This window comes from Conger conger, chromosome 7, assembly GCF_963514075.1.
Source record: "Conger conger chromosome 7, fConCon1.1, whole genome shotgun sequence".
Taxonomy (NCBI): domain Eukaryota; kingdom Metazoa; phylum Chordata; class Actinopteri; order Anguilliformes; family Congridae; genus Conger; species Conger conger.
Window position 1 is genome coordinate 38,855,519 of NC_083766.1, and position 72,089 is coordinate 38,927,607.

General features: G+C 44.2%; 2 protein-coding genes and 1 long non-coding RNA gene across 10 annotated transcripts; 1 reads left to right on the forward strand and 2 right to left on the reverse strand.

Annotated features, from left to right (window-relative positions):
• Window positions 1-1,331: 1,331 nt before the first annotated feature.
• On the reverse strand, window positions 1,332-14,071 carry LOC133132704 (FMR1-interacting protein NUFIP2-like). 8 transcript variants are annotated; one of them, XM_061248351.1, is made up of 5 exons: window positions 13,825-13,964; window positions 13,477-13,525; window positions 8,160-9,857; window positions 7,667-7,699; window positions 1,332-7,240 (listed from the first exon to the last, which is right to left on the reverse strand). In XM_061248351.1, exons 3-5 carry the CDS (start codon window positions 9,655-9,657, stop codon window positions 7,188-7,190), a joined length of 1,584 nt encoding a protein of 527 aa, XP_061104335.1. In that variant the 5' UTR covers window positions 9,658-9,857; window positions 13,477-13,525; window positions 13,825-13,964; the 3' UTR covers window positions 1,332-7,187. The 8 variants fall into 8 exon arrangements, with proteins under 8 accessions (XP_061104335.1, XP_061104336.1, XP_061104332.1 ...); XM_061248352.1 differs by having other exon boundaries at window positions 13,809-13,946; XM_061248348.1 differs by lacking the exon at window positions 13,477-13,525 and having other exon boundaries at window positions 13,825-14,071.
• An 8,243-nt stretch (window positions 14,072-22,314) lies between these two features.
• LOC133132315 (uncharacterized) lies at window positions 22,315-27,022 on the reverse strand. The gene is made up of 3 exons (XR_009709118.1): window positions 27,011-27,022; window positions 23,938-24,059; window positions 22,315-22,648 (listed from the first exon to the last, which is right to left on the reverse strand). It is a non-coding gene; the product is annotated as an uncharacterized LOC133132315 (long non-coding RNA).
• Window positions 27,023-38,444: 11,422 nt separating this feature from the next.
• On the forward strand, window positions 38,445-39,314 carry LOC133133286 (class A basic helix-loop-helix protein 9-like). Its single transcript, XM_061249392.1, has one exon. It carries the CDS (start codon window positions 38,445-38,447, stop codon window positions 39,312-39,314), a length of 870 nt encoding a protein of 289 aa, XP_061105376.1.
• Window positions 39,315-72,089: the final 32,775 nt, after the last annotated feature.

The following is a 72,089-nucleotide window of genomic DNA, read 5'->3' on the forward strand; positions in this document are numbered from 1 at the left end:
GCTAGCTAAAGTTACCTAAATATGGATCTGGCTGGAGATAAATTAATTCATTTGAGGGGGTAAACACACACTTTATTTGTTTTAAGTACTTTGAACAAATTATTTACCAACAAGGCATCTGCCTATGGTCCTAGCGGTCACCAGTCACTAGACTCTCACTGAACTGAAACCTGGACATAAACAAAACCTTCAAAAAGGGTTTATGTATTGTATGTGTTATTATCCATATTCTAAAGGTTTGTACAGGGGGGCTTGCTTAGATAACTTTTAGATTTTTTTTTACAGATTAGATTTCTATTCTGGAAAGTTATGCAAATTAACACATTTTAAGTAGATAATGCATCATTTGCATATTTAAACATAAAAATTCAGAAAACTTTTAATACAAAAAATAATAGTCTTCATGTAAGTAACCAACTGAGGAAGTTTCATGGTGATATCTATTAGGTAAAATGTTTTACCCTTTTTAACTTTTCTGGTGGAGCCAAAAAAAGTCCCCTGCTATATTTTGCTCCCCTTCGCGTTATTTGCTCGTAGCTCGGGCTGTGGTTGGGCTGTGGTTGACAGAGACATGTTCTTTATGCGCCTGAGTCTCCTGAACACGTAGAGACCCGGGGTTGATCTCTACATGTTCAGGAGACTCAGGCGCATAACAATAACCACAGGCTCATGTCTCTAACACCCCCACAGCCCGACCTACAAGTGGAATCATGCGAAGGGGAGCAAAATATGGCAGGGGACTTTTTTTGGCAAAACTCCGGTTTTGAACAAAAGCAGTCCATACCTTTAGGAGGTGATAACCACTAATAAGCTGCCAAACCAAAAGGTCTATCATATCAAAACATAATCTAGGGATGTATAGGACTAAAAAAATCACATCTAGAATTTGCCCACCCAGATGGTACCAAATCGTCCAATTTTGGGGTTTGGCTATATGTAGGACTATATGTATATTTCTAACCCAGCAGATTTGGTCACATTTTCAGAAGACCCATAATTAACTAAGAAAAGAACCAAAATTCAAAATTTGTGTGACAAAGTATGCGCTCCAATCATTCCATCTTAGAAAAATGAGTTGTAGAAATGATTGGAAACCCAACGCTGCCATGACATGCATGTTCTATAGAAGTGTATGTAAACTTTTGACCACAACAGTATATTATCAGACGTCACCGCACAGTGGTGATGGGAAAGCTTCACTGAATTATAATAGTGCAACTCAAATGCAAATGTCCTTGAGTACCCAAAATAATTAATTCTGAAACTATAATTGGCAAATATACACGTATAAATGCCTAGATTAAAACACATGAATAAAGAAACATACCCAGTTTGTTTTTAAATACATTTTAAAACAATTTAATGAGAAAAAAAAAAGTTAAAGACACTTAGAATTCCACTCGATTTTAAAACATTCGTTTGGACTTTGAAACACATTTACATGCCTCAGAGAAGAAAAACAAAAATGAGGAACATTTACATGTATTTGAAACAAGAGCAAAAATAAAAAACAAACTATTTTCAGACTCTCGTCACCTTCTGAAAAAGCAGAACGTAAAACTGTAAAAGAAATGGTGAATCCTACCGTTACAGCCTCCTCTAGTTTCAGTAGATAGCTATCGAATTTATGTGCACGTTGATTCAATATACATCAACAGGCACTAGTCATGAGTAAGAGACGAAACACAGAGATGCTCAGAAGACAAAGATCAACTTGGCACCAGACAAGCGTGTGGTGAGCAACACAGATACACCGCACCAGCTAAGGGAGGAGAAAACGGGCGCACGTAAAATATCCTCAAACTAAAAATAAAGCATGTACACATTTCCCTTACACTGACAACTCCTTTATGCATCACAGATGTCAATGTGATGTTTTTACAGCCTAACAGCATCATTACAATTTCAAAATATTTTTTTCATTTTATTAATTCCACAGGAGGTCTAGACAGCAGGAAATGAGACAGGCAAAGAGACAAGTGCGGCACGCACACAGCGTTAGGAGGCCAGCTGTCCCGGTTAAAGACAATCAATAGCTGGATGAAAAAGCAGCACTTCTGGTATGTGTAATTCTTTGTATTTACAAGTCACTTGATTTAGTCGTTTTATTTTGGATTTGCCTGCACACACGTGTGCTCAACACAGGGGCATGTCGCCGCTGAGGCCTGGACTCGGCACTGCTCCCGCCCCTCGGTGGCTTCACCACACCACCAGAACAAGAACCCATCCCAAGCTGGCAGTGGCAGCAACTCACCTGTAATAAACCATTAAGTTACAAAGCCCTCAAATTGCACCATTTACTCACATAAGTACGCTGCCAAATACTTCAGCTAATTCACAGTAGAAATGTAGAAACTGTACCTCCTGACCTCTACACATATTATGGTGTTTTCGGTTAGCTTCGCCAGGCCTTCGTCCTTGTGTACTGACAAAATTAATACAAAATGTCTATTCAAATAAGGTCGCAAGGAATACTCATGCTCAAGAAATTTGCCCATAAAAATGCTTGAAGGCCCAATTAATGTAAATTTTACTTGATTAACACTGACTTATCCAGTAATTTCCTTAAAAATGACTGGCATTTCCAGGTTGTGACAGACATTGATTCTCCTCATTCTGTTTTGAGCAGCAGTGCATTTCAAATCTATACTGTGTATTAAAATAAATTAATAGCAACAACAAACCTGACTAAATTAAGATACGAATACATGTTACTCTGACATTAATGTACTTCCTCAAATTAGTGTAAAACAGAATTTATTTGTGACTAGCACAGTATCATACATTGGAGGATGGACTGAATATACCAGTTAGCCAGGTTACTAAAAATGTAACAATGTAGGATCAATAAAGAATAACGGATTTTATCTGACAAGTTAATAAGCACTGACAGTTTCGTTCAAAATATTTGAAACTTGCTAAAGGAATTTGAGGGGAGGCAACAAAAAAAAGGGGGGGGAAAGACAAAATACCACAAATTCAAAACAACTCTGTAAAAGAAAAAACAAAACAAGACATGGCACGTAAGATTTTAAAAATAATTTCAAAAGTAAAGACAAAGTGAGCATTTATCAAGTTTATAACTTTTAACACCTCTCCTTTTAAACACAGGCAGACTAAACATGGTAATACCAGACTCGTGAAACAAATAGGTTTGCATATAATCATTTGTGAAAACTCAGTCAGTCTCACAGGCACAGACACGCGCACACAGACATACAAGGTCAGGGACTGTGCCAATGCTAACTGCTACCGGCCTGTCATTTAAAGACCACAAAACTATAAAGCTAAAGCCAATGCCTGCACAAGCATTTTTGTGGTATTTGAATGTCTTCAGGGTATGCAAATACAGACCAGAATTTCTTTCCAAATGCCACTCACACAATCTCATTCGGTCCACTCAAGAGCCTTCCTAAAGTGTTAAAAATAAACATACCTAGACCCACATTTATTAAAATAGTTGCTCGTTCCTAGAGCATTTTTTGGTTTGGAGGAAACATTACCTTTCAGACAGATTTTATTCTGCACTTTTCAAATGCATAAATATAACAGTCCGAATTAAATAAGTGCATTAAAACATTTTTCCTGGGAAAACTGAATCATTAAATCGAGGGGTTAACATTTTACCACTATTCTAACCACTATTAATGCATCTCATCCAATACTGGACACAGCAAAACCTTTATTCCTCAGTATAAAATCAGTTCACAGGACAATGTTTGGGTTAAAAAAGTCAGAGACCATTTGTAAATCCAAGACACTCATACAGGAAAGCAACAGATGCAACTTTCAACTCAACACACCCGGTTTATAAATATTCAATTTCATAAACTGTTACAGCCCCTAGGCCAAATATTCTTCCTGTTTTGGGATGATTTAAGAGGTATTGCTTGTACACAAACTAACACTGTGGGGAGGAAAAGAAGAAATTCAGCCATTATCAACCTTTCATCACTAACTGTGCAAACATAGCTGGTTGTCTACAGCAATTTTATCAATGAGAAACCCATGATAAATACAAATAAAAATATCAGCAATATGCAATAGTGCACATAGCTAAAAGTAGTAAAAAATATCTATGGTCAGGAACACATCCAGTTCTTTTTATCTATTGCAGCCAACTGTGAGCTGTCCCAGCCCACGAACAGTCCAAGACCGATCTGACCTAAGAGAGGAGCACTTTCTAGCACATGAAATTCTGACATGGATTTGGCTTGGCTAAGAACAATAACTACAACTGTGATAGTTCACATAACAGTAAATTAGTTAATTTACTCAGTTCAGAAACCCATTTCTTTTGAATCTGATATTACAAGGAGACAAATAATACTTAGGTCCAAGTCCCACAAAACAGTATGCAACATGTCAGGAAGCAGTAGCATCTTGAAACAGAAGAATTTAGACTTGTTAATAACAATTATAAAATCATAGAACAGAAATCAGGCCCTTCTCTGGCACATGCTGAGACAGACGCAGTCCGTGCAGAGAGAACATCTTTGTAATGCCTTCCCCCATAGCCTCGCCAATTTTGAATGCCAAGTTGTTAGCTCGACAGCCGATGTGGGAGTGTGTACACAAGCACGCACTGTCCTCCCAGGCACAACTTCACCAGCTGCTTCTTTTCACACTGCAGCTCACAGGCCAAGCTTGCACAGACATGAGTCAGAGGAAGACGCTTCATGTGCGGCTTTAGAAATCAGACCACAGGAACCAAAATGACCAGAGCATTGACACACAAGTTCCAGTGGACTGAACCCTCCCTATCCCAGGGCAACGCTAATGCCAATTTTGCATCACCATAAACATTTATCAAGGTCCAGATTCTATCCCAGACTGTGAAGGCCCCCCTATGCAATATGTGGCGTCTTGGAAAGAAAATGTTTTCTTTCCACCTGCAATTTGAATTGGACCTGCAACAGACCAGAACATGAACACTGCTGAAAAGACAGACTGAAGTGGAAAAACAGCTGCAGCATTAATCCAACTATTGCAATAGCCCTAAACAGATTTAAGCCAGAGCTCACTCAGACGACCTTCCCTGACAACAAAAATCTAAACAATTGAAAGCAGTGCAACATGTGCTTATCTGTGGGAAGAGCCAATACCTTGATAATTTAGAAATTACTGTTAGCACTATTTAGAACTATTTAACTATAAAATACCTCCCACCCAATTTAATGTTACATAGCAAAATGGAAAAAAGTATAAAACCGTGGGTCATCACTTTTCATTTGACAATTACATTTTGCGTTGGTCTATCTTCTAAGGTCATGGCTTTCCTAATTCTACCTGAGTGAATTTTTTTCTATTTTTGTTTTTATATTAAACCAGCCTAAAGCCTTTAACAGGGGGTTAGTATCATATACGTTATACTTATATATAGTTATACTCATTAAAAAAAGGTTTACATAAAGTGCAAAAAACTCTTGCGATCAAATTCATGATGGGGATATGAAATTCACAATCTGAAAAATGAAACTGAAACTGCCTGGGAGACAGTAGGATGAGTGACGCACCAACCCATACTTTCAGGGAACAGCTATCAAGAGAGTGCATACACTTCTGTCCCACACCTCCATCACTGTGCTCTACATAATGCTCCAGAGATTTCCAAGGGTTTAGTATAGGCAACGTCGGCATTCTAAACCTAACCCTTTATGGGGCTGGTCCAGCCACTTACCGATTTGGGTTGCAAATATATTCTCAATGAACGTCTGCCTGGCTGTGCACACCTAGCAAAAGGGCTGGGCTCACCAGGACACATCTAGACCCTTTCTTGTCTACATGTGCAAAAAAATCTTAAACTAATAAAGAAAAGGATCATGGACTAAATCAATGCAGGATCAAGCTGAACTAGTCAAATAAGTAAATGGTGCAAAACTCTGAGATGACATTAAGCAAATGCAAACCTGGGAGACATACCCATGTGCACCAAGATGAAGTTAAACAACTTTAGCAACACAATTTTAGAAAATCATTTCTCAAGCCTTAAAGACAAAAACGACATCAAAAGATGAAATACACAAAGCCATTTGTTCTGCACTCAACCACACATCGTCACAGACAGTTCCATAACATCAGGAGACGCCTACAGTCAAGCCAAAAAGGGAATTCCAATTAGACATGCCTAAACATTTGTTTTGAGTTTTAGCGGTAAACACAGACCTTCAAACGGACTAAGGTTTTCAAGGGCCTAATAAATTACTTAAACAAAAAAATTATATATATCAACAGCAATTGCTCCATTTGAATTGTGGAACAGGTCAATTCAACTGTTAAACGCCCAGGTGGGATAAGAAGATTGCCTCCACTGCCGTTGAATGTTCCGCTTTCCATCATTCCGGTTTTCGGTTTCAATGGTGCCTCTTTAGTTGATAAACCACAAAAGAAAAAGGGTCACCAGCTAAAGCTATCCAGTGAGGGCCTTTCTGTCCTGGAAAATCTTCTTTCCAAAATATATTTAAGACAACCGTTTTCCCTGTCACTTTCATCTATATAATATTTAGAACTCTATTTTACCTGCAGCAAGACAGGACAAATTCCTCCTGCCATTTTTTTTCTATTAATATCAAGGCATTCTTTTTTAAAGTATTTGCCATTTCTTTGTTGTCATTATGAATTCAGAAGTACATATATTATTGCATATGTATACACAATAATACACCTACGTATCTAGATAGTAAACTGATTTGAATTCATAAAGAAACAAAAACAGAGGCATCCCATTTATAAACAGAGTTGTCTGTCCTCTCTTGACACCAGCGAAATATTTTAAAGGTTGGTGTCACGAGTTGTGAGCCATCACAGCGGGAAGTGTCCAAAATTTCCACAGTGTCTGATCATGACCGCTTATGAACAAAGTATTTGAGCTCAGGCATATTCTGCACCACATTCCGGTGCGGGCTGCACTGTTCTCCAGCAACTCTCCACTGACTCCAGTGCGGAACTTTGCATAAATGCGATTCCACTCCAAAGCGACCCCCCTCCACGTTTTTCTCCTCTGCATTTTGCTTCCCACAACTACACAATTTTGTAGTCTGTTGTAGGATACTCCTTTCTTAGTGCCACTACAGAAGTGAGGGTTGCGATTAATTCGAATTTTTACTTTGAAAAAGAGCACATGTAGCATTCAGGGCAAGTCCAACCCCAGCACCCCAAAGAGAAGATGGCCATTTTCAGTCTCAACCTCACTGATCAGGTCTGTCCTTGGTCTCATCATACATGATTACCCTTTTTGGATCTGAGAGAGAAAGACAAGACAAAGGGGAATTCAGTTAAGGCGTCTGGAAGGTCTAAACAAAAGTCCGATAATTGCAAGTGTTTAAAATAAGGTTTGTAGTAATGGATTATGACATGGGACAATTTCAGGATCTTATCAAAGTTTTTCACAAATATCCCTGCCGCACCATACTGAAACTGGCCGGAAAGGTGGCAATTTCAACTGAATCTAAAAAAACAAGCTTTTGATTGACATACTAGTTTATTTCAGTGTACAGCAATGTACAGAAAACAGAAGTACAACAACTTGTACAACGGGACTGCTCTGGCTAAAAAAAAAACGTAATGGCTGACCTGAAAAAGTTCTGTGCACAAAACAGCCACAATTTAATTTAAGTTCACACCCTATCAAACAATTTTATACCAATTAAGAAACAAAACAACCTACCTTGTTTTTGCAAATTCAAAATATATTCAATTTCTGTTAAAAAGAAAAAAGAAAAAAAGAAAATTAGGCCACAAAAACAAAAGCACAAATCACAGTACTGCACTGGTCAACTCTAGTTTCTTTTCCAAAGATAAAATTAAATTGCCGTTTTTGGATATTTGTAATTTCATCAACCAATCGTAACCTTCTGTGTACGGGGAAAATAAGGTGATGAGCAACAATGAACAAGTACAACGACCATCACCACACCTTTGTATTTGAATTGTATTTTCAGTCTCAGTACATTCCAGTATGGTACAATAATGCAATAAATACATCACCAATTTTGCAATTTTAACCTAAGAACAATGATTTATGGACCCAACCATGATGCGATTATTAAAAATGCCCATTGTTCTAATCAAATTTCAACTTATTTTGAACAAAATTCAAGTGCAGGAGTTGCACCTCCTGCACTCAAATCAATTGTGACAAGTGTCATAGGAAGAATTACCTTTAGTGTGATAAACTACAGCAGCTTTAAGATCAAACGACCCCCTGCTACACCTTCTGTCAAAGCCCTTGCACTGGCTCTGCTCTTTAACCAGAGCCAACGCAGAGTTAGTCTGGCAGGCCTGAGGAGGTTCAGCACTGGGGTCTTTAGAAGAAGCAAACACTATTGCACTAAGACTCCCAATCTCGCCTCTGAGTGTGTCCTGTCCCAGAGGGTGGGTTTGTGACCCACCCCCACTGACAGGCACTTCAGGGGGGCAGATTTTTAGAACACTGCTAATGGGTAGGGGGCTAGTCCGTTTGTCCACCTCAGGAGATGCTGAGAAGGGAGGGGGCTTCCATATGGACGGGGATGAGCTGGAGTCCTGTGTGGCCGTGGCAACGGGGCACCTCCCCTGAAATGTCACCTCTGCGGCATTGCCCGCCTTGCTTTCTGGCCCTGCATTGGGCTCGTTGATGAAGGACAGCCCCCATTGGTTCCGGAAGATGTCCCCCAAGGCTTTTTGATTTGTCTGAGCAGCAGGTGTGTCCACTTGGCAGGCGCTTGGGAGCGCTAGTTGCATATTAGTCGGGGTAAGAGGGTAAACAAAAAGGCTAGACTTTCTTGGTTCACCAGTGGCTGCCACAGGGGTTGTCGTAGTGCTACTATCATTGTCAGGAGAGGATGCTACATTCTCGCCCCCTGATAGAGGAGAGGCCAGCGGTACAGTACTAGCAGCAGTGGTAAAGAGTGGCTCGGCTGGGAGGCAGCCATTGCCCTCACCAGAAATTGGGCCGTTCATAAAGCTAGGTGAAGTCATAGTTTTCAAAGCAGACATGGGAACCAATGAGAGTCTTCCAGGCTCCTGAGGTGGGGGAGTGTCACCTCTAGCCTGGGCTGCTTTGTTGAGGTTCTCCTTGACTTTACTTGCATAACTGATCTTGGGCACAATTTTAGCACTACTGTTGTCCACAGGAAAAACGGGAGGGGGCTTGAACAAAGTCCACGAGTCCTCTTTTGTGGTCACCGAAGCAGCGAGTCTGGGTTTGCCGGGCCGGTCCTCAAACTTTTTACTGGGGGTGCCGGTGGCCTTGCCCTCTGAGTTCTTGTGCTGCAGTTCCCCTGCCCGTGTGACTCCGGTACAGGCCTCTGCCTTGGCGCAGGGTCTTCCACTGTCCAGGCGAGGGCTGGCCAGTTTCTCGGGTTCTGGGCTCAGAGGTCCCACGTCCTGCCTGTGAGAAGCTGCGCTGCCCTGCTGCATGGTCTTCTCCTGCTGCACGCTCACATTCTCTGCACTCTTGATGCTGCTGTGTCTGGCTTTGCGTCTCTTAGGTGTGGTGTATCCGTTCTCAGAGCCGCTGCCATCATTGTCGAGCACCGACTTGCAGGGGTAACCATTTGTGATATGACTGGCACTGAGAGACACGATTCCGTTCAGAAGGGAAAGGGAATCCTTCTTGTCAAAAGGCTTGCCCCCGTGGGGTGAGAAATCTAAGGGTTTGTCATTCTTGCTGTCCATACTGTTTTTGCAGTTGTAGCTGCCTCTGCTCCCTGCTTCCAACAGAGCGCTAAAGGCCTTTCCTGGCTTCTTCACTTTCAAGTTAGTGTCTAGCAGTGGTCTACTGCCATTGTCGCTCACAGGATAAAGGATGCAGGCTGGATCAATTGCAGAGAGTGTTTTCTCTCCCTCCGTGATGCTGCCATTTATTCTTCCATCGCCTGGGAAGACATAAGCAAAAGTTATTTGACATGCCACAGCCTGTAACAAGGCCACAAAGCTCCATTAAGCTGTGAGCCTTATACAGCCCTTCCACAGAAGACATGACAGTTTCCAAGATAGTGCAGCGCTACACAGGATGTTTAGACTGCATGTGTCAGGTGGCAGAAGGCCAGACCCAGTTACAATCATATCTGATTTCTTGCATATCTGCCCTCTTGGAAGCCTATCATTCAGACACTTGCAGAACATCCATTGTACTTGCAGTTGGAGTGATGTTGGTTGGAGGAATCACCCAACTAGGGATTCTGAGTAAAATAAATTAGTTAAATATGGTGATGGCAGCCAGGGTTACAGTCAGGAATAAAGAACACTGGATTTCCCAATGCATAAATGTTACACCTCGTTCCCAGAACTACAAGATGAAGGACAACTAATGTGCAGGAAGCTGACTGGCAGAACAAAAATGGATCAATGATTAGCTTTCCAGTCACTTCTCAGCTTCAAAACAGACACTGTAATAACAAGCAATGTATAGGTGTGCATAGACTGCCCACCAATTGCTATGCAGTTTGCTACCACTGAGGTCAAATAAATTGGGCAAAACATTTTCATGTGTATGTTCAACTTTTCCAAGAGTCCTGAACTGATCAATTCACCAATTAATCTGCTGGCACTTATTGACACTGTTGTAATTTCAATAGAAATGTGAAAAAACAAAACAAAAAAAACCCATAAAATTCATTACCTTTTGGAGCAATAGGCTATAACCTCAATTTATTCTTATAACGTCATTGAATATCATGTAAAAAAAATATAAATAAAATAGGTGGTAGTCGACACATCCATCACATCCTGCTGTCATACAAATGTTTAACTAAAATAAACAACCAATTCCAGCAATGTATGAAACATTTCAATGTGGAATCCAACTAGGTCTAAAAAAACAATTCTAGATTCTAGACTATTAGTTTCATAGGCAAGTAGTTCCCCAAGTGCCTGCTGTCAGCTAAAATGGCCGACAACAGACCTCTGTTTGGTCAGCGACTTTTAGACATATTTAAGGTATGCCAATTCATTTAGTAAAGAAATATGGCATCAGAACAATTTGTCCCCCCTGTCGCAAACACCCCAATCTGACTACATTTCTCACCTGGCGAGCTACTCACAAATTGGAGAACCCTCCTGCATGAGACCCCCTTCACTGTCCTTTCATTTTTAAACAAATCAAGAGCACCACATCACAGCTTCTAAAAGTTGCATTAAAGGTATTAAATTTTACTTATCCCAGTCATTCTGCCTCACTTCAAGCCTCTGTAAGTTCAGTGATTTTCAGGAGAGGTGCTATGAATGCTACAAGCTATTTGGAACAATACGTTACAACAGCTCTAAAGTAGATGTTATTACAATAATTATGTCACGTTCATTTTCGAAGTACAATCGGAGTCAATATCAATCCAACATTTAGTTTATAAGCAATTATCCCAGTGCAAATAAAGCAGACAAAAGAATCAGCTGTATGTGGGTAGAAGCTCGCCTGCTATCTTCCCGTTCGCTGCAGTTTTATTTAGCTAGCTAATGTTAGCCTAGTGATTCAAGGGCCGCTCCTAATCGCAAGCAGTTGGGCTGTGCAAGAATGAGGCCAGTTCGCTGGCTAGCTAAGGTTACTTCGGTGTGTTAATGTGATTGGCTAACTGAAAAAGTGCCGTGCAGGCCTTTTGGTTAGAGCCAACAGTTAACTACTTTCGAATTCGTAACATTTTACAGGCCGTAAAATTTACACAGGGTTAGCCAAGTTAATGCTATAGCAGGCAAGGTAGAAACGTTAAACTAGCTAATCGGGACTTTTATTTCGGCTGCACCCGGGAAAGGGTCCATGGTTGGTAGCCCCGTCCTCCGTACAATAATGCAACGTTATCAATATAGTAAGTTAAAATACACAACCATCAACTGTCGACACAAACAACCATAAATAGCTACAGAAATTAAGCTAGCTCGAGAATCATCACTACTGCTGGTAACCTGAGAATTCCAGCTAGCTACTACTGGCTAGCCAAATGGCTGCAATTTAACTAGCACTAAGCTAGAGAGTAACGTTAATACAGCGAGACAGACGGCAAAATAACTTGGCTACGTGCAGTAACGTAAACCCACCGGGTTCCGAACACCAAGTTAGCTCACCATGTTCCGAACAGTGCAACTTTCATGACGAAAAACTAAAAAAAAAAAAAATACTTCCACATCAGCTTTGGTTATTATGTGTGTAATGCATAATTAATTCCGTTTTCATAAAAACGTGGTACGAGTCACACACCCGATCCATGTCAGCATAGTGATAGTGCTCCACTGTGACATTGTGGTGGGGAAGCTGTTGCTAACGAGAAACTACGAACCGGGTAGAGGCTATACGGCGGTGTTCGGACCATCGTGAGCTAACATGGTCTTCCATGGACGTTATGTAGTTACTTTTCGTTTTCGCTATAATTATTGGTCCAATTCAAATCAATCAGTGTTTTAATGTCTGAGATAGTCAGTAAGCAAACAGAATCATAAACCAAATTCCTCGGGAGAAAAACTAACCATTGAACGGACGTTAACTTCTGGTGGAAGCGGCCGCTTCACCGTGTTCTGTTCGGAACACGGCGAGTTTACGTTAGCCAAGACAGCGATGCGGTAACTTAATTAGTCATATTTATCCAACGTTGACTTGAATTCGACGCTAAATTATGTGACTAGCCGAGTAGGCAGGTGCTAAATTAACTCGTGTAAACTATCAATTTACTCTAGCTAGCGCTAGTCAAAGAACGTTCAACACAAATCGTGCAGCTAGCACAAACTTAGCGAACTAGTTACTAGACAATGGTGGATTGAGAGCCATCGCTAGCTTCTACAATAACTTATATCTTGCTAACCTTGAGGTTGCTCAGCTTTTAACTGCACACGGTTCAAAAGATATCTTGACAACATTAACGTAACCTTAGCTAGTGTTTGACTGGTTATATTAACGTACGCTAGCTTTCGTGGCCACGCCGGTAAAGATTTTACACTAACGTTACCGCTGAAATATCTTAAGTGTACGAACAATGTAACAATATTCGTCCACGACTAATTTGGGATTTTTATAGTATTTGTAATCGTGTCGTCCGATGACAAATCGGACATTTGAGCGCAACAGGCCCAACAGACTACAAATCACGAATGTAGCCGACGGTGGCTCAGCAAAGAAGCGTGAAGTAGCTTCCTATCGACATAACGTTAGTTAACTGTAGCTACATGCTCAAATACAATAATCCAATTCCATTAAATGTACACAATACCTTAAGTTAAAATGTCACTAGAACTGCATTTTCTGTACCACGGACATACTGGGACAGATCAGACTTAGCAAATTCGATAGCCGCGTACTTAGCTAGTAGCGGTGTTTTTTTTCCACCTAAAAATATAGCTATATATATCCAACATGGCGGACAGGAAATAGAACCTGACCAGCGAGGAACATTCCAGCGGAGCCGGCTTGTGTTGCTGGAGAGTCGAGCATACAGGACTTCATCTTGATACTTTAATGCAACCAAATCATTATTTTAAGCCGATACAGACAAAGAACGATCAAAAAATATTTACATTGCAGACAGTCCGGCCAGGCGCTGTTAAACCATCATCAAGGAGGAGTCTGAAATGTGAGCAGGAATGATTGTGAAACCGGTGTACAAGGTCAATCTCCATTCAGCCAGTCACTTATACTCGCTAACTAGCTTACCGAACAACAGACTAATGTTTTGCGGACATTAGCAATCTGCTTTACATTGCTGCTTAAATGCATAGCTGGCCCAAAGGTCAGCAAACGTCCCCTCAATTAATTTCTCTTCAACTCGTCCCTCCACTACTGCTGTCATCTAACTTAGCTAGAAAACTAGCTAAAGTCATAGCTAGCTGGCTAACACAAACTAGCTCACTTGCTGAACATCCGACCTGTTTTCTTCGTCTGCGTTTCCTGGTGCTGGTACTGGCACTGACTTTGATCATTTTTCAGCGATTTTTTTGGTCGATTAGGGCTCTTCTCTTCTCCATGATGACAGTGTTTCTCGTGTGCCTGTTTACTGGGCCTTTCTTCCATCGAGGTATTGCTAGCCAACAACTAGCAAAGACCTTCTCCAGCGTCCACCAACACGCACTACCGCTTTCTGAGCAAGTTGTGTAGAGACTGCCCTACTGCCCAATCAACAGCTGCGATTAGCGGAAGCCGCCACCCCCCTCAAAGAACTGCATTTCAAAGCAATGACTATGACTTCAGTCATCCGGCAGTGAAATTGTGAAAATGTTGGTGTCATTTTCTTAACTTCGTCAATGAAACGGACAAATTCATCACATTTCATCATACATTTAGTGACGCGGATTTTGACATACCTTCGTTTCGTTATTAGGCTACACAATGTCTTTAATTTGCCTAATTTTACTTTTCTCAACTTGTCACACTTAATTATAAAACGTACAGGACACATCTCGCAATCTGATTGGTTCATAGCAATGATAAAATAATGATATAGCTACCACTGCTTGTTTACAATTCTATTTCGCTGCTAAGCCGTTACCCCGACTTGGTTGACGGGTCGCTCAAGTGTAGCCTACTCGGCACCCTTGTGATCTCGTGCAGCTACAGATTTTCTGTTGAAGTGAAGAACAGCAATACACAATATAACATTTACGATATAAATTCTAATCCGATTTTGCCTGGCGATGCCGTTATTTTTTCAACCCATGGGAAATGAATAACAATATATTAAACTTGTAAACGGTCATTGCATAACAAGCATACTTTTTAAAGGAGTAGCAGGAGTTATATGCACAAGAGGGCATTGAAGAAACACGATTAAAGTGCTAAATATATCCGTTCCTTAGCTTTACATTTATCGTCATATTTTCAACCGGTTTAGAATGTTCTCCTCCTAGTGAGTCACACGGGGAAAACCACTCCCCTTATCCATCGCCTATAACTCGTGACCCATAGTTTGCACTTAAAGGTACAATAGGTAAAATTATGGTCTTCAAATCTTGTCACAAGACCATTGTAAATCCCTTCCTATCGTTGAAAAAGGCCCACTAACACGTTGACTCACCCTCTACCTGTGTTTATAGTCCTTAAATTTCAAAAATAAAGTTTCAAAATATGCAGTTGAAAGCCGGAACTCTGTACCAAAACATATATAGCTGTACATTGGTTGGAAATTGGTTCTAATTGCCACAGCCAATGGCGTTTCAATTTCAGCGCGTTCAAAGAGAAGGGGCTGGGATGAACAGTGTTGTGGTTGAGCGTATTTGTTGCTGGAGTTCCTCTCTTGACCGTTAGAAGTCCGAAATTACTTATTGTATCTTTAAATTCGAGTGTCTTTTAAGAAGTATTATGAACGGATAGGTCGGGTCCATTGTCTCTATTGGTCAGTTTACGTTCCAGCCGTGCCAATATCTACGATATACGCGCGGCTAAATGGAATGTTCGCACATCTTTTAAAATTACTCCGCGTTTGTAGATCACCGTTATCTACTTCGTAATCGAAATGAACGTAACTTAAGGTTATCACCATCTCGCCTCTAATAGCCTACCAAAGTAAAGTAAATAAAATGAGTGAGTTTAAAGTGTCCTTTGATTTAGAAAGGAGCAGGAACGAAACAAATACAACTTGTAGGCAACATCCTCGGATCGAAATACCAGCATTACATTACATTATTACATTATTATATTACATTATTTAGACAGATACATCTATCTATCAAAAAAAAAACTTAAAATTTCCCTCGGGATGAATAGAGTATCTATCTCTATCATTACATTACAAGGCATTTAGCAGACGCTCTTATCCAGAGCGACGTACAACGAAGTGCAGATCAAACACAAGTACAAGTGCGAAGAGGACCTGAGAGGACAGTACAGTTCCGAATCCTAGTGTAACCATACAGATACAATCGGAACCCTTGAAGGATACATCAACTTCCAAACTAGCATACCACAGTTGGCAGCTAGAATACCCCGAGTACAACAATACAATAGCTAATACAATAAAAACAATATATATCGATGCAACCATATAAGTGCCATTACAGTCTATGGCATATATAAGGCTAATCATGGTGGTGAGTTAGGGAGGGAAAGGTGTAGCCTGAAGAGGTGAGTCTTCAGTCTGCAATTGAAAGAGGTCAGAGACTCTGCTGTTCTGACATCCACCGGCACGAAGTAGCAGAACAGAGGGGTCTTGCTGGTGTATAGGTCTTGATAAGTGATTGAATATATACAGGGGCTGATCCCTTAACTGCCTGGTACGCGAGCACCAAAGTTTTAAATTTGATGCAAGTCATAACAGGCAGCCAGTGGAGGTTGCTGAGCAGGGGGGTGACATGTGAATGTCTGGGAATATTGAATACCAGACGGGCTGCTGCATTCTGGATCAGTTGTAGGGGTCTGATGGCAGATGCTGGAAGGCCAGCCAGCAGAGAATTGCAATAGTCCAGGCGGGACAGGACCATTGCTTGGACAAGGAGCTGAGTGGAGTAGGTGGTCAGAAAGGGTTGGATTCCCCGGATGTTGTACAGGAAGAACCTGCATGCCCGGGTCACCGTAGCGATGGTCTCGGAGAAGGATAGCCTGTTGTCCATCACCACTCCAAGGTTTCTTGCACTAGGGGACTAGGTCACTGTGGTATCCCCTAGTGAGATGGAAAAATCGGAGAAGAGAGAGGTTAGAGCAGGGATGAAGATTACCTCCGTTTTACCTGGGTTGAGCTTTAGATAGTGGTTGCCCATCCAGCTCTGGGTGTCTCTCAGGCAGGTGGAGATACGGGAAGAAACCTGTGTGTCTGATGGGGGGAAGGAGAGAAAGAGTTGGGTGTCATCGGCATAACAATGATTTGAGATGCCATAAGCAGAGATAACAGGGCCAAGGGATCTTGTGTAAATGGAGAAGAGGCGGGGTCCGAGGACTGAGCCCTGGGGGACTCCTGCAACAAGGAGGCGAGGGGTTGACACTCTTCCAGCCCAGGACACCTGGGAGGACCGGCCAGGGAGGTAAGATTTAATCCAGTCTAAGGCTGTGCCACAGATCCCTGTAGATGCCAGGGAGGCTAAGAGGATGGAGTGGTTGACTGTGTTGAACGCCGCAGAGAGGTCAAGAAGGATCAGAACAGAGGAGAGGGAGGTTGCTCGTGCAGCCTGAAGGGACTCATTAACGGAGAGGAGTGCGGTCTCCGTCGAGTGGCCAGGTCTGAAACCGGACTGGTGGGGGTCCAGCAGGTTATTCTGTGAGAGGAAGGAAGAGAGTTGGTTGGAGGCAGCTCGTTTAATGGATTTGGACAGAAAAGGAAGGAGAGACGGTAGCTTTGAATGCAAGAGGGGTCTAGAGTGGGTTTCTTTAGGAGTGGGGTGATGTAGGCCCTCTTGAATGATGAGGGAAAGCAGCCAGAGGACAGAGAGTGGTGATAGCAGTGATAGCGGAGGAGAATCCCGCCAGGAGAGACTGGTAGGAAGACAGGTCCGATGGGTCTTTGGATTTCCTCCACTTCCTCTCAGCTGCATGTAGGCTGGGCCTGGAGGAACGTAGAAGGTCAGAAACCCATGGACTGGGAGGGGAGGATCGAGCAGGCCTGGAGACAAGAGGAAAGAGAGTGGAAAGCAGGGTGGAAGATACGGAATCGGTGGGTAGTTTGGAGAAGGATTCAAGAGGAGGGAGAGAAGCGGTGACTCTGGGGGCAAGTGAGGGGGGTGATACAGAGCAGAGGTTACAGTGGACAAAAACAGTGGGGGTGAGAGAAGGGGATGGAGGCAAGGGAGCTAGGGGGATGGAGAAGAAAATTAAGTGGTGACCAGACATGTGTAAAGGGGTAACAGTAGGGTTAGAAGAGGAGCAGTTCCTCAGAAAGATCAGGTCTAGAAGGTTCCAGCCTTGTGAGTTGGGGGAGAGTGCTGCAGGGAGAGGTCAAATGAGTGAAGTAGTGGTAAGAAGGCAGCAGACTGGGAGGCTTCCAGGTGGATGTTGAAATCTCCCAGGAGGATAAGTGGGGTGCCATCCTCAGGGAACGAGCTGAGTAGAGTGTCAAGCTCATCAAGGAAACTTCCCAGGGGACCTGGAGGACGATAATCAACAACAATATAAAGTTTAACGGGGTGAGTAATTGAGACAGCGTGGCATTCAAAGGTGGATAGGGGTAGGTCAGTGAGGGAAAACACAGAGAATTTCCAGGAGGGGGAGATCAGCAAGCCAGTGCCAACTCCACGGCCAGATGGCCGGTGGGTGTGTGAGAAGGAGAAGGAGGATGAGAGGGCAGCGGGGGTGGCGGTGTTCTCTGGTGTAATCCAAGTCTCAATGAGGGCAAGAAACTGTAGGGACAGGAGGGAGGCATAACCAGTAATGAAGTCAGCCGTCCGTGTGGCAGACTGGCAGTTACGTAGTCCCCCTGCAACTGTGAAGTTGTCACAGGGGATAAGTGAGGGGTAGCAGAGGTTGGTGGTGTTCCATCGCCGTGGAGGGCCACGTCGCTGGAAGCGCATTCTGTAGGGGAGAGAGCAGACTGTAATGGGGTACTGACACACCATACCATGCCAAATGGAAGGGAGCGACGCTCTGAGCACGCCTATATAAACTGCTAATTACCAATGCAATCTAGCAATCTAATAATTTCCCTAACAATTGCAGCGTCCAAAGTATCGAACTGATTCTGATCACCTAATCAGCAAGGCCACCAAACCCCGGTGAAGCAAATGATGACTCATAACGACAGTTATGATACCTGCACGTTATCTGGCAGTGTCCCGATAAACGTCTACAACAAAAAGAAATGTCAGTGTCGTCTAAACTAGCAAGCTAGCTAACGTTAATGTCACGTTTTATGCTTGTCACGTCATGTTTCATGTTCAGTTATTGTCTTAGTTATTTTATTGTCATGTCACATATTATGTTAGTCTAGTCTCGCCACGTTTTTATGTTTTTATTTTGTTTCTAGTCTTGTCATGTCACGTTATATAGTTTATTCATCTCACAGTTTGCAAACTTATGTCACAATTTAGGTTTGTTTCATGTTATGTTGTTACGTTCATTGTTTAGCAAACACTTTTTCTTTCCGCAAACCTTGCGTTCATGTTCTCTCTCACCTTTGCTGTCGCATACGCTTCCCTAATTGTTTAATTTCCCCGTGTCTTCTCACTAATCTACTAACGTTAGATCAGGATTTGGTAATACTAACATTCTAACCATGTGTTCATGTTTACCGTACGTTTCTCGTGCATGTCATTTACTAATTTACTAACGCTAGGTCAGGATAGGTTTATTACTAATGATTACTAATTATCTTGTTAACTTGTCAATCCTCCACATCTGATTTCCATTCGCATGTTGATCTCAAGCTAATTGTCTGCACCTGTCTACACCTGCATATAAGCTCAGTGTTCATGTCATGTCTTTGCGAAATTGTTGCCTCCTATTCGTCAGTGCACTTTTGAGCGGTTTTGTCAAGCCATTGTTTACCTGTTACGATCAAAGCCTGTTTATCGACCAAAGTTATTGACTTCCGTTTTGTTGACCACTGCCTGCCTGTACCGCTTTTGCCCTGCGGAGCGGACTTCGGTCTAGACTCTTGCACCGCCTTCGACTCTGAGCCTGCCTACAATCCGTCTGCACTACTGCCCCGCTGACAGCTTTCCTGGTAACTGGACTTTTGCATGGTTTTTCCGAGACTGCCTTCTCCCTCGGTACTGTACTTTGGTTTTGGCTGGATTACCTGTGTTTGAAATCTGCTTGTTTTCTACTACGCTCACTGGATATTCCCTGAATAAAGCCCTGACGGGACTATCACATCTCTGTTGTCTGAGTCACAGCAGTCCAGGTGTATTTTCCTAGTTCTGGATGTGATGCTTTGACTTGTGGTAGAACCTATGCACTTGTAAGTCGCTTTGGATTAAAAGCGTCTGCCAAATGACTAAAATGTAAAATGTAAAATGTCATGCATTTCCAACACCCGCTATATATACTAAATTAGCTAGCTTGTGAAAATTTTGTCTCCCAAGATGAGCACTAATCATGGAGGTAGCTATAGTAACAAACAATAATGTGGGAGCACGGTCTGTCAATCCTAGATAATTGACAGTTCTCATTACATTACATTTAAATGACTGAATAATAAAATTAATGCATGTTTTGTTGTTGCCTAAAGACAACTGGCAAGTGTCACATTCAATCACCATGTTACTCCTTTAAGGGACTTGTCCTGTACTCTTTAAAAAAATAAATAATGTTTTATGAATCCTGGTTGGATTGTATCATCATCACAAGCTGTTTCTCACTTTTTCTGCACCGAAACTAGACGAACAGAACAATTGGTATCATATCGGTTGGACAAATATGAAACCTGAAATTCTCATTCCGTTGACGGCGATGCCTGTGGAAAGTTAAGCCATGGGCAACTTTTGTTGTTCAGTTGCTGCCCGTCGCTCAGCTTCACAGAACATTAATGGACTTCCGGCTACTGGTCGCACAAATCGCTCATAGTATGAAGACCATACCATAAGACCATGATAAGAACACCATACCAGGTACGCATGCTACTGATTTCTTACTGTAGAATTTGGAATTATGGGATTGAAAATTCCTCCAATATGGCAATCGTATTCAATACATGGGACTATTTAAAAATCAATAAAACATTTAAATCAAAATGTTTTCAGGAAATACTAAGTACACATTGAAGAGAATAATATCACGTATACATGTTATTGATTTTGTGACTTTTTACTAGTGGCATGTAGTGAATTAAGTTGCCCTCCTTTTGGAGGAATTTGTAATCCCATAATTCCAAATTACTACAAGTAAAAATGCACATTATTGATGTCATGTATACCTAGGTATGAGTTCTTCAAGTAAGTCACAGTCTGTCCTGAAAGCAGTTTGATTCAATTATTTTCAAGATTATTATTATCTTTTTTTTTTTTTTAAGTGGCATGTATTTAATATGGTTACCATTTGTAAGGATTTTGCAACCCATAATTCCAAATTCCAACAATAAAGATTCACAGTGTCGATGCCATGTATACCTGGGATAGTCTTTTTCAAGATACTCGTGGTATTTCCTGAAACCAGTTTGACTTTATTTAAATAGTACAATGTATTGAAATTAATGGCCAATATGGTGGAGTTTGCCATAAAATAATTCCAAATTTCTACAGTGAATTGCACAGAATTGATGGCATGTATAGCTGGGATGGTGTTCTTGAAGAATGTCATGGTCTGGCCAATTTAAGATTTTTAAATCGTCCCATACATTGAATACAATTAAACGTTTGGTGGATATGCAATGCCATAATTCCAAATTCCTACAGTAAAAAATGACAAAATCAATAGCATGACTACCTGGCATGGTGTACTTTAATATGCAAGTGGTCTTTCCTGAAAACAGTTTGATTTAAATGTTTTATTGATTTTAAAATCAAAGTGCCAGGTAGAGAATACAATTACAATTCTGGAGGATTTTGCAATCCCATAATTACAAATTCCTACATTAAAAAGTCACACAGTCAATGGTGTATATTTACCTGGCCTGGTGTTCTTCAATAGGTAAGTGGTCTTTCCTGAAAACAGTTTGATTTAAATGTTTTATTGATTTAAAAAAAAAGTGCCAGGTAGACAATACAATTACAATTACAGTTTGCAATTCCATAATTCCAAATTCCTACAGTAAACATTCACAAGGTGAATATCATGTATACATGGTATGGTGCTCTTCAAGTTGTACGTATTCATTTTTTATTGATTTTTGAAAAGTGCCATGTATCGAATACATCTACCATTTTGGAGGACTTTGCAATCCCATAATTCCACAAGTCATGGAAAAAATGGTGTCTATATTTGGCATGGTGTTCTTCAAGATGCAAGTGATCTTTCCTGAGAACAATTTGATTAAAATTTTGTATTGATTGCACAATAAATCGCATGTATACCTGGCATGGTGCTCTTCAATGTTTACCTGGTATTTCCTGAAAACAGTATGAAGAATGTTTTTTATAGATTTTTGAAAAGGGTCATGTATTTAATGCAATTACCATCTTGGAGGATTTGAAAACAGTTTGAAGTTAATTTTTACACATTTTTGAAGAGCATTGAAGAGGACCATGCCAGGTATACATGTAATTGATTATGCAACTATTTACTGTACGAATATGGAATGAAATTACCCCAAACAATTTGATTTCATTTTTTAATAGATTTTTAAATAGTAAAAATTACTAAAAATGTATTGAATACAATTGCCAATAATTCCAAATTCCAACAGTAAAAATTCATATGATCAATGTCATGTATATATAATGGTTAGTGATCTTCAAGAATAGCATGGTTTTTCCTGAAAACGGTTAGATTTAGGCTTTCCATTGTAAAAGAGGTATTAGAATTCATTTTATTTTCCCACAACTTCTGGACCAAAACAATTAGTCGTTTCCTAAACTACTAACCATAATTACATTTATCACTGAAAACTGATTAGGTTTTCTTTGGTTGTTAAATCAGCTTGGGTTTTTACATTGAAGTCAATGGGCAGATAGCCCTTTTGCCCTCAGCAGACATTCTTCTGGGTGCTTCACTGCCTGAACCCTCCAGTTTCTAGGTAGGGTCAATGCTGTCAAGGCTACTGCTCTTCTACTTCAGCGCTGTTTATTGGAGGTTTGATTACCATCTTTGGTGCATTACCGCCACCTACTGGGCTGGAGTGTGATCAGCTCCGTTGTCAGCCCGGCTGCAGCCAGACCCTTCTCTCCACATTCTGCCCTGAGCCAACAGCAGAATAAATTGCTTGTTAAATGTGTGACTGTCTATCTGGGTCATTCTTTGATTTGTGTTGCAAACCATGTCCAAGCAATTTCACAATACATGAAAAGATACTGTCAGATAATTGATGGATTTGTTTTTATTAACCTCTTTTAAGAAATATATGTATATATAGTAGATTTTTGGGTCACCACATCTTGAAAAACTGTGTCCGAAGCCTTACTTTTGCAATATGAAGAGAATTTAACCACATTTAACCAAATAAAATACAAACACTGAAAATATTGATCACACATTATCTAGAGTAGTGTGAAAAAAGATAATAAAATATTTTATTAAAAATTGTTAGAAGATTTGATGTCTGTGGTGTTAGCAAGCAGATAATATCTATTTAAAAATAAGTAGGAAGAACTTCTAAACTACTTCCTATTTGAAATGATTGTACAAAGAAGCATGAATTCTGACAGGTTTAACCTACCAGGCTGTACTGCTACACCCAATGTGAAACCTATCCTATATTAGTTTTCACAGCCAGCTAACCTGCCCCTTGCAACATATCTTCCAAGGAACAGATCAGTGTTGTAGATGGACGGGATTTAATCACAAAGAAGAGTGAAACTGAAAATAACATATGGAAAAGCATACATCAGTATACTCAATACTCAAGCTAGTTACAGTTAGGATAATTAATCCTCTATTTTGTAGGAAACTCAATGCAAGTATATTGAGTTTGTAAGTATGGAAGTAGATACATTGTATTTACACTGATCAGCATCTCTAGTATCAAAAGTATTGCCTGAATTCCAACATTACAATCTGCTGTCATACACGCTACCTAAGTTATACAAACTGTAGCAAATATGTTAAAATACTTAATGGACCAGGTAAGATCTTTGTGTTAAAACATTGAGACAAGACCATTGCAAATCACTTCCTCTCATTGAAAAAATGCTCAATGACATGTTGATAGTCCTTCAATTTGGGTTTCAAAATAAGCAGTTGATGGATCGACACTACCAAAACATTGTATAGCTGTGCAATAATTCAAGCTCATTGGTTGAAAATGGGTTCTAATTGCCCTTGGTGAAGTCTCTAGGGGGAGGTGTGGCAACACCAAACTTCTGGGTGTTGAGGGAGTCAGGATCAAAGGCGCTTCTGGGTCAGAGACAGGCACTAGCAGTCTTGCATTAATAATAGCTTTGACTTCGGCCATTAATGTTGTCAGAACCTCATGAGACAGCTTAGAGTGTCTTGTAAGAGCGTTGTGTTGAGGATGCACCGCGCAATACCTATCATGCACTCCCACGTGCCGCCCATGTGAGATGAGTGGGGAGGGCTGAACACCCAAGATCTCGGTTCGGATAGGTAGTCTTCCACACTCGTCTCACCAGGACTCAGAGGATCCAGTTCCCTGGATGCATCAACAAAGTTTGTCCCACAGTCAGACCTCAACTGCTTAGCAGGACCTCTGATAGTGAAGAATGAAGTGTATTGATGAAGCTAGAGGAGCTCAGTTTCAATAACCTCGATATGAACAGCTGTTTACGTGGACATGCACGTAAACAGAAACTCTAACTGTTGGTTTGCCCACCTTTAGTATGGCAGGCAGTGACCTCTCATGGTCCGAATACATCAAGGCCAACATATGAAAATGGAGGATCAGTCTGTAAGCCCGCAGCAGGCAAGTCTGCCATGATTTGTTGCTCCGTTCTGCCTCGTAGCTGTCAGCAGCATCACCACATAGTAACCACCTCACAACACCCAAAAACCAACAAGTTACTACCTAGAAACACCTTCGCAACAACCAAGCAACACGCTAGCAAGACCTTAGCAACACCATAGCAACCACATAACACATCATAGTAACCACCTAGTGTTATGAATCCCTCTGTGCTGGGAAATGTATAGATAAAATTAAGGTGCTGGCCGAAACCGTAATGCTCCTAATTAGACTTAATGTACCGAGAGATTCCTAACCTACGGTGTGCGCTGTGGGCCTAATGGAAAAAGGAAAAAACCAAAAGGGCACGGGATACATCCACTGTTTCCACACGTGACTCACCTCTGTTAGAAGACGGCCCCCTTATTCTTACCAGGGCCTGCCCAATCGTCCCGCCCAATCGTCCTGCCTTCTTCGGTGGTGTGCCCTCCTCATGCTTTCCTTTTCCTATTTGCAACACCAGCAACACCCTAACAACCACCTAGCAACACCTTAGCAACCACCTAGCAACACCATAGCAACCACCTAGCAACACCATAGCAACCACCTAACATACCACAGTAACCACCGAGCAACACACTAGCAACCCCACAACTTAGCAACCACTGAGTAACACTTTAGCAACCGTCTTGCCACCAACTAACATTAGCAACCACCAAGCAACACTCACAACCGCCTAGCAACACCTTAAGAACCAGCTAACAACACCTTAGCAACCGCCAAGCAACACCAAAGCAACCAACTAGCAACACTAGCAACACCGTAGCAACATCCAAGCAACTGTCTAGCAACACCCTTGCAACCACCTAGCGACACCGTAGCAATGACTTTCCAACACCCTAACAACCACCTTGCAAAACATTTTACGATGTCTGTATGTAGTTTAGTACAGCACTTCATGTGTATTTTACTAGTTATGGATGTGATGCTTTAACTTGTGGAAGAACCTATGCACTTGTAAGCAACCACCTATCAACACCCAAGTAACACACAAGCAATGACCTAGCAACATCTTAGGAACTACCTAGCAAAACCCTTGCAACCCCTTAGCGACAACCTAGCAATCACCTAGCAATACCCTTACAACCCCTTGCAACCACCTAGCAACCACCAATTAGCACATTAGTAACCACCTAGCAACACCTCAGCAACCACCAAGTGACACCCTTCCAACAAACTAGCAATACCCAACAATGACTTAGCAACCACCTTCGCAACCACCTAGCAACATCTTAGCAACCACCTAGCAACACATTAGCAACTATCTAGCAATACCCTAGCAACCACCTAGCAGCACCCTAGCTACACATTAGTAACCACCTAGCGACACCCTAGAAACCACCAAGCAACCACCAAGAAACCACCTAGCAAACCTTAGCAACTACCTAGAAACCACCTAACACACCATACTAACAACCTAACAACACACTAGCAACCACCTATCAACACCTTAGCAACCACCTAGCAACACCCGTGTAACCACTTAGCAACAACCTAGCAACCGCCTAGTAACACCTTAGCAACCACCTAGAAATTCCCTAGCAACCACCTGGCAACACCATAGCAACCATCTAGTAACACATTAGCAACGACCTCACCCTAGCACCCTAGTTAACCGAAATTGATAACCAATAACCAATACTTTTTTTCAGAAGGAGAAATTGTAAGCTCAGTTTAAAATAAATGCACGTTCATCACCAGGGGCATTATGAGACTTCTATTTGGCTTCAAATCAATCAGCAACACAAATTGCCATGTTTGGGTTCCTTGTTGTCCAACAGTTTACCAATAGTTGAGTGTGTTGCTCTGCATACTGTATACACTTGAAGAATGTGCTAAGAATGAATCTGCAATCATCCTCTAAACCGTGATTTTGAATACATGTTTAAATAAAGAACAATTTAATACTAGCCAAAAATAAATAAAAATAAAAATACTGGTCCTCCTGTATATATACTATACCCATGCTCTGCTAGGAATGCTACCAATATTCTTTGTATTTTTGGTCAGTAGGAGAGGCCAGGAGGCAGTATGGGCCAGTACACATTCCTGAAGTATAACTAGGAGTAACTGCTAGACGTGTCATGTTATTACAGTCCTGAAAAATGCAGTCAGCCAGGCTGTAAATCAGCGATCAGAGGGACTGTTATTATCCCTGAGTGAAAATGAACAGGGTTTAATTGCACCACACTGGTAGGGGTAACGCTCATTTAGTGGACTAGAAATAAAGGAAAAGGATATACTGTACTTGTTATAAGGGACCTTTGGTAAGCCTTGCTTTATTTCCTTGTTATAATTGTCACGGTCAGGTCTAGAACCCCGGTCTCTGGTGTGCTAGTCAGATGCCAATCCCCTAGACCACCTAGCACTGAGGATGACTTAATTGCGGATTACTGCAAGTGTAGTCCAATTATTTATTTGAACAAAAATATAAAGTTCCAAAAGCACAGAAGATTTACAAACAAAAACAGAGGATTTTCCAAAATTCCATAAAGCCAAAAAACAACGAAGAACTTCCAAAAAGGGTAAACTAAAAATACTCCAAAACACAAAGGGCAATCCAGTCTCATAGCATATAAACAATCCAGGGTCAAAAACAGAATATCCAAACAAGGTACAGGGTATCAGACAGGGTTACTCACGGAGGGTTAAAGTGAAGACTCAACAAAGACCAAGTGAAAAGGACCGGGCTATATACAGGAGACAGTGGGAAACACTAATCACAAGACTAACAACAGGTGCATACAACAAGACAATTAAGCAGTGAGACAAAATCAATTTAGTGACACCTAGTGGCTAGCAACACAAAGTACAACACTGTGACAATAATTGTGTTATTTGCAGCTCACATGTCCATAATTGGGAGTGACATGCGTATCTCATTGGCTGTTAATGGAATATCTCTCAGGTTTTGTAATCAAAATCTCAATGTGTATTACATTGTTAGCCTTATGTACAGTATGTACAGCTTGCATGGAATCACATGTTTACAACTCAAATCAAACGCATGTTTATAACTGCTCAAATAAAATCTGGTTGGAGACAGTCAGCCACTGTGAAAAAGATCCTGATCCCAGACTTAGAGACTAAGGGGACTCGTGAACACACTATGGCTCTAATATGCAGCAATAAATTGTATTGTAAATTATATATTTCATATATTTGAAATTGTATGAAGGATAACTGAGTTGCAAAAATGTTCTTCAAGGTCTTAAAACATGAACGTCATAACGCAGTCTTTGTCTGTTTTTGTTCTGGATGCGTCCTATCCTCCTATCCAATCACGTTCAGTCTTGCAACCATTTATTCTTCAATTTCAATTCAATTCAATTTTATTTGTATAGCGTTTTCACAAAGGGCCTTTGTCACAAAGCAGCTTTACAGAGAAACCGGTCCCCAAGAGTACACCAAGGGCAACAGTAGCAAGAAAAAATTAACAGGAAGAAACCTTGAGTAGAACTTGACTCAGTAGGGGAACCCATCTACTGCTGGTTGACACCGGTTTGTTGAAAGATGGTGTGTGAGTAAAGCAGTTTTTTCATCAAATGAGCAGGGAGCTACTGTCAGTCCGTCATTCACCGTGTCAGTCTTCGTGTACGACTTCAAAGTATCTGCTGAAACATGGAAGTGAAGTACATTTCAACACTTGGTGCAAGAAACTCTGTGAAGCTGGTTGTTGTTTCTGAACGGTATGTGATAGGAAACTTATACATGGCAGTAGCAATGTTTATGTGACAAATTGAAAAAAGGAATGTTTTCCTTAAATCCTGATGAGTCTACAAGCCAGAACATGAATAGACGGATACATGGATGTCCTAGTTAGCTATTATGATGGTGATCTTGCCAAAGTTATAGCACAGCATCAAGCATATTCAGTGCCCCCCCCCCCCCCCCCCTTGTATCAGCAGTGTGCACAGAGTCTGTGCTTGTCAATTACCCCATGTCACGGTATCATTCTCCCTTTCCAGTGAGTGGAAGGAGTGACACAGCCCAGGTTAGCATGTTAGAGGTTAGGTCCAGGGAAGAGGTCTGCCCTCTGGTGAAATGGAATCTTGGTTGCACCATAACCTCACCAGGTGACACACAGCAGTCAACAGACAGAGGGAGAGGAGGGAGTGGGAATTGGAGAAAGGCCCTGTGCAGATTTACTGCTGCCTCTGGCTCCCTGCCTTTAGCCTCTAATTTCACTCCAGCCCCCTCCTTGCCCATGCTTTTATGATCCCCTGAAATTTTCCAAATCACAACGTATGGTCACACTGAATAATACAGGCTTTATAGCGTTAATATTTCTATTTCATCTAAAGATATGCTGAAAAACACTGGAGAGGTTGAGGATTTTTTTGATTGTTTAGAACCTGGATTCTAAATAAAATTAAAGTAAATGAAATCAATTCTGAAAATGGGTAAAAATTTACATTCAACAGCCAACCCAAATGTGCAAGAAAATAATTTATTTTCCACAAAACAACCAAAGTACATGTTTGGCTGTGGCTGATTATCTGAGTGAAAATGTGCATAAACACAGGGGAAACCCATTCCAATTTGTAGCTTTTAGTAAGGTGAGATAATTCCACTTTTTGCACTGACAAGTTAAACTGGAGCCTGCTTATGTATTACCTTAACTACCTTTGTGAAATATTTAGCAATAAACTATGGCATTGGACTACTGAGAACAAGCTACTAGCAGCTTCTCATTATTACCGCTTGGCCCAGATAAATTGCTAACCCCAGGTTAGAGGGCAGGTCCCACCTTGTTAAAAATATTTATTTCTTGAAATATGTCCAATAATGGTTTTGATTTATAGATGGCGACAGAGCAACTAGTGTCTTGTCCAAAGCCAGAAAGAATGTGCAAAGATACTCATAACAGTTGTCTGTAGTCATAAATCTGCTATGAAGTATATTTAAGAAATCATAAAATGATTGATTTTTCACTAGCCCACATGATGCATGACATATCAATGCCTTGAACATAGTTATCAATTAATTAGCGGCAGTAGCATAGTCATTTGGGGATTATGCAATAGTTCTTTTGTTTGGTTTCTGAAGAGAATATTTTTATGTATCTTACTATTTTTCCACATAAAAGAGCAAATAAAATGACAAAATTAAAGTAATAAAATACAAGTAAAATTTGGTATCTATTAGTTAAGCTGGAAAAAAGTTGTAAAATGGCCATTAAAGTTTTTTTTGGTGCTTGGTACACTTGGAAAAAGCAATTTTTTGGGCATTTTGTAATGCCTACATTTCCTTTCTACACACATCAACAACCTTGGTAATGTTGCGGCTACAAGTACTACACAGACAGTCAAAACATTCTTCCAGTTTTATGCGGGGGCAACTAAAAATAACACAGTGATCACTGTATAGCTTCCCTATATTCCCCCTATATCACAGATTCCAAACTTCAGGTTATGATTAAACACTACTGGAATGCCCTCTCCAGTAAAGAACAATTGCTATCGAGTATTACGGAGTTTTACAAATTCAATGGATCAGAGAAATCAGCTGCATCCCACCGTTTTCCCACACCTGGGTGAGCGCTCAGTCCCATCAAACACTGTGAGTGACCGTTGCTCAAGTTATATAACTGTAACAGCGGTCCTGCTGTAGAATGAGGCATGTGAGACAGGAATGGTCAGAGTGTTGTTTTGCAGTCCACTTAGCATAGCGCCACCAGGAGTTAGTTGCATAGTGATGTGATATATTTCTTGGTGTCAGCCAAGCTTCATCCCCTGCAGTCACTTAACTTTTCATCAGTTCAGCTGTATGGCCTACCATTCTGAGTCCACAGGTGTTGTTGTTGGTGTTCTCGTTGACCAGGATCATTGGCAGAACAATGAGGGAGATGAGGCGTAATATGGCTCGGCCTACCTCGGCACTGCATTTTTTCCTGTCTGGGCGTGGCATGTTGGGAGCTGAGATTACTATCACTTGCTCCCTGATGTATTGGTTCTCTCTCTGATGTATTGGGTCTCTGTGAGACCTAGCTGGTCCTGCGCTTTGGATGAGGTGGGTCTTTCACCCCTATCCCTCCTTTGCCGCTGGTGGACCCCTTTTGCAGTGGCTGGCGTGGACCCTGGAGACACGGCCTTCCACTCCCATGGCTGTCGGTGTGGTGAGTCGAACCTGGTAAGGGCATCTCCACCTAGGCTGGTGCCACGCCTTCCTCTGGAAGTCTTTTATCACCACCCAGTCTCCTGGTTGCAGATCATGCAGAGGGCCACTGGCTGGCACTGGGAGAGCTGCTGGAACCTGTTGATGCACAGATCTCAGAACAGTGGTTAGCTGAACACAGTAACTTACCATTCAAGTGTCTGCCAAGTCCTTGTCCAGCATAAAGCCAGGGGGGTGACATCCAGTTCTCATGGGCCGTCCTGTGATCACCTCATAGGGGGACAACCCTGTTGTGGAGTGGACCCTCCCCCGGATACCTGTGAAAACTATTGGCAAGGCCTGGACCCAGTCCAGACCTGTTTCTCCCATTACTTTAGTCAGTCGATTCTTAATGGTTCCATTTACCCTCTCTACCGCCCCCCCACTCTGAGGGTGGTAAGCACAATGGAACTTCATTTCAATCCCCAGCTTCTTGGACACCTCCTCCAAAATTCTAATTACAAAATGAGTGCCCCTCTCTGAAGTGAGTTTCCTCAGGATCCCCCACCACGAATAATCTCTGTCAGTAGGGCCTTTGCTACCGCCGTCACATCAGCTTTCCCTGTAGGAAAAACTTTTAGAAAACATATCAATGAGCACCAAACAATATTTCTTCCCCCTGCAAGGGGTTAGTTCAATGAAGTCAATCATAAGGCCCTGCCCTGCATTATTTACAGCACAAATAACACAAGTTGAAAAACCACTCGTGTCCCAGTGGACATTGAAGATACCATTCCCCCTATTGACACATGATCCTGTCGATGTGTCAATTTAGCATAGTAGCTTCAACAAATAGCTTCATTTGGCGGTCCTGTATAGTGGCCAATGGTGTCTCAGTATGAGCAGCCTGTACAGTATGTGCAGACTGAGAGTCATGTTGGGAGGGGCTGAGGCAGTGGCTTTCGCAGCAGAAATTCCTTGAGAGATAGCGTCTGGCTGGCCTGTGTTAGCGGGACATTTACATATTGCAATAGATGTAGGCAAAAGAATGGCCTCCAGGAGGCTTTGCACCAACTGTCCATACCGACTAGCTTTTCCTGAGGAAGTAAATAAACATGAGGAACCAAAACAGTGAGTGGGCGATAAGCAACAATCGATGCAGAAGCCGTAACAGAAGCAGCTGCTGAAATTGATTGCAGACAAGGGGGGAGACCCCTAGTGACAGCGACAAAGGGCGTCTCTGAGAATAATATGTAACAGGCCTGTTTCCATCACCATGTTTTTGCAGAAGAACAGCAGACATAACCAGCCTTCTCATCCACAGTCAAAAGAAGATACTGAATTAGTGTACTGTGCCCTGAAGAGAATTGGAATTGTTCCAAATTTCCCTGCAGCACAGCAGAAAATACTGCCTGTGATTCTGCATACCCTTGTGGTAGTCTAGACCAGGTGTATTGTTTTGTCTTAAACGTAAAAGTAAACCAGTACTGGGAATCAGTATCAACCGGTATACTGAAAAAAACATTACCAAGATCAATCACAGTGAAATGCTTTGCATTGCCCAGTACTTACCGGCTCTCTAATTTGAATCAGATATAATAAGACTCTTATACACTTTTCCATGAGGACGGAGACAAAAACAAGGAAGACATGATGCTGACCACCTAGGATTATTATTATTATTATTATTTAGTCTCCAGATAAATTCCAACCTTGCCAAAAAGATTGGAATGTGGAAGCTAGGAAAAGCAGAGACATTTATCTCACAGGCTGTCTGTCTGTTTGACAGAGAGACAGAGGAAGATTCTCAAAGCATATTTCCTGAGCACTTAATTCAGCATACATGGTCTAATTTGTTATAAAAGGTTGTTTTTTTTTGTCTTTATGTTTACACACATTGTCAATTAAGAAAATTACCATTACACTTGACACGGCTGGTATAATAACATCTAAAAACAAATACAAAACACAATTTTATGAAACTACAGTAGTTGTTGTAGCTAAATATGATAATATGTAAAAATCTACCAATCCAGCCACACATTTCACATGTGGTGCCTCCCCCTTAAAGATGCAATTTTCATATAGTAATATGCCTTCATAGGGAAGTGCACAATGCATCCTCTTGTCTGTTACATAGGGGCATGCACAAACAATAAAAATATGAAGATTGCAATGTGAAAGATTATTATTGCATGTATCAAAATGCATAATAAAAATACAACATGGGTGATCATAATATTGACCCAGTTATCAATGATGAATAAAATTTGAGTTATACATTAAAGATGATCTGATGACATGTACATACACTCACCGAGCACTTTATTAGGTATTTATTAGACTTATTTTTTAGACTTTTACTGCTGTAGCCAATCCACTTAAGAGTTATGATGTGTTATGTGCTCAGAGATCAGGCTTTGACCAGTCTGGATATCTCTCTTTAACAAGGCATTTCTGTCTGCAGAACTGCTGCTCACTGGATGTTTTTGTTTTTTTGTTTTTTGCACCATTCTTTGCAAACTCTAGAGACTAGTGTGTGTGACAATCCCAGGAATCAGCAGTTTCTGAGATACTCAAACCAACAATCATTCCATGGTCAAAGTCACTTAGATCACATTTTTTCCCTATTCTGATGGTTGATGTGAACATTGACTGAAGCTCCTGTTCAGTATCTACATGATTGTATGTATTGCACTGCTGTCACACGATTGGCTGATTAGATAATCTCATGAATAAGTAGGTGTAATAAAGTAAAAATGTTCCTAATAAAGTGCTCGATGAGTGTATATTGTTCAATGAAAATTTCAAATACACACACACTGTAGCCAAATTGAGAATTTGGAGGACTGAAAATGCATTTAAGTGTCATGGTGGGAGGTAATTCTCACTGGTGCCACTAGATGGCCGAGGATATTGTTTCCACCTGTTCCTCGTTTTCTCCAGGGGAATTACCTCCCGGGAGAGTATTTAAGACCAGCATCGACTAGTTTTCAGTGCTTTTGTGTTCAACCGTTCGCCCTTGGCACAAAGCCGGTAAAGCGCCCGGTAGACTCTAAACCTATACGAGTCAGGTACGGTGCTGGTGGATAATTCTCTCATTGCTAAAAAGGAGAAATATCTAAAAGGTAAGGAAGGCGTACAGCTGGAAGTGTTGTGTGTGCCGGCGCCTTCCTCCAGGGTTTTGTTTTTCTTTTGGACTCGTGTGAGTCGATGGTAGAGGGACGTTGTCCCCGGTGTTGTATTTTGGTTTGCATTTTTGTCCCGAGCTGCGCCTCGAGGTTTTTATTTTCGTGCCTAGCTTTTCTCGCTAGGTTGTATTTTCTTTTGGTTTTCACTCAGTGCCCAGCTATTTGGCACGGTACCAAAGTTATTGGTTCGCCCTAGTTATTTAAGGGTTGTTTTACGTTCTCTAGCCGTTTTTGAGCTACTTCTCTGTTTGCGATTTCTAAGTTTGGTTTGTTTAATATCCTTTCCTCCCATTGTTCCGGGAGAAGTCCTGTTCCTAGCTGGGTATCCCCATTTCGGTTCTCCCTGGGATTTAGTGACTGACACGTTCGCGTGTTGGTTAAAAAAGGTTCTACCTTTGGTCGCCCCTGGCTCTCCGCTTAGCTTCCCACGCTACATTAAGATGTTTGCCTCAGTCAGGTAGAACATTACAATACAGCCCTCTGACATAAATGACGACACATTACAGGATTTGAGAAGGCATGATGATGAAGTGCATGTCCAATTAATGAACCACAATACACCAGCAGCAGTCGAGTAGGAATGAGGAGTTGCTTCATCTATAGCCTGGTAAGCAGATGGAATGGTTTATTTGATTAAATAAAGTCCAAAAACTTTGTCCAGCGATTATTGCATTTAATCAGACATCTTAAATGAAGTTAATGCATTGCAATGTTTTTTCAAATAAGGTCCCAGGCATTTATTGTGCATTCTTGATTCAATTCAGAAAAAACAAAGTTTCATTCAAATTTCACTATTTTAACACAATTTATTGTGTTATTCTTATTATTCTTGTGCTTGCACATTGAGCTTCAGACCATGTGCTAAGACCAAACCACTATTGGACACAGGTCACAGGTATTAAAGAGCTTTTTCTCCTTTAATTTGTTTGTATACATTTATATATTTTTTTTCTTCAACTTATAACAATAGATATAAAAAGTATCTACAGAAATTATTTATATAACAGTTGCCAAGGTTAATTTCAAAGTGCAATAATTTTGTTCCTGTTTATACTCTTCCCGTCGTAAATAATTAGTCTATATTTTTTTTTAAGACTAGCAATGACTTTTGTGAGCCTCAACCTTGCTAGTTTGATACAGTGATGAAACCCTTATAACACACTATCACAAGCTGCTCACTTGCAAAATATGGCTTCAAGATAGTAGCCTACCCAGGCAGTGCATATGGGCCTGCCAGTTTTAAATAAATGACGTGCAAACGTAAATTCGGGAGGAACATGAAAGAAAATGGTGGTTCATGGTTTGGCTTGATCAATACCAATTTAGTATTTGATCACACATGAAAGTCATCAGGGGAGCTGGCACATTCATTAGTTCATCAAGTTAGCTTGTACCAGTTTATATTGTGGGGAAACTGGTCTGCAACTGCATTATACAGTGCACACTGCATTATGCAATGAGGAAAAGGTGAAATAAACGTGGACAATTAAAACAGACAAACAGTCATTTCAGTATGCTTTATTACAGTCAAATACTAATATCACCCAGAGTAAGAACAGCAAATTTATCGTTAAATAGGCTAGGCTATCTCCCTGAAATTATGTGTATTAAACTGGAAGAATTATGTCTAACATGTATTTTCATTCATGTTAGAATTACGCAGCAAACTACTTAGCATTAACACAAGAAGCTATATCACAGAATTATTAAATGTCCAGCAGAAGAGCCAGTGCAAGCAATCTTAATTAGTTTTTCTGATAATTTTCTCAATTAATCTTACTCTTTGTGGTGAAATGTACAAAAGCACGCACGTCGCTCATCTACCTAAAATGTAAAAATGGGTCTTTTCAAAGGATTTGACCAAGTTAGTCTAGCCTACCACATCCCAACGGGAGATCTCCACTCCATATAGAAATTACAGTTTTTATCCTTTTCTGCTTGGGTGATTAATAATTTTCATAAGCTGTGATATTTATTAGGCTAAGCTACTAAGAAAGTCTCTTAGTTATAACAAGCCACTACTACAGCTACGATGAGAATATCTAGAGATAGCTAGCCAATTGACCCATAGCTAAAAATTTCCAGAGGCCTAGACATTCCACAGGCCAACATAGAAAATCCGCTATGACATGCACAGAAGGGGTTCCCTGTCAGCCCCACTGACAGATAATTGCCAGCATCAAGTGCCATACACTACAGCATAGATTGCACAAACCATTTTTATAATTTTGAGTGAATTTTAGAAGAGGAATTCCAAATAATATCTACCAAATGTTGAGCGATTCAGAACAAATTTTCTTCATTGAACTGCAGCGCTTCAGAGATAAGAATGCAATACCGCCAACTAGAGGGGCCGGGCCCCCCTGGCCCCTAATATAGAGACGCCAACAGTGTGAAATCGGTATTGCAGCCTCTGTCAATACTTTCAAAAATTTTGTATTTGTAAAAAAACTGTAAAATATTGTAGTATTTGTGCAAACATTCTGTTATATATTCAAATCATTATTATTTGAGCCTGAGACATATGTGTATTCACATTACAGATAGCCTCTTCTTTAGCTTCAAAAAATACATTCTCTTTGTGGTAATTTGTTCTTTGTTAACGCACTGAGTCTGTTTTCCAGAAGTAATAAGCAAAGAAGCAATATTTTTCTTCAGATACTTTTTTTATAATTTCATTCATTTACACAATAACATAATTGCGATGGTTTGACTACATCCAATTATAATTATGCAAGGTCTTTTCAACTGTGTGAGGATCATGAGTCATGACCCTTTCAGCCCATTGCATATGATTTTCAGCCTTGGCGAGGTGTCCTATTCTAATGGTCAAGCTGTAAGCTCCAGGTATAATGCCTCATTACTGCTGTTGACATACTTGCCAAACTACATTTCCCACAAGGGCACCCAATATGTACCCAGCAGAGCAAAAACTTCCAGATACTGATGTATTGTGTAATATTATGGAATGACTTTGAAGTTAAGTGGTAAATTAAACTACTGAAAGCAATAATGACCTTGCCTTGGAGGCAAAAAGAAAAACATAAAACCAACGTACATAAATTTGTTTTGTTGTGACTGAAATCTAACCAGTTCAGTTTTAAACCATACAATGTACATACCTTCGTATCCTGTCAACAGACTGTTGGTGATAATGCAGGGGGAAACCTTCCTTCTTTTCTACTGTTTTCTACAGTATCTTTATCTTTAAACTTATAACTGTATAGGAATATATATATATATATATATATATATATATATATATATATATATATATATATATATATATATATATATATATATATGTGTGTGTATGAATAACTGTTCCTTGGTTAACTACTGTAGTGGAAAAAAACATTTTCAAACATTGTCAGGTTCAAATGCAAAATGCTTAACACAAAATGAAACTAGTATTGAACTATATTTCAGAAAAAACTAAAAGTGAAAAAGCAAAAACCAAAGCACAGTGATATGGAGTCTGGGCATGAGAAGGGAAACCCTGACTCAAAGTTAAGCTAAGTGCAACTGCAAAATTTGCACAGAGAGCACTCCACCACAATATAGGTGGAAAAACAAAAAGGCAAAAAATGCACAAAAACATTCAAATTAACAATTTCTGAGAAAGTGACAGGTGTTATAGACAAGTAACACGAGGAAAGGGGTCACAGTTCCCTGTAACAAAATAATTTATACCAGATTACAACCCAACAAACATTTATGCTTCCTTTTTCTTTGACTCAAAAGGAGAAAAAAATGCAGAAACAGACAGACAAGGAGGCGAGCGCTTTAGGCAACAGCAATTGCAGGTTAGAATTGAGAAATGCTGCTCTTGCTTCCCTGACTTTGAAGTCCTGGACCTTAGTGTTCTTGTCCTCAGGGATGTTAGACCCTGATTTATGCCAACATTGAGACACTCTAATTACACTCCACAACAAGAGAGGAGTGATCACCTAATAAGGCACACTTTATTGTAGCCATGGACATATCTCCAGTTTAAATCATTGAAGTTAAGTGTTAAGCTGGCCTCCCAGCTTGGGTGAAGTGTAAAAGGACAATCGTCAAATGCTGGTTATCTGATATGGCGAAAAATGGTCCCAAATTGGCACACCCAAAGTACAGGACTGTACTTGAGTTTGGATGGGCCTGGCAGTCTGGTATTGAATCCATACCATCCCATTGTCAGCTGCGGTTGGTGCACAATAGGCTATAGTGTTACCTAGGGAGGGATTTAGTTGGTCAAATGATTATTTATGGATCAGCGACCACATCTGGCTGATCAGGTGCATATAGTCTGTTTATTAAGTTCTCCAACTCATGTCTATGTGAGTGTCTGTCTGAAAAGACCAGGCTGAATATTTATCTGCAATAGTTACTGTATGTAAGCAAAACAGAAAATTGGTGTATGTGGCTTTTAAATATTTTCTTGAAAGTTCTTCCGATTGGCATTTGAGTGGATTGCTTTGCGTTATAGCAAAGGCCATTTCGTAATCAATCTTGTTGACCATGTGTTAAACTGAATGGTTGGGAAGCGGTAAGGTTTCTTTAAAAAAGCTGGAGGTGTGACTGAAGCATTAGCGAATGCTTTTGCCTGGAGGGCACCCATAAACACAAAGCACTGCATTCTTTTCTGGAAACTACACCATGTGACACAACAATGGACAGCCTTTAAAAAGCAGCCTGACAGTCAGGAAGAATCAGAGTTGTGTAAGACGCACTGGGGGGAAAGATAATGGCTGAATATTAAGAGAGTGAGAGAGAGTCTCCACAGTAACAGCAGCAGCTTTCGGACATGATGGCCGGCCCATCCAGTTTTGCAGAATCTGAGTTCTCTGAAGTGGAACAAGAGATTGACCCATTGGTTCAGCCTAAGGATGTCATAGTTGGAGCCAGCACCAAGAAGCTGGTCCCAGACAGTGAGAGTTCGGGCAGCAGCCCCAGCAAGGCTGAAAATAGCAAGTCCCGGAGGAGGAGCCGGTTGGGTCGCTCCAAGACGAGGCGGGTGGCAGCCAATGTCCGTGAGAGGAAACGCATCCTAGACTACAACCAGGCCTTCAATGCCCTGCGCCTGGCCCTCAGGCATGACCTTGGAGGGAAGCGCTTGTCCAAGATCGCCACACTCCAGCGTGCTATCAAGCGAATCTCCTCACTGTCTGCCTTCCTGCAGGCCAACCCTGCTGCGGCCACTCAGCCTTGCAGCCACCGCGAGTGCAATCAAGAGGCAGGCGTGAAGGGATGGGAGGGAAAGGAAGAAGCTTTTCAGGTCGTTCCAGAGAGCTACCTGCCCCAGCAGCATCCATCACCATACCTGACTCAAATCCATGGACATGTGTGCTCGCTGTCCTCTCAACAACAACATTACATGGATGCAAAAAGACTGGTCACCTTTTCCCCACCCTCACCTAACTATCCCCCTTACTCCCCTGAGACACAGTTCAACCTGCCCCAGAATCACTACAGGAACCCCCAGGAGGAGCTGCACAGCCCCCCATTCTACAGTGGCAGATGCAGTGCCAGCCCTGGCCACCATTTTGGGTCTTGTACATCTTCTGATGAGACCCATATGGACACCTTTGTAAACAGCTGTGTCACAATGCCCCTGTCCTGGCAGATTAATCACCACCTCTGGACGAGACACAAGCAGTCTCTAACCATGCACTGACACTGAAAAGCCTGAAGCCAACAAAAGACAATTAGAAAACAAAAGGCAATGCTGTTTTAATGTGTCCTAAGGGAAACAGATCATGTAAGTGCATTCATGCCCTCTGTTTTGAGTGGAATTTCCATTGATATTTAAAATCGAGGCCATAGAATTACAAGGTTCTGACAAAAATGAGTTAGTGTCATAAATATATTGTTTATTGGGCAGTAAATATATGTGTGACATTTTACATAAATACTGTTTAAAAGTATTAAAAAATTCTAAATGTTAAAGTTGTATCTGCTTGGAGCCCATTCACTTTGGAATCTTTGATGCTCAATATCGCAAAACCACTCAGAATGCAAATAGAACCTTGTAATACTAAGGTTATGAAAGGCTGATAAACCACGTGATCCAAAAATCATTTTCAGTATATGCAACTGATATACATACTGTATATTTTTTTCTCATGAGTGGATTTGCAAATGAGACACGTTTCTGCAAAGACTGCAAAAAAAGTTCACTCTTTGGGTTTTAAATGATCAAATGTTTTCTAAAGTGGGTGAATTTTTTCTATTACCACATGCAGTACCTTAGGTGCACATTACTGTGAATGCATTATAATTATGATTGTCAGTAGATAGTGTTGGCTCTCTACCTGTGACATTTGTCATGCTAATTATTGTAATATAGATTGCAACTTCATTATAATATGTTCATAAGAAATATGATATAATACTGTATATGTAGCATTTCCAAACATGGTCCTTAAATTTGACCTGAATGGATATTTCTCACTGTGCTCCTTTAAAGTTGGGAGATTTTGCATTTTATAAGATGCATCATACTTGAAGTGGATGTTTTGAAAACATGTCAGTTGTAAAAGTCCAATATCCTTGGTTTTGAATGAAGTGACTTATAATAACTTGCTTTCAATAAAGTATGGAGCACATCATGATAAAGAGAAATTTTCATTCACGTAGTGACTAGTTTCCCTACTTTTGTTTGTCAGATAATGAAGAATGCAATTGTGGGTCTCTGCTCCTCACACAAACATCATCTGTTGTCCCAGAGTTGTAAATCACAGAGGTTATTGACAACATATCCCCGTTGTCCTGTAATTACCACTGCTGGCAGCATTCCTCTTTTTGTTGTGGAATGTATGTCAGGTTAGTAAACAAAATATAAATAAATACTCTCAGCAATGTGTGATAACTGTCAATATTAAATACATAATACCTGTTTAAGTTGTTTCTCATATGTTGTTAACAGTGTCTTACAGTCCCCTCCAAAAGTATTGGAACAGCAAGGCCAATTCTTTTGTTTTTGATGTACACTGAATACATTTGGGGTTGAGATAAAAAGATGAACATGTGACTAGAGTTCAGAATTTCAGCTTTTATTTCCTGGTATTTACACCTACTTAGAACATAGTACCTTTGGTATAAGACGACCCAATTTTTAAATGAAAGTAAATAGCACTTAATATTTGGTAGCATATCCCTTGCTTGCAGTAACTGCATCAAGCCTGCGACCCATTGACATCATCAAACTATTGCATTCTTCTCCCTAATAAAGTCCTTTGTTGTGCTGGTAGTGCTTTGGGTCATTGTCTTGCTGCATGATGAAGTTCCTCCCAATTCTCTGTAAGTTGACAGACATAATGTTCTCGTAGACTTGTGAATTCCTCCTGCTGCTACCATCTTGAGTTACATCATGAATAAAGATTATTGAGCCCACTCCAGAAGCAGACATGCAAGCAGACACTTCCACCGTGCGTCACAAATTAGCTTGTATGTTTTAGATCATGAGCAGATGCCTTCCTTCTCCACACTTTGGCCTTTCCATCACTTTGGTAGAGGTTCATCTTGGTCTCATCAGTCCATAAAACTTTGTTCCAGAACTTTTGTGGCTCATCTCTGTACTTCTTTGCAAATTGTAATATTGCTTTACAACTGATAAGCGGTTTGCATCTTGTGGTATAGCCTCTATATTGCTGCTCTCCTAAGTCTCCTTTGAACAGTTGATTGAGATACCTTCACCTTTGCCCTGTAGCAATTATTTGTTACTGACTGATGTTTTGGGGGTTTCTTCACAGCGCTCAATGTTTCTGTCATCAACTGCTGTTATTTTTCTTGGTCGACCAGTTTGATATCTGTTGCTCAGTACACCAGCGATTTCTTACTTTTCCAGGACGTTCCAAGTTGTTGTACAAGTTATCCCCAATGCTTGTGCAATGGATTTCCCTTTTTTGCTAAGCTTCAAAATGGTCTGCTTTTCTCCCAAAGACAGCCCTTTGGTCTTCATATTGGTTTATTTTTTCTAACACAAATGCAGTCTTCACAGGCAAAACCCAAGGCTAACACCAAGAGTAGAAATTCTGCACTATTTATTGTTTGTTTAACCAATTGATCTAACAGGACACATCTGGGCAACAAGAAACACCCGTCAGTCACATGTTCCAATACCCTTTCTGACCTAAAAATTGGTTGGTCTGCTATCTAGATAAACATATCAGGAAATAAAAGCTGAAATTCAGATCTGTCATCTCAACTACATCTTTTGACCTCAAACTCAATTGTCTTCAGTGTATAGCAAAAACAAAGAAATTGACTTTGCTGCTCCAATCCTTTTAGAGGGGACTGTATTTTGGTAACTGCAACAGAGAAAATAATATTTCTCAAAAGCAATTGCAGTTCACCGTTAGCTCGTCCTCACAACTTTTTTTGGCCAACTTTTGTCGTTCAGTTGCCCAGTTGTTCAAGTTGCTGACTGTTGCTCAGCTTCATAGAAAATGAATGGACTTCTGGCAACTGGTCAACCAAAATGTGAACCAACATGGGGTCATGCTGGTGTAAAGCATTATGGGCTATGTCAGTATAAATGTGCAGTAAAGCATGGTATTATGGAAAAGGGTGGAGTATGACAAAGTACATACACGTGTGTGTGTGTGTGTGTGTGTGTGTGTGTGTGTGTGTGTGAGCTTAGGTCTTATCTTCTTGGCCAATAATGACAGAGCCGTAAGGAATGTCTGCTAAACTAACTGCTTGCTATCTCCGATGTCATCTGTAGTATATGCAAAGACATTCCAATGCAAAAGCCACTGCTTGGGAGTTATTTTGCTGGTAAAAATGTCACTTGCTTGAAAGATATACATTCAGTTTTACTGTCTTACTGAAGCAGAGCATGCATGAAATATGTGGGTACTGAGTATATACTCCTGGAAGACAGTCACAGAATAATGAAACAAAATAATACCTCCTACACTTATTGTACTTGCATTGGCCACTGGATGGCAGCAGCCTTCCAACAGAGAACAATAAGAATACATTTGGTTGCAATCTGACCAATTTTAGCAAATATTGATTTGTATTTCAATATGAGACTTTTTATTTTTGTCAGATCTGGATGTTCCCAATGATACACACACAACCTGAGGTTTTAAAACCAATTTTTTTTATTGCAACAGGCCAAACCGTCAAGATATTTCTCACAATAAATAAATAAATAAATAATCACACATAAATATACACTTGGATATCTCCTGTAGGATGGTGATGTTTGTGGAAAAATAGGAGGACATCAGTATGCTTGTGTCCCATCTGGAGGCTTGATTGTTTCAGTGCTCATTTCCTTTGATTCATAGTGATATTTTTTTTTATCAAAATGGTTGTTTTATGTTTGATTATTTTAGTGCTCATTTTCCTTTATACATAGTGATGTATTTATATCATAATGTCTGCTTGTTCTACAGATGGTGTCACTGCCAATACACTGGTTTGTGGCTTTGTAAATGGACTATGATAAAATAGAATACATTTCACACCACTTTGTAAACAGGATAAATGAATGCATTTACTGTTTTTATCTAATTACTGTATTAACCATCATAGAACTTGTATTCTGTCTGCCTTGGAAAGATTATAGGGTTGGTGCATCGGGGACAACTCACTCACAACCCTGCTGATCTTCCATAAGACATGTGTATTAGATTTGCCCTGAGAGAAACCTGATTATTTAATTAAAGATTCTATGGAATGAGACCGACAGTATAAGCATCCCTGGCACTCCAGGAATATCTTTGCCAACAGTATTACTGCATCATTTTCCCACTGACAGTCATGATAAAGGGTGAATCCAGTTATCATGTGATTTTATTACAAATAAATAGCAGTATTGCTTCCTGCCCTTATAAGACTTAATTTTCAAAGAAAGTTACCAATACTTTGCTCACCAGTTTTCTGGAATTAATATGTTCACAGTGGAATAGAAAGATTATCTCTGTCCTATTTTACAAACAATAATCCATTTGAATTTAATGTCTTCATGAAGCAAGGATATCAGTTTTACATTTGTCAATACGAAGAGTCAATCAGAGTAAATAATGTGCTGACAGTAGGTTATGGATGTTTATAAAGTTCATTAGTTCATTAGTCTGTGGCATCAACCTGCAGGCTGTTTTCTTAAAGATCACCCATTTCGGACTTGTGGCAAATAACAAGTGGGGGAAGTGGATAGATGCAGTAAACCTACACAGTCATAGCCTTAGATTACATTACATTATTGGCATTTGGCAGACGCTCTTATCCAGAGCGACGTACAACAAAGTACATACCCATAACCAGGGATAAGTTCGCTGAAAGACCCTAGAGGGAAGTACAATTTCAACTGCTACCTGTACAACAAAGATAAGGACGAGGGCCATTTTTTTTTTTTTTTTGAGAACAAAGAAACAAACAAACAGAGCAAAAGTGACCAAAGTTAACTATCCAAACACTGCTTACCTAGCCAACTAAAAATACCGATACACAAAGCAAGTCACAGAGACAACAATTAAGGTTCACAGGGAGGTAGGGAGGGATGGGGAGAGGTGCTGCTTGAAGAGGTGTGTCTTCAGCTTGCGCTTGAAGGTGGGGAGAGATTCTACAGTTCTGACCTCAACGGGGAGTTCGTTCCACCACCGTGGAGCCAGAACAGACAGTAGTCGTGAGCGTGATGTGGAGGTTCGGAGACAGGGAGGTGCCAAGCGGCCTGTGGAGGCTGAACGAAGAGGTCTGGCAGGGGTGTAGGGTCTGATGATTTTTTGTAGATAAGCTGGGGAAGACCCCTTAACTGCTTGGAAGGCTAGCACCAATGTTTTGAATTTGATGCGAGCCATGACAGGCAGCCAGTGGAGGGACGTAAGCAGGGGGGTGACGTGTGAGTATTTGGGAAGGTTGAAGACCAGACGAGCTGCTGCATTCTGGATGAGTTGGAGGGGTCTGATGGCAGACGCTGGGAGGCCAGCCAAGAGGGAATTGCAGTAGTCCAGGCGGGACAGAACCATCGCTTGGACCAGGAGCTGGGTCGAGTAGGGGGTGAGAAAGGGGCGGATTCTCCGTATGTTGTATAGGAAGAACCTGCATGACCGGGTCACCGCCACAATGTTCTCGGAGAGGGACAGTCTGCTGTCCATCACCACGCCAAGGTTTCTTGCACTGGGTGACGGCGTGAGTGTGGTATCCCTGAGGGAAATGGAGAGATCCAGATGGGGAGAGGTTTTAGCAGGGATGAATATCATTTCAGTCTTGCCTGGGTTGAGCTTTAGATGGTGGTTGTCCATCCAGCTCTGGATGTCCCTCTGGCAAGCAGAGATACGGGCTGAAACCTGCATATCAGACAGCGGGAACGAGACGAAGAGTTGGGTATTGTCCGCGTAGCAGTGGTAGGATAGCCCATGTGCAGTGATCACAGGGCCAAGGGAGTGAGTGTAAAGAGAAAAAAAGAAGCGGGCCTAGGACTGAGCCCTGGGGAACTCCTGTGGCGATACCGAACCAGCTCAGGCAACCTGGAAGGAGCGACCAGAGAGGTAGGACTCAATCCAGTCCAGGGCTGTGCCACAGATGTCCGTTGCTGACAGGGCAGACAGGAGGATGGAGTGATCCACAGTGTCGAAGGCAGCAGAGAGATCTAGAAGAATGAGGACAGAGGAGAGGGAGGCTGCTCGTGCGGCATGGAGTGACTCACTGACGGAGAGGAGCGCAGTCTCTGTCGAGTGGCCCGATCTGAAGCCAGACTGATGGGGGTCTAGCAGGTTGTTGTTAGAAAAGAAAGAAGAAAGTTGAGTAGAAGCGGTTCGTTCTATAGTTTTAGAAAGGAAAGGAAGAAGAGATACCGGGCGGTAGTTCTGGATGATGGAGGGATCCAGAGTAGGCTTTTTTAGCAGCGGAGTGATGTGGGCCCTCTTGGAGGATGCCGGAAAACAGCCGGAAGACAGGGAGGAGTTGACAAGGGAGGTGACAAATGGGAGAATGTCAGGTGTGATAGTTTGGAGAAGAGAAGAGGGGATAGGGTCAAGGGCACAGGTTGTAGGGCGGTGGCAGAGCAGGAGTTGAGAAACATCTACGGATCTACGGATGACTGTGACCTTCTCATCGAAGAAATCAGCAAAGTCATCAGCAGCAAAGGAGGACTGAGGAGGAGGAGGCGGTGCATTGAGGAGAGAGGAGTTAGAATCGGAGTTCTGAATTTGTGTTTGAAAGTATTTTGCTTTGGCGGCAGTGACAGCGGAAGAGAATTCCGCCAGGAGAGACTGGTAAGTCGTCAGGTCTGAAGCATCTCTGGATTTCCCCCACTTCCTCTCCGCTGCGCGGAGGCTGGCCCTGGAGGTACGGAGGGTGTCAGATATCCAAGGACTGGGAGGGGATGTGCGATGGCCCACACCATCTTTAATTGTCTTAATGCAGGTACAAGACAGCTCTCAGTCTCTCAGCTCTCAACTAGTCTTTCAATCACCTTTGGAAACTATTATTGCTGTTTTTCAACATGCGGACCAAAGGCCAATGGAAGTCAAAGAAGCCATTATGAGACCAAGAAACGAGAATAAAATATAATATAAGACATCGGCCAAACCTTAGGCTTACCAAAATCAACAGTTTGGAACATAATTAACAAGAAAGAGAGCACTGGCGAGTTTACTAATCACAAAGGGACTGGCACCGGCGGCTCACACGAGCCACACGAGCCCAAAACAAAAATGAAAACCCTTAGGGAAGGCGTCAGTGAACCCAACAACTAAACCGAGCGCCTTCCTTACCTTAGTTATTTTTTTTCTCTTAATTGTATTGCTTAGACACACACACCTGCACAGTACCTGACTCGTAAAACCACAGAGTCTACCTTGTGCATTTACCGGCTTTGTGCTAAGGCGAACGGTAACACAGAAGCACTGAAGGCCAGTCAGAACTGGCCTTAAATACTCTGCAGGGAGGCAATTCCCCTGGTGCAAACGAGGAACAGGTGTTACCAATGATCCTAGGCCCTCTAGCGATCACCACGGGTATTACCTCCCACCATGACAATGTGCACACTAGCCTCAGTTTCCTGTTATTAGCTGACAGGAGTGGACCCGGTCTGGTCTTCAGACTTCTGCTGCTGTAGTCCATCCACTTCAGGATTCAATGTGTTGTGTGTTCAGATATGTGTTTGTGTGTGTGTGCGTGTTATATCAGTGTAGGATTAATTTCCCTTGTTCGTATTTAATTTGAAAAAGCTCATAGATGGATTGCCTCAGCCTACTGCTGGAGACAACTTTGTGATCTGTGTAGTGAGTTTCTTCTGCTGAGATTACACTCTTCCCAGTTCTGCCCTCTCCTCCTCCACCCTCCCGTCTACACACAGAGTAAAAACAAGCCCTCAGCTTGGCTCTTGATTGATAATAAGGATTCCAGGGAGGCCTTTGCTGATCAATTTATCATCACGATAATTCATGAATTTGTATGAGAAACGTTAACAAATGCAACAAAATTCCAATATCTCAAGGCCCTTACCTTCCAGCCTCATTGGTCCCTCAATTAGTTTTCTGAGCCAGATTGGTTCTACACTGATCTTTTGAGAGATATGATTACCCAGTGCTCTCAGTTCTTGAAGCTTTCTTTTGTACATTCAGCAAAATAAAAAAGGTAAAATCTCTCGGCCCTAAATAAAAAGAATTACCTTACATTTCACTTTCTATGATGATAAAATGTTGTTTTTTTTTCGGTTTAATAAGTAATTTCTGCATACTGCAATTTTGTCTATCTCCTTTATTCTGACAGAATGGCTTGGGTAAACTAAAGAAATGATATCTCCTGATATCTTACTGTGTATTCTGGAAAAGAGAAGAGGCCTCCTATAAATAACATGTGATTTCCTATGGTATAAACATTCACGTCACATCAGTCTAAGGGGCAGGGGGGAACATGAACCCAAAAAAGACATTAAGCACACTGCCGAGCGGAGGCAGTGCCCTCACACAGGGGAGAGTGGAGGGCAATCAGCATGCGAGGAACTCTCATCGGAGCACATATAATAAGAGATGGTTGGTACTCTTTTGACGCACTTAAACTTTGAATATGATGGCAAAGTATCCCAGCTTGTGAAACATTTCCCGATGAACAATGCTCCTGTTGGGATTATGCACAGAAACTGAAATAAGTCTTTCTGCAGCAGGGACTGGGCCTTCTGAAGCATGCTGCAGTCTATCTGCCTTCCCTTTTATATCCTCAGTTTTTTGTCTTTTTGGATTCCTAACAATCTCTGACACTGTCACTCATCTCATTTCCTTCTCCTTCCTCTCGTTGTCTCTGATTCTCTTCTTTCCCTTCCTGCCACCACCTCTTTTTCTCCTGAGTAATCATGTTTTGACAGAAAACCCTGTTTACCTGCTCTATTTACTTCAATAATTATGCATGATGAAGATAGATGGAAAAATTTGCCATGATTATTTCAGTGCATCTTCTGAGCCTGCCTCACAGCAAGGAGGTCCTGGGTTCGAATCCCCGTCGGCCGGGGCCTCTCTGTGCGGAGTTTGCATGTTCTCCCCGTGTCTGCGTGGGTTTCCTCCGGGTACTCTGGTTTCCTCCCACAGTCCGAAGACATGCAGGCTAGGCCGATTGGAGAGTCTAAATTGCCCGTAGGTATGAGTGTGTGAGTGAATGGTGCGTGTGCCCTGCGATGGACTGGCGACCTGTCCAGGGTGTATTCCTGCCTTTCGCCCAATGTATGCTGGGATAGACTCCTACATAAACATGAATGGATTAATTTATTTAACCAACCATAAGCAAATGACAAATTTATCACCAATAAATGTGTTACAGATGTTACAGTGGGAAATAATTGTTTTCAATGTGAACACTTAACATTGAAATACAATAACATAGCCATGTAGACGAAGTTGCATTTCAATAATCTACAGAAATGTTTCTGAAATAGGGTATGTAATATGCAACTGACAATAGCCAGGAATATATTCTATTACAGTTCAAGGTGTTCAGATTGGACTTCTGTTGGGATTCTGGGATTACAGTTTATTTTGATTTTTACTTTGATCCAATGTTGCTGGTGACATATTAAGTAGTGTCTAGAGGCGAACCGCAATGTCAGGTTTGTGCTTTTGCAGACTACTGTATCCTACCATGCAACTTGTACTTCAAACTTACAAGTAATTTTGTATCTTTAAATGGGCTGACCATGTGTACAATCTCCTATGTCGTGAAAGTGCTATTTCTTCAACACAGGACATCGACTTTGATGACGGCAAAGCCGAGCTTGTGCCGATTTCCTTCACTCCCCCTCGTTCATTCCTTTGTTCAATCCTCAAATTCACTCCTTTGGTCCACATTGTTCTGATCGAGTGGAGGAGTGGTAGTGGGGGAGTGGAGTTAAGAAGGATGCAGTGAAAGATAATGGGATGAACCCCCTGTCTCACTTGCTCACCAGTTTACTCCTGCTCTTTAGAGGCAGAGATATTTCACGCACAAATTGACCATCATTAATTGCGTGAACTGTAGTCAATGCAACGGAATACATGATCAGCCACACTTATTCGCTGCAGTTCGCTGCAGTTGCACACCAGGGACCGGGGTTCGATTCTCGGTCCTGCCAAAAGCCAAGTTTGGCCGGCTCACGTGGAGCAGCAATAATTGGCTCGCTGCTCCAGAGGGAGGGACTTGGCAGGGTTAGTAGATCGCTGCATAAAAACAAGCACCTCGGGCGCCTCGGAATCACGGTTACAACTTGGTAGGTGAGATGGCTTGAAGAAGGCGTGTCGCTCTCCTGTTGGCCGCTGAGGGACGGGGTGTGGGCGGTGTATCTAATACTAGCTCTAATTGAATCAGACGGGGTCCAATTGGCTACCAAATTGGGAGAAAAATGGAAAGAAATCGAATAAAATTTATTAAAAAAAAAAAAAGAAAGCGTCATACGAGTGTCTGAAAATCATCACAAAAGGCTTAGTAAATCTGGCCCTTAGTGTTGTAGTGTAGACCATTCCTAAATGCGCTGGTAAATTTGCTTGCAACTGAAGCCTTTGATGCCAACTTTTTTTCAAAATTTGCCTTTCTATGCCTAATCACATTCTTCGTCCCCAAATGCAAATAGTATGGACATGATAAACATGCACAGAAAGCTTAGGCTTCCCCATTCCATCTATACATGTATTTATTTCCGACTACTTTTACATGACACATGCAGTCAATTTGAATTGTGGAGCCAACACTGGCCCAGCAAAAAAGAAAGCATTTTTATAATTTTCCATTGTCCACTGTCTGTCAGGAGGCTCAGAGAATTGACTAATGTGATGATTAAAAGTGGCAGGGGAGGCATCACGGTGAGACATTATCCTATTTCCCCCCACGCTTTCTTCCCTGCTCCAGACTTAGGAGCTGCTGAGGCCATTGCAGTGCTAAGTGCTTCGCCTCTTGCTATTCATTTCTCATTCAGCATATCTGCACCATTGGATGACACACTCATTTCTGAGACATAAAGCCAAAGAATATATAAACACAAATGCATGCAGGACATGATTATTGGGATGATCATCATAAGTTGATGATCTGTCAAATGAATCATGCACTACCACCTCCCAACTGATTCCACTGATTCATATCAATTAAAATCCTTCTTGTCAAATGTAATTGTATCAATGGGTCATATTCACAGAGCATTATTTCCGTGACCAGGTGGACCACTAAATATTTCATAGAAATTAGTTTAAAACCTACTGTTGTACCAATGAGAAAGGTGCTTATTAGGGCAGTCCTCCGCATCGTGATCCTCATGATCCTCTGGAATCAACTGCTGTTGTAGGGTTTCTTGGGTCCAAAGTATTGTGCTATATTGTACTACCCTATATTGTCAATACTGTGTCTGAAAACGTTATTGGGTCCCCTGTATGGGTGGTTTTATTAGGGGCCAGACAAGAAATACGTATGATACCTGGAACAAAACGGGCAGCCATATTTGGACATAACTTTCTCAGGAGGCCCTCCTTATCAGGCACCCAATATGGGGGAGCATTAGTCAGATTGTTAGAATCTAATTACAGCAGAAAGGCATTCATTAACATGGGGGACTGGAGAGCCATTTGTGAAAGTCCAAGCGGAAAAAAAATACATCATACACCATGTTAAATAAATGGTCTAATTGGGAAAATATTGAAGCAGCTTGTTCTTAATTCTTTTTCAGCCCCTGTAGTTTCCTTTCATTTTTCCTTTGATCCAATGTTGCTGGTTACATATTAAGTAGTGTCTAGAGGCAAACGGCAATGTCAGGTTTGTGTTTTTACAGGCTACTGTATCCTACCATACAACTTGCGCTTGAAACTTACAAGCGATTTTGTACCTTTAAATGGGCTGACCACGTGTATGATCTCTAATTGGCTATGGAATATGAGTGGGCTTGTAAAAAAATTTTTTTTCAACACAGGACTTTGACTTTGATGATGGTGAAGCCTAAAAGCTTGTCCCGATTTCCTTCACTCCCCCTTGTTCACTCCTTTGTTCCACTCCTTAACTCAGAGGTTTCCAAAAGAAAAGCCAGGTGCTTTTATTTTCAAAAAACAAACATCAAAAAGAAAAAATCCAAAAAACCAAAAAGAAAAAATCCAAAAAACCAAAAAGAAAAAAAACTGGAAAAAATATCAGTGGCCATCGTTCGTCCGTCTTTAGTCTGTTGTTCAATTCCTGTGGCGTCCCGGCTGCCTAGTTGTCCGCCTGGGATGCTCCGTTCTAGATACAGAGAGGGAGAGATTAGCTGGGTTAGGGGGATGGTGATTTCCTCACGACTCTGTGCTTTTGGAGGTTTCGTCCGCGGGGTTTCGTTTCGTGACACGGGGCTCTCTCGTAGTCCATCCAGGATAGTTCCGCTTCTTTTGCGGCGTGCTTAGCTCGGGGGTTCAGTCATAGGGTTCACTCACTCTGGCTCCGGGTAACCCTCCTCCGTCATGAGCCCCGCTTGGCGTTTGTGTTCTGCCTTTTAAATGGCGCCGCTCCCTTCCCCGAACTCGGCTCAGCTGTGCCTGTTCAATCAGAGAAGGTTAGTATTTTCCAGTCACATTCCTCACGTGTCTCGTCTCGGGGGTGCTGTCCTTGGTGCTGATACTCCTCCCGGCCTCTTCCCAAGGTGCCGCTCTTAGATATGCCAGGGGAAAATATTTGCCGTTAATTAGTTTCCCCAGCTCTTGGCGCCAGCACACGGGCTGTTCGACCTCAGAGGTATACCGATCACAGGTCGGGCCACCACAATATGCATTAAGGAGAGAAGTGAGATGGGTGTGTGGGGGGTACGACCCAAAATGCACGACTCGGACAACAAAGTCCTGTCAGGGCTTCATTAAGGAAATGTCCAATGAGCGTAGTCGAAAAACAAGCAAAGTTCATACACAGTAAATCCAGCCAAAACCAAAGTACAGTACCGAGAGAGAAGGCAGTCTTGAAATCGGTACACCATGCAAAAAGTCCAGTAACCAGGAAAGCTGTCAGCGGGGCAGTAGTGCAGACGGATGGCAGGCAGGCTTGGAGTCAAAAGCAGTGCAAGAGTCAAGACCGAAGTCCGCTCTGCGGGGCCAAAGTACAAAGACAGCAGGAAAAAATTTGTGGTACAGGCAGGCAGAGGTCAACAAAACAGAAGTCAATAACTTTGGTCAGTAAACAGGCTTGGATCGTAACAGGTAGACAATAGTTTGGAAAACCGCTCAAAAGTCCACTGATAAACAGGAGGCAACAATTTCACAAAGACATGACAGAACTGAGTTTATATGCCGGTGTAGATGCAGGTGTAGACAGGTGCAGGCAATTAGCTTGAGAGCAGCATATGAATGAAAATCAGGTGTGGAGGATTGACAAGTTAAGATATTTAGTAATCATTAGTAATAAACCTATCCTGACCTAGCGTAAGTAAATTAGTAAATTATATGCATGAGAGACGTAAGGTAAACATGAATACATGGTTAGAATGTTAGTATTACCCAATCCTGTTCTAAAGTTAGTAGATTAGTAAGTAGACACAGGAAAATGAAACAATTAGGGAAGTGTGAGTGACAGCAAGGGAGAGAGAGAGAAAGCATGAATGCAAGGTTTGCAGAAAGACATGAAAAAGTGTATGCTAATCAATGAAGGGAACAACATAACATGAAGCAAACATAAATCGTGACACAACAAGTTTGCAAAACTGTGACATAAATAAACTATATAACTTGACATGACAAGACTAGAAAATACATCGTAACAAGAAATAGACATGAAACGTAACATGACATGAAAATGAAACGTAACGAAATAAAACATAAAAACGTGGCGAGACTAGACTAACATAATATGTGACATGACAATAAAATAACGAAGACAATAACTAAACATGAAACATGACATGACAAGTGTGAAACGTGACAAGAAGTGCACCTTGCCATGACTCATCTATATGGTACCCATACTGCGGATCCACCCCCATGCACCAATTTGATAGATACGACTCATGTTTATAAGATCGATATCTCAGAAAATTAGTGCATAAAAAGGCTGGGGCAGAAGGGATATCATTTTAAAGCTTTCATGCAAATGAGAGAGATAAGCAAAGCAGATCAGTCAGATTGGGAAGGCTTTCATTAAAATCATTAAGAGCCAGCTTACACAAATATCATTGAAGTACCACATCAAAATGTCAAAAGTCTAGTTATTTTAATTAGTTTCTTTCCGCAGACTGTCATCTGCATTTTCAATTACAGGTACCTTCATATAATATACATTAATTCAACAGGCAATTGATGGACATGCTATTCAAGCCAATGCAGAGAACATGAATGGGATGAGGTATTATTAGAGCAAAAATCAAGTTTGCTCCAAATACGAGGCATGCAGGGAGCAGCAATGATTACTGTCAGGAGAAATCCTGATCTCTGATCTGAAGCTGCAAGGTGGAGCACTTCGCATACTGATTGCATATCTTCATTGCTGCTGCAGTGCTTTCTCAATAGACTTATTTTTTCTCCAAGGCTGGGATGGTGAAGGTGAAAGAGATTATTACTATAGACAAATTGAAACTGTTTGCAGAAAATGGAATAGGTTTCAGTTCCAAATAGTCAGAAGGAGGCTGGAGAAGTCACAAAATGACCTCTGCTTTGACTTTTCAGATATAACTATCTGAAATGTCTGATCTAATAGAGGGGTGGAGGGGCACAAAGAATTATCTGAGTAGACACAAAATTTCCAAACATCAGTATGCTCTGAAGAGGAAGAAATATCAGATATTTGTTGCATAGGTATTAAAGGGAGCCAAACCAGAGACTGAATTTCATTTGACAAATCGAACAGGCATTTCCACTCTAAAAGGTCTATTTCTCGTAATATTGTTAGTTATTGTTTTCCATTTCTTTGGAATCATGGGCTGCTTTGTCAAGATATCTCCTGCAGGTTGACATCTGGTGAATGGACGCGATTGTTGCAACATCTCATGGTCCGAATGTGGCTGGCAACTGACATCGGCAGACCCATAATGTGATTCATTCTTGAATACATGACAGGCCCATGCACAGACATCTAGAGGACCATGTGCTCAAATTGGAGAAATGGCACCCACCACCTCCCACCCCAAACTGACCTCATCCCATGGTGCCACCACTGCCAAAACCAGCTCTAATTATTATTATTAACAGCAAAAAAGCAATACAATCTATGATATGTCGTGATGGTAGTTAGGTGAGGCTGTGATACCACTGACCAGGCCTAGAATTTCATAAATATAGGTGCAAGGCCTTTGGTGGGGCAAATTGTTTTGAGGGCATAAAAGTCACATGCTAGGGCAGAAAGAAAGAAAAAACAGAGACTGGGGTTTAAATACATAAAGGTAAGTGACATACTAGGCGGGGCACGGGAGTGAGGATGGCTTAAACAAATAAACAACAGGTGAGGAACATGATAGGGTAATCTAACAATAACGAGGGGGAAATGAAAACGGGAACTGGGTACACATAGACCAACACGTAATACAGACGGCTCCGGATTAGGGAGTGGACAATTGCATAGAGTTAGGAGACATAGTGATAGCGAGAGGCAGGTGCGAACACTTTGCTGAATCAAAGCAAGTAATCAGTGATAGAATAGAGAGGCGGAGTTACAGGGCAGAATCGAAACTGGAGATGACTGTCACGTTTCATGTTTGTCATGTCATGTTTTATGTTTAGTCATTGTCTTAGTTACGTTATTGTCATGTCACATATTATGTTAGTCTCGCCTCGCCATGTTTTTATGTTTCATTTCTTGTTATGTTTCATTGTCATGTTATGTTTCATGTTTAGTTCTTGTTACCATTTATTTCTTAGTCTTGCCATGTTATGTTATATAGTTTATTGTCATTGTTTTGCAAATGTTATGTCACAATTTATGTTCCATGTTATGTTGTCATTGATTTAGCATACACTTTTTTGTGTCTTTCTGCAAACCCTGCATTCCTGCTTTCTCTCTCTCCCTTTCTGTCACTCACACCCTAATTGTTTCAATTTCCCTTGTCTATTTACTAAATCTACTAATGCTAGATCAGGATTGGGTAATACTAACATACTAATCATGTGTTCATGTTACCTTACGTTTCTTGTGCATGTCATTTACTAATTTACTAATACTAGGGCAGGATATGTTTATTACTAACAATTACTAATGACCTTGTTAACTTATCAATCCTCCACACCTGATTTCCATTCTCTTGCTGCTCTCAAGCTAATTGTCTACACCTGTCTACACCTGCATAAAAGCTCAGTTTCATGTCATGTCTGTGCGAAATTGTTTGCCTCCTGTTCGTCAGTGCATTCTCTTGAGCGTTTATACCAAGCCATTGTCTACTCGTTACGATCCAAGCCTGTTTACCAACCAAAGATTATTGACTTCTGTTTTGTTGACCATTGCCTGCCTGTACCACGTCTTTGCCTGCTGTTTTTGTACTTTTGCCCTGCGGAGCAGACTTCGGTCTTGACTCTTGCACCATCATCGACCCTGAGCCTGCCTACCGCCCGCCTGTACTTCTGCCCCGCTGACAGCTTTCCTGGCTACCGGACTTCCCGCATGGTGTACCGACTACGAGACAGCCTTCTCCCTCAGTACTGCGCTTTGGTTTTCTGGCTGGATATTTACGTGTATGAACATTGCTTGTATTTTGACTACGCTCTCTGGATATTCCCCAAATAAAGCCCTGACGGGACTTTACTACACTACTGTTTCTGAGTTGTGCATTTTGGGTCCAAACCCCCCACATACCCGTCTCAGAACAATTTCGCCAAGATGGACCCTGCTGACTCAACCGCCATGTTCTACGCCCTCCAGGAACAAGGCGCCATCGTCCAGCAACACTCAAGGAATCTCCGAACTTTGTCTGGAGATTCGAGAGCTGTGTGCTGCGATGAGGAGACTCGCCATCGCGGTTCAGCCACACCCACTGGAACAACCTGCCAACCCGCCTGCACCTCCACCTTCCAACCCCATGGGAACCTGGCAATTCCGGGACCCACAACAACCCCCCCCCCCGGAGAGGTTCAGCGGAGAACTGGAGAGATGCAAGGCGTTCCTGCCCCAGTGTGACTTTGTGTTCCGGCAGCAACCACAGACCTACAACAGCGACGACTGCTGGATTGGCTACGTGATGGGGCTACTCAAGGGGAGAGCTTTGGACTGGGCTACAGCTGTGTGGTCCGGGGGTTCATTCCCTCCCCGATACCCAACCTTTGCCGAGGAGATCCGCAAAGTCTTCCAGCATGCATCCAGTGACCAAGAGCCATCCCAGCGCCTGATCGCCCTTTGCCAAGGCAGGAAAACTGCGGCGGACCATTCCATCGACTTCCGCACTCTCGCGGCGGCCACCAACTGGAATGATGCGGCTCTGGCAAACCTGTTCCTGGCCAGCCTGAGTGAGGCTCTCCAGGACGAGTTGGGGCGGCTCGAACCCATTACCCAGTTCGACCCACTCGTCCATGCCGCCATTCGTTTGGACAACCGTGCCAGACAACGCCGGACTGAGAGACAGGTTCCACCCAGCCAGCCGTACCCTAGGCGAGGGTCAAGTCCCCAACCAGAGGAGAAGCAAGCCGAAGGACTCGAACCCATGGACCTTTCCCGTGCCGGTACAAAGATCTCAACTGAGGAACGGACACGTCGGAGAGCTACCGGTTCCTGCTTCTATTGTGGGAAGCTGGGACACACCCAAGTTTGGTGCACCCTCCGGTCCAAGAAATCTGGCTCATCTGTTGAGGTGAGAGTACTCAACAGATATGAAGGGTCTGCCAGGAACGACCATCGCCCCACGCTTACTGCCATGTTGTTGCTTCCTGACAGAGCAATCCGGGTTAACGCGTTGGTGGATTCCGGAGCTGATGCGAACCTCATAGATGAAGTGATGGTCATGGAATTGGACATTCCCACCCTCCCACTACCCCACCCCGAGAATGCTCAGTCGTTGGAGGGCGCCGGATTCTTCTTTGTGCAGAAGAAGGATGGCTCATTGCGCCCCTGTATGGACTTCAGGGAGCTTAACAACATCACTGTCAAGAACAAATACCCTCTACCATTGATGGACTCCGCCTTTCATCCTCTACACCATGCCACTATCTTCACCGAGTTAGACCTACGGAACGCCTACCACCTGGTTCGTATTCGAGAGGGTGACGAGTGGAAGACTGCCTTCAATACCTCTCTTGGACACTTTGAATACCTGGTCAGACATTCGGCCTAACTAACGCACCCGCTGTGTTCCAGGCGTTAGTTAATGATGTTCTTCGGGACCTACTGGGCCAACACGTATTTGTCTACCTTGACGACATCCTGATCTACTCCACCAATATCAAGGAGCATGAGACTCATGTCAGACAAGTTCTTCAGAGACTTTTGGAGAACAAATTGTTTGTCAAGGCAGAGAAGTGTGTCTTCCACACAGACACTGTCGAGTTCCTTGGTTTTATTTTGGAGAAGGGACAGATCAGGGCGGATCTCAAGAGGATTCAGGCGGTCACTGACTGGCCTACGCCTTCTAATCGGAAACAACTCCAACGCTTCTTGGGATTCGCCAACTTTTACCGCAGATTCATCAGATCTTACAGCCAAGTTGTCTCCCCCCTCACCAAGCTCACATCTACTGCCATGCCATTCCATTGGGGTCCGGAAGCGGAGGGGGCGTTTGTCAAAATTAAGAGACTCTTCTCCACCGCCCCTATCCTGGTGCACCCCGATCCCACTCGCCAGTTTGTTGTGGAGACTGATGCGTCCGACACTGGGGTGGGAGCCGTGCTTTCACAAGTTTCTTCCTCCGACAATCGGCTGCACCCTTGCGCCTTCCTCTCCAAGAAGCTCTCACCAGCGGAGAGGAATTACGATGTGGGGAACCGAGAACTCCTCGTGGTCAAACTGGCTCTGGAGGAGTGGAGGCATTGGCTGGAGGGATCCGAGAAACCTTTCATCGTCTGGACCGACCATAAGAACTTGGCATACCTCCAAACGGCAAAAAAAGACTTAACTCACGCCAAGCTAGATGGGCACTATTCTTTGGAAGATTCAATTTCACTCTTACTTACCGCCCGGGTTCTAAGAACGTCAAGCCAGATGCCCTATCCCGGCAATTCGACACCTGCTCCGAGCAAGTGGCGCCTGAGAACATCCTCCCAGGCTCCTGCACCGTCGCTTCCGTAACCTGGAAGATTGAGGCGGTGATCCAGAGGGCTCTACGGGAGGAACCCGATCCCAGGTCCAACCCTGGAACACGCCTCTACATCCCATCAGCTGCTCGGACACAGGTGCTTCAATGGGCTCATTCGTCTCTTCTGTCCTGCCATCCCGGCTTTACCCGCACCTTGGCGGTGCTTAAGCAGAAGTTCTGGTGGAGCTCCATGATCCCCGACACCAGGCACTTCATCAATGTTTGCACTACCTGCGCCAGAAGCAAGGCCTCCCACCAAGCCCCTGCTGGTCTGCTCCAACCTCTGCCCGTACCCAGCCGACCCTGGAGCCACATTGGGGTGGACTTCGTAACCGGACTTCCCCCTTCCGAAGGTAACACCACAATCCTCACCGTGGTGGATCGTTTTAGTAAGGCAGCTCACTTCATCCCCCTACCTGGATTACCCACCTCCCAAGAGACCACGGACATACTAATAAAGGAAGTGTTCCGCATCCACGGAATTCCCTCAGACATTGTACCCGACCGTGGCCCACAATTCATTTCTGAAGTGTGGAAGGCTTTCTGCCTGGCCCTCGGTGCCACGGCTAGCCTCTCATCTGGCTACCACCGCCAGTCCAATGGTCAAACCGAGAGGGCCGACCAGGATCTAGGAGCCGCCTTACGTTGTGTGTCAGCCAAGAATCCGGCTTCATGGAGCAAGATGCTCACCTGGGTTGAGCATTCTTTACCCACACTGCAGTTCACTCACTCAGCACTGGTCAGGTCTGAGTTTAGGGGGTCAGGGGGCGGGGCGCTACTCTGTGAGCGACTTGCGGCGTGTGTCTCTGTCTGTTTGTGAGTTTTGCGCTGTCTATTAGTGTGTAAACGGCTAATTTTTAATACTGGACTCCACACAAGTATTACTCCAACACTGAAACATTTGGTGAGCCTGGGAATCTTGATCGCCCTTATTCACCCAGCAATCGCGTTACGGAGTAAGCCGGCAGATCCCAAACCAAGACTCACCTATGCCCGGCCGACACTAATGGATCTTCGGCAGGTGTCCATGGACTTACAAGCGGCATCACCTTTTTTGCATTAAATACCTCGATGCATACAGAGGAATCATCACGTCAGACAAGTTCGGAGGAAAAGGGGATCCAGAGGAGGAATTCGAAATAGAATGCGAAGACACGGTAGGAGGCTGCCACTACCTGCAATAACGCTGTCTAACGTGAGATCACTGCGGAATAAAATGACAGAACTTCCTGCACTCATTAAACTGGACTCAGACTACCGCCAGACAAGCCTCTTCTGTTTTACGGAAACCTGGCTGTCAGAAGGAATATCCGATATAGATCTGGAGGGATTTACTATCATACACTTTGACAGAGACACAATACAAACATGGAAGTCAATCGGGGGAGGGCTTTGCATGGCTGTAAACAACAGGTGGGCTACCAACTTTACATTGAGAGAGACAGAGTGCAGCAGACATCATGAAATCATGACTGTGTCATTCAGACCTTTTTACTTACCACGGGAGTTTTCACAGATAACAATAATTTTTGCATATGTCCCTGGTCCTGATAATGCATTTGCTGCACAACGCATTGCTGAATATTACAACAAAGCTCTAAACCAGAACAGTGAACAACCTGTGTTCTTGCTTGGCGATTTTTATACATGTGATGTAGCCTCACTGTTACCCAACCTAGAACAATACATTACATCTCCCACCAGACTGGACAGAACTTTAGACTTGTGTTTTGGTAACATACTGGGAGCTTATGTCTCAAAGCCCCGCCCACCACTCGGTCGCTCTGACCATAATTTTATTCTGCTGCTCCCAAAATACAAAGACTGAAAATGAATAAAACACTAAAACAAACTATTAAGGTCTGGAACAATGAGTCTGTGGAGACATTACGGGCGTGTATAGAGACCACAGACTGGGATATATTTTTCCATAGCTGTGAGGGAGACCTAAACCTTCTCACAGACTCCATCTCCTCCTATCTGTCCTTCTGTGAGGAGTCTGCTATTCCAACAAAACAGGTCAAGCTGTACCCAAACAACAAGCCTTGGGTTACCAAGGACCTGAAACATTGCTTAAACAGCAAGAAAGTGGCGTTCCTCCAGAGGGACACACACAGAGTCAGAGAGCTGAATAAAGAGCTGCGGAAGAAAACCAGGCTGGCTAACTCCAATATAAAAACAAGGTGGAGGAGAAATTCACTGCTGGCAATGCAAGGGAGGCATAGCAGTGACTTAACATCATGATGGGCAGAACAGTGAAATCTGCCAAGATCCAATGCCCTGATTCTGCCACCTTTGCAGAGCAACTTAACAATTACTACAGCAGGTTCAACAAGTCCTCTGCCCAAAAGGACTGGCCCCTGACCAACGCCACCCATTCAGCCATCATAGTGGACGAAGGTGACATCAATTCTGGGCCGTGTCAATCCCCGGAAAGCACCTGGTCCCGATGGGCTGAGGGGCAGGGTACTGAGGGAATGTTCTGCCCAGCTGGGTGATGTCATCACCCGGTTATTCCAACAGCTGCTAGATTCCAACTGTGCTCCACAGATATGGAAGGAGTCGACCATCATACCTGTGCTGAAAAAGTCCAATGCCAGGGAGATGAAGGACTTCAAACCAGTGGCACTAACCTCCATACTGTGCAAGTGCATGGAGAGAGTGCTGTGTGACCACCTTACTGCTATGGTGGCAGACAAACTAGACCCTCTCCAGTTTGCCTACAAGGCAAAGAGACGGGTGGAGGATGCCTGCCTCACTCTTCTGGACACCGTATGCCGGCACCTGGACTCTACACAACCACACACACGGATTTTATTCATGGACTTTACCTCTGCTTTTAACACGGTTGACTCACACACTCTATGCGACCGCCTCCTGGAATTAGAGGTCAACCCAACTCTGATTTTATGGATAAAATACTTTTTAATGGATAGACCCCAGCAGGTTGTGGTCAATGGTTTTACATCCAAAAACAATATTTTAAACACAGGAGTTCCCCAGGGCTGTGTTTTATCCCCCATTTTATTTTAAATTTACACAAACAATATCACCTGCAACAACAACATGGACTTCTCACTATTAAAGTATGCAGATGACATGGCCCTGGTAGCTCATATCAGGGACGTGAACTCCCTCTCTGCATACCATGAACTGGAGGGCAAGCTCATGACCTGGATAGAGGAAAGCTCCTTGGAACTTAACATCTCAAAAACCAAGGAACTCTGCTGTGGGGGGAAGCGTACACCTAATTCCCTCCACTCCCTCTTTGAACCCCTGAGGCTGCATGGGCAGGCAGTGGAGCAGGTTGAGGCCTTCAGGTACCTGGGTATGGAGATAGATAGTTGCCTGTCCTTCTCCCACCACACTGACTCAGTGTACAAGAAGGCACAGCAACGCCTGTTCCTGCTGAGGAAACTCAGGGATTTTAATGTCAAGAAGGACATTTTTTTATTTTTTTTCGGATTTTTCCCTTTTTCTCCCAATTTGGTAGCCAATTGTACCTCGTCTAATTCAATTGGAGGTAGTCGTATTAGATGTACCGCCCGTACCCCGTCCCTCGGCGGCCCGAAGGAGAACGACACGCCTTCTTCAAGCCGTCTCGTCTCGTGCCCGTTGCCGTGATTCCGAGGCGCCCGAGGTGCTTATTGTGCGGCGATCTAATAACCCTGCCAAGTCCCTCCCTCTGGAGCAGCGAGCCAATTATTGCTGCCCCACGTGAGCCGGCCAAACTTGGCTTTTGGCAGGACCGAGAATCAAACCCCGGTCCCCGGTGTGCAACTGCAACAAACTGCAACCGCAAGTCTGCTGCGTCTTAGCCTGTTGCGCCACCGCGGCTCCTAAGAAGGACATTTTAACAGTTGTTATATCTCCTCCTGGTTCAACTTCACATCTGTTAAGAGCAAATCAAAGCTCTCCCGGGTCATTAATCAAGCAAGTAAAATAATTGGCGGAAATCAAACTCAACTATCTGTACTCCACACACAAGCAATAGAAAGGAAAGCTAACCACATAACATCAGATTTCAGACATCCCCTGCATAAGTCTTTCCAGCTATTACCATCAGGCCACCGTTACAAAGTTCCCTTAAAAAAAAACAACATTTACCGGAACTCATTTATTCCCACTGCCACCAGAACCTTAAACAATCAATAACAACCCCCCCCACCACCCACCCTCTTTTAGATGGCCATTGTTTTATTTATTAATTGATTGATTGCAGGAATGCTGTTTTGTGTCAGGTTGTCTGTTTTTTTTGTCTCTGATTGTTGAGCCACGCTGGAGATGATTTTCTGTCATGTCAGACAATAAAGTTTTTCTGATTGTGATTCTGATTCTGAGTACGCACACAACACCCTGCCCTGCGCCGCCACCGGAAAGTCTCCTTTCGAGATCTCCCTGGGCTACCAACCTCCATTGTTTCCCGACCAAGAAGCCGAGATCGCTGTTCCCTCCCTTGCCACCCACATGAAACGCTGTGCCAAGATTTGGAGGAACGCCAAGGCCGCGCTTTTACGCACGGCAGACCGTAATCGGTGCTTCGCTGATCGCCACCGCACACCAGCCCCAGCCTACAAACCAGGTGACTCCGTCTGGCTGTCCACTAAGGACATTCCCCTCCAAGCTACCTCTCACAAACTCCAACCACTTTTCATTGGCCCCTTTAAGATCCACAGTATTATCAACCCATCCTCTGTTAAGTTATCACTCCCTGCTTCACTTAAGATTCACCCCATATTCCATGTTTCATGTATCAAGCCTGTATCCTCTCACCCCCTCCCCCCCCGCATCATTGATAACCACCCTGCTTTCACTGTTAAGAAACTGTTTGAACATTCGCAAGAGGGGCCGTGGTGTGCAATATCTGGGTGACTGGGAAGGTTATGGCCCTGAAGAGCGTTCCTGGGTCGCCCCCAGTCTCATTTTGGACAAGTCATTGATCACAGACTTCCATCGTGACCACCCTGACAAACTCATAGGACCGCCAGGAGTCGGTCGTTAAGGGGGGGGGTCCTGTCAGGTTTCATGTTTGTCATGTCATGTTTTATGTGTAGTCATTGTCTTAGTTACGTTATTGTCATGTCACATATTATGTTAGTCTAGCCTCGCCTTGTTATGTTTCATTGTCATGTCATGTTATGTTTCATGTTTAGTTCTTGTTACCATTTATTTCTTAGTCTTGCCATGTCATATAGTTTATTGTCATTGTTTTGCAAATGTTATGTCACAATTTATGTTCCATGTTATGTTGTACTGTTCATTGATTTAGCATACACTTTTTTGTGTCTTTCTGCAAACCTTGCATTCCTGCTTTCTCTCTCTCCCTTTCTGTCACACCCTAATTGTTTCAATTCCCCTTGTCTATTTACTAAATCTACTAATGCTAGATCAGGATTGGGTAATACTAACCTACTAATCATGTGTTCATGTTACCTTACGTTTCTTGTGCATGTCATTTACTAATTAACTAATGCTAGGGCAGGATAGGTTTATTACTAACGATTACTAATTACCTCGTTAACTTGTCAATCATCCACACCTGATTTCCATTCTCTTGCTGCTCAAGCTAATTTTCTACACCTGCATAAAAGCTCAGTTTCATGTCATGTCTGTGCGAAATTGTTTGCCTCCTGTTTGTCAGTGCAGTCGCTTGAGCAGTTATACCAAGCCATTGTCTACTCGTTACGATCCAAGCCTGTTTACCGACTAAAGATTATTGACTTCTGTTTTGTTGACCATTGCCTGCCTGTACCATGTCTTTGCCTGCTGTTTTTGTACTTTTGCCCTGCGGAGCAGACTTCGGTCTTGACTCTTGCGCCATCATCGACCCTGAGCCTGCCTACCGCCCGCCTGTACTTCTGCCCCGCTGACAGCTTTCCTGGCTACCGGACTTCCCGCATGGTGTACCGACTACGAGACTGCCTTCTCCCTCGGTACTGCGCTTTGGTTTTCTGGCTGGATATTTACGTGTATGAACATTGCTTGTATTTTGACTACGCTCTCTGGATATTCCCCAAACAAAGCCCTGACGGGACTTTACTACACTACTGTTTCTGAGTTGTGCATTTTGGGTCCAAACCCCCCCGGCACCCGTCTCAATGACGTTAGTTAGTTACGTGCTTAAATCTAAATTACCCAAAACTAGTAACTGTTGGTTAATTTGTTAGACAGTGTGTTGATATAATTAGTACTGTAATATATCTACGTTAGTCATTAGTAAGTTTAGTGCTATACAACACGAACTAGCGAGAAAGCAAGAAGTAAGAAAATGTGAGGCCAAGAAGGAATCGTTGAAACCCAGAAATTTCCAAAACCACCCGAATAGTGCAGCATGCAGACAGGGGAGTGACTGGCTCAGAAACATACAGATGCAGACATAACAGGGGATGACGAATGCAATGAACAGTAATGGTTAAATAAACAGAAGAACAGATAAGAATATTGTAGCGTCCCTGTTTGGGACTTGTTATTGCAGCATAGCGGCTGTGTTTCCGGGGTCGGCGTAAGTTGAGTGGTTGTTGTTCTGGGTGATCTTGAGTGTGCGGATATTGGTGTGGCTTCTCGAAATAAAAATTCTAAAATATAACCACAAGCTCACGTCTCTGCCTCCGTTTAAACCGGACTGTTACACTGGTGTCAGAAGAAACAATTGCGGTAAGGAGACGGGGTTTTGGTCGGATGATAACGTTAGCTAGTTAGTTTAGTTTCAGTGTTAGTTAGATAGCGTAGGCGAGCACAATGGACAACGGCGTTGTACCGAAGATAAAATTCGAGGCGCGGGGCGAGACGGAAGACATTCCTGTGGATGAGAGGGCCATGCCACAGTTACAGTTCGTTTCGGGGCCGGATGATGACCGCCAGCGCGGACATACTGCTGTAGCCACGGGCAGTGCGCAGCCATTGCAGTCCCCCGCCACTTTCGCCGCGTCAGGGAGTAACCATGGCAACGCCTACACCGCTCCAGCGACCGCGGCTTCTGTGAAGACGCCCAGATACTCTGGTGGGTCAAACTGGGAGGCATTTCATGCTCAATTCGAACTGCTAGCAGATGCTAAGAGTTGGTCAGTGGGGGACAGAGCACTGCAGCTAGCTCTGTGCCTAGAGGGAGATGCCCTGTCATGTCTCCTGTTGCTGGACTCTGAGCAGAGGCGTTGCTACGATGCCCTGGTGGGGGCGCTTAAAAGAAGGTTTGGGACGTGGTCACAGCCAGCACTGGTGAAAAATGAATTGAGAGGCAGATGCAGGAAACCTGGTGAGTCGCTCAGGGGGCTGGCCAACGACATTGAGAGCCAGGTGCGGCGGGCATACGGTCACCTGCCTGCCGATGCACGGAGTGAGTTGGCTACTGATCTATTCATCGGGGCCATCTCTCCCCCTGGTCTGCGTGTGCAAGTTCACGGGGCTCCTGCCGCGTGCCTGTTTCTGTCCAGGGGGTGCCCACTGCAGGCCTGGTGGATACCGGGTCCTCGGTGACGCTGGTGAGGCCGGACATTCTGCCCAGCTGGACACAACTGCAGCCCACACCCGTACAGCTCCGCACAGTGACAGGCGAGCTGGCTCCTATGGTGGGGAAGGGGCTGCTGCGGCTGTGCGTGGGGGGCAGGAGTGTTCGCCACCTGGTGTGGGTGGCAGACGTGCAAGACCCCTGCATATTGGGGTTGGACTTCCTCCAGGACATGGGGTGCCTGCTTGACATGGGAAGGGGTACGCTTAGCTTTCCGGGGGGTCCTACCGTTGCCATGGACCCCCTAGCTGCACGCCCCAGCCCCTTTCCCCCTGCTAGGTCTATTCAGACATTGGAGATGCCCCTCACTTATCCCCCCTCACCACCCCTGCAGGAGTCGGTCCTCAGTCCCCCTCCCTGCCCCGATCCCCATAGCCCATGGTTCGCTGCCCCAGAGAACATTCCCCTGACCCCCCCTGGCCCCACGCCCCCCCTCGTATGGCCTTGTTTCTTCCCCTGCCCTGTACCCCCTCCCTGGATAGGGGGCATGATTCTTTCTGCCGGGGTGGGTCGGGCCCCGGCACCCCCTGTGGCCCCTCCCATTGCCCTCGTCCAACAGGTGGTCCCCATGGGCCCTGAGTCCACCCTGTATCCTGCCCCCGCAGCCCCCGGTTACCCCCCTGACCCCGCGTGGCCCCCCCCAGGTGGGGGAGGAGGCGTTGCCATTGGTCGCCGGGGACCCCCGGTGCCTGACGACAGCTGTCTCACCCCCCAACATTCCCCAGCCCCAGTTTGTTGTCACCCCTGTCCCCCCCCCTGGTCCTGACCATGCACTAGTCCCAGCCCCCGCCAAGCAGTTATGGGGGGGAGAAGGGAGGGGAGAACTGCCCCTGGGGGGAGGGGTGTGGAGGGAGGAGTATGGAGATCTTGACAACCTGCAGCAAGAGCAGCTGAGGCAGCTGCTGGCGGAGTTCCAGGACAGTTTTGCGGTGAGCGAGAGTGAAGTGGGGAGGACCCACCTGACACAACACGCAATAGACACTGGAAACGCACGTCCAGTCAAGTGCCGTCCACGCCGCCTTCCTCTTGCTCGCCAACAGGCATGTGACAAGGCCGTGGATGAACTGTTGCAGTCAGACTTCATTGAGCCCTCCGACAGCCCCTGGGCAGCCCCGGTGGTCATGGTTGCCAAGAAGGATGGGGGCCTACGGTTTTGTGTGGACTACCGCCGGCTGAACGAGGTGACCACAAAGGACTCATACCCTCTCCCTCGCATTGACGAGTCCCTAGACCTCGTCTCGGGGTCCTCGTGGTTCACCACGTTAGACCTCAAAAGCGGCTACTACCAGGTGCCCCTCTCCCCTGAGTCCCGCCCCAAATCAGCTTTCTGTACTGGCCGTGGCCTGTGGCAGTTTAAGGTCCTTAGTTTCGGACTTTGCAACGCCCCCGCTACTTTCGCCCGGCTGATGGACAGAGTGCTGGCCGATATCCCCCGCCAGGAGTGCCTGGTATACCTGGACGACATCCTGGTCCATGGTCGCTCCTTCGAGGCTGCCCTGGGGTCCCTGCGGCGGGTCCTGGAGAGGGTGAGGGCAGCGGGCCTGACGTTGCACCCCGAGAAGTGCTACTTCATGCGGAGGAGGGTGACCTTCCTAGGGCACGAGCTGGGTGTGGAGGGCATCAGCACTATGGATGAGAAGGTGAGGGCTGTGAAGGACTGGCCCACCCCCTGCGACCAGGGCCAACTCAAAAGTTTTGTCGGGCTAGCGTCATACTACTGGCGCTTTGTACGGGGGTTCGCCACTATCGCGGCGCCCCTATACCGACTGCTGGAAAAGGGCATGGACTATGTATGGTCTGAGGAGTGCCAGGAGGCATTCCACTGTCTGAAGCGAGCTCTGTGCGAGGCCCCGGTGCTCACCCCGCCCGACCCCACCCTGCCCTTCATACTGGACACGGACGCCAGCAATGCGGGGGTGGGGGGCGTTCTCTCACAGTCTCGGCCTGAGGGAGAGAGAGTGGTGGCGTACTTCAGCCGGAAGTTCCACAAGCATGAGAGGAACTATCGCGTCACCCGCCAAGAACTCCTGGCGGTGGTGCTGGCTGTCAGGCATTTTAAGTACTACCTGTGCGGCCTCCGCTTCACCGTCAGGACGGACCACTCGGCTCTCCAGTGGCTGATGACCTTCCGGGAGCCAGAGGGACAGGTTGCCCGGTGGCTGGAGGAGCTCCAGTCGTATGACTTTAACACCGGCCCGGGGCTTGCCACTCCAATGCGGACGCCCTCTCACGGCGGCTGTGTACGCCAGATGGGTGCCGCTACTGTGAGCGGAGGGAAGGGCGAGAGCTGGAGCTGCGTGAAGAGGGGGAGGAGTGTCCGGCCATCCGAAGAGTAGAGGAGATCGCCAGCAGGGAGCTGCAGACCGTGGGGGATGCCGAATGGAGGTTCGAGCAGGAGAAGGACCCAGACCTACAGCCTGTCCTGCAGTGGGTGGAGGCCCGGCGGCGTCCCCCGTGGGAGGAGGTGGCGCCCCTCTCCAAGACCACCAAAGGACTGTGGTCCATGTTTGACTCGCTGCGGCTGACCAAAGGGGTGATGCAGCGGGCATTCAAGGTAGCAGCTACAGGGGAGGAACAGTGGCAGGTGGTGGTCCCAAAGGGCCTTCAGGAGGCGGTGCTGAAAGCCATGCATGGGGTAGAAGGGTCGGGGCACTTCGGGGTTACTAAGACTCTTCGCCGCCTCCGACAAAGCTTTTACTGGGGGCGTCAAAAGAGAGACGTTGACGACTTCTGCCGCCGCTGCAACGTCTGTGTGGCGCGCAAAGGCCCAACCGGGCGCTCACATGCTCCACTCCAACAGTTCCCCGTAGGGTGCCCCATGGAAAGGGTCGGGGTGGACATTGTGGGGCCGTACCCGCGTTCCGACGGGGGCAACCGCTTCGTCCTTTCTGCCATCGACTACTTTACAAAGTGGCCGGAGGCATATGCCATCCCAGACCAGGAGGCCGAGACGATTGTCGATGCCCTAGTGGGGGGCATGATCAGCCGTTTCGGGGTGCCTGAGTCCATCCACAGTGACCAAGGTACGAACTTCGAGTCCCGGGTGTTCTCCGCCATGTGTGAGCGCCTAGGTGTACATAAGACCCGCACCACCCCCTTACACCCACAGAGTGACCCCACCCTGCCCTTCATACTGGACACGGACGCCAGCAATGCGGGGGTGGGGGGCGTTCTCTCACAGTCTCGGCCTGAGGGAGAGAGAGTGGTGGCGTACTTCAGCCGGAAGTTCCACAAGCATGAGAGGAACTATCGCGTCACCCGCAAAGAACTCCTGGCGGTGGTGCTGGCTGTCAGGCATTTTAAGTACTACCTGTGCGGCCTCCGCTTCACCGTCAGGACGGACCACTCGGCTCTCCAGTGGCTGATGACCTTCCGGGAGCCAGAGGGACAGGTTGCCCGGTGGCTGGAGGAGCTCCAGTCGTATGACTTTAACACCGGCCCGGGGCTTGCCACTCCAATGCGGACGCCCTCTCACGGCGGCTGTGTACGCCAGATGGGTGCCGCTACTGTGAGCGGAGGGAAGGGCGAGAGCTGGAGCTGCGTGAAGAGGGGGAGGAGTGTCCGGCCATCCGAAGAGTAGAGGAGATCGCCAGCAGGGAGCTGCAGACCGTGGGGGATGCCGAATGGAGGTTCGAGCAGGAGAAGGACCCAGACCTACAGCCTGTCCTGCAGTGGGTGGAGGCACGGCGGCGTCCCCCGTGGGAGGAGGTGGCGCCCCTCTCCAAGACCACCAAAGGACTGTGGTCCATGTTTGACTCGCTGCGGCTGACCAAAGGGGTGATGCAGCGGGCATTCAAGGTAGCAGCTACAGGGGAGGAACAGTGGCAGGTGGTGGTCCCAAAGGGCCTTCAGGAGGCGGTGCTGAAAGCCATGCATGGGGTAGAAGGGTCGGGGCACTTCGGGGTTACTAAGACTCTTCGCCGCCTCCGACAAAGCTTTTACTGGGGGCGTCAAAAGAGAGACGTTGACGACTTCTGCCGCCGCTGCAACGTCTGTGTGGCGCGCAAAGGCCCAACCGGGCGCTCACATGCTCCACTCCAACAGTTCCCCGTAGGGTGCCCCATGGAAAGGGTCGGGGTGGACATTGTGGGGCCATACCCGCGTTCCGACAGGGGCAACCGCTTCGTCCTTTCTGCCATCGACTACTTTACAAAGTGGCCGGAGGCATATGCCATCCCAGACCAGGAGGCCGAGACGATTGTCGATGCCCTAGTGGGGGGCATGATCAGCCGTTTCGGGGTGCCTGAGTCCATCCACAGTGACCAAGGTACGAACTTCGAGTCCCGGGTGTTCTCCGCCATGTGTGAGCGCCTAGGTGTACATAAGACCCGCACCACCCCCTTACACCCACAGAGTGACGGATTGGTGGAGAGGTTCCACCGCAACCTGGGGGATCAGCTGGCCATCGTCACCTCCCAGTACCAGCGGGATTGGGACCAAAACCTGCCCATGGTGCTTATGGCGTGCCGCTCCGCTGTACAGGAGTCCACGGAGTGCACGCCAGCTCTCCTCATGCTTGGAAGGGAGCTGCGCACCCCGGCGGAGCTGGCTTTTGGTCGGCCGCCCGATGCCCCGACTGCTCCCGCAGGGCCGGCCTACGCCAGGAAGCTGCAGGACCGCCTCGACTCGGCCCACAGCTTCGCCCGGGGTCGGCTGGAGGAGGCCGGCATGAAGCAGAAACGCAACTACGACGTTAAGACTCGGGGCCGGAACCTTGCACTGAACTGGTCTGGGTCTACAACCCAAAACGAAAGAAGGGTCGGTCCCCTAAACTCGACAGCAAGTGGACGGGGCCCTGCAAGGTACTGGAGAAACTGGGAGAGGTCGTATACCGTGTACAGATGCCTCCTCGGGGAAGGAAGGTGGCGCTCCATAGGGACAGGCTGGCCCCCTACCGGGGGGCCCCCCCTCTCCCTGACATGGGTGCACAGGTAGCCTCTCCCTCCCCTCAGGGCACTCCGCCCCCATCCGATTCCCTGCGTGTGCCACAAGGGGTGTGTATACCCGGGTCCCCCTCCCATTCCCCATCACCCCTGCCCCATGCTCCCTCTGGCCCTGCCCCGGGGACCGCCTCCTCCGCCCCTGTCCCGTTGCCCCTGTCTCTCAGGGGGCCCCAATCGAGGAGGAGGCCCCCGGCCCGTTTAGGAGACTTTGTGGTGTCCCTCTGGGGTGCTGGAATGGAAGAAACTATGTGAAAATGGTGGTTTTGTGGTTCACTGCATCATTTCAGGGTTTTCTGTCCTTCTGTCTGTTGTATATAAAAAAAATAAATAATAATAATTCCTGTTATGTGCTATTCCTCGAGGACGAGGAACTTTGTACGGGGGGGGTAGTGTAGCGTCCCTGTTTGGGACTTGTTATTGCAGCATAAGCGCTGCCAGCCAAGGGGCTGTGTTTCCGGGGTCAGCGTAAGTTGAGTGGTTGTTGTTCTGGGTGATCTTGAGTGTGCGGATATTGGTGTGGCTTCACGAAATAAAAATTCTAAAATATAACCACAAGCTCACGTCTCTGCCTCCGTTTAAACCGGACCGTTACAATATGAAAAATAATAAATTACAAGAATGATGAAAATGAACTAACAGATATTTACATTTACATTTTAGTCATTTGGCAGACGCTTTTAATCCAAAGCGATTTACAAGTGCATAGGTTATTCCACAAGTTAAAGCATCACATGTTTGTTAAAATTCACTTCCTTGGAGTGAGGCCCAATCAGCAGTCAGGGTGAGAGTTCAGGGGGGAAGCAGGAAGACGCGCGAGAGAGAAAAAACGGGAGTAGAGCGAGAAGAGACAAGACGGGAGAGCTAGCACTGGTGCACTGCTATTGATAAGTTTATAGTTTGTATAACACCAATATATAGTGATATTGTAGTGAATGTGTTTAGACGAACGGACAGTGAGTCTTTTAACAACATTCTACAGTGATACAGCGGTGTTATAACGTGTTTGATATCAAAAACTCGGACAGAGTTTACGACGAGGATACATGCTAGTTAGCTCGACGTAGCTTGTCTTTGGAGGATCCAAGGACTTTGTATAAGAGTAGCCAGCCCGGTCACTCCTTCACACATCGTCTCCAAGATCTCCGTGGACCGAACACAATTGAGGAGGACCGCAGTGACGACGTCTCCACACACAGCGCCGCCGACATTGCGTTGCTATCACGGTGAGGAGGACAACCAGCGCTAGTTTGTTTTGGTTTCTCTCGCGGCGCTTTGGGCGCGAAGCAGCCATTTTGTTTGAGGCTTCACCGAACGCTAGCATCGATACAGGCCTGCATCTCTCTGCTGACAACTGGTTGCGTACCCAATGTTACTGCATTTAGG

Excerpts from the sequence above, each read along its gene's own strand:
- LOC133132704 (XM_061248348.1), bottom strand. The coding sequence starts at position 13,969 with ATGGAAGAAAGGCCCAGTAAACAGGCACACGAGAAACACTGTCATCAT. Across the intron at positions 9,858-13,824 it reads AACGCAGACGAAGAAAACAG|GCGATGGAAGAATAAATGGC; the intron begins GTCGGATGTTCA and ends ATGTCTTCCCAG. Across the intron at positions 7,241-7,666 it reads TTTGAATTTGCAAAAACAAG|ATCCAAAAAGGGTAATCATG; the intron begins GTAGGTTGTTTT and ends TTTCTCTCTCAG.
- LOC133133286 (XM_061249392.1), top strand. The coding sequence starts at position 38,445 with ATGATGGCCGGCCCATCCAGTTTTGCAGAATCTGAGTTCTCTGAAGTG.